At 44.2% G+C, this 68,739-nt stretch overlaps 1 protein-coding gene across 1 annotated transcript; it reads right to left on the bottom strand.

The window, feature by feature from the left end:
• Positions 1–4,141: 4,141 nt before the first annotated feature.
• On the bottom strand, positions 4,142–45,497 carry DUSP3 (dual specificity phosphatase 3). Its single transcript, XM_072111813.1, has 3 exons — positions 45,205–45,497; positions 25,121–25,347; positions 4,142–7,794 (listed from the first exon to the last, which is right to left on the bottom strand). The coding sequence occupies exons 1-3, from the start codon at positions 45,324–45,326 to the stop codon at positions 7,589–7,591; spliced, it is 555 nt and encodes a 184-aa protein (XP_071967914.1). The 5' UTR covers positions 45,327–45,497; the 3' UTR covers positions 4,142–7,588.
• Between the last annotated feature and the right edge of the window lie 23,242 nt (positions 45,498–68,739).

The raw sequence follows: 68,739 nt of genomic DNA on the forward strand, positions 1-68,739 counted from the left end.
GTCATGTGACTCCTTGGAACTACAATCGGTGTGCAGGGCTTAAAACTGGAAGTACTAGAGTCCAGCATCCAGGTCACGGAAAGTTTTCTTTTTTTTTTTTTTTACATGGGTTGACTAACGTGTGAGTCCCATGTAAACGTGGTGTATGGTGGCACAATCCCACAGACTGCACACAGAGCAGAGAGTAGGAGTTGTAGCATTATTAGGTTGTTCCCTCTGCCGGTCGAACAGCTGTGCCGGAACTATATTAACGAGTTCCAGAGCGGCCATTCGGTCGGCAGAAGTAACGTCTTGGCATTATATTTCTTTATAATGCAGGGACTCCCGTACTTTGTGTGCAACCCATGGGATCAGGCCACCACATCCCAGGATTACAGGGGCTGCACACATTCGTGTGAAAAAGCCCTAAGACTGATCATGTATATTAGGGTAGCCATTGGCAAAATGATTGGGCATGCTGACATCCCAGTGCCTGATCCTCATATCTATAACAACTGCAACAGTTTCTTGGAGGGCGGTGAATGAAGTAGTACCCACAGAACTCATAACAGAATCAGTTTTGTTCCCTTCACAAAATTGACCAATATTGATCAATTTTTACAACTTAAAGGGATTGTCCATGAAAGAAAAATATATGCCACAGTTAGCTGTATCAAGATAACCCCATGAATCCTCCCTACTCTGCACTTCCTGGTCCACCATTGACTTCTCACAACAGAAGCCAATGAAGCCTTTTGGTAACAAGCGGTGCCTATGACAAACCCGTCCTGGATCATAACGAAATCTGGGATACCTAAATATAACTTTATTTACTCACCAACCCTTTAAGTGATAATAAAGATGGATTCATATCAACCTTTTTCTTATGGGAACAATCTCCACAAAACCCGATACTTTTATGCCTCCTGCACACCCTGAGAAGGTCGAATGGTAAACCTCAGCCTCCGACAAAGGCAGCTTAGACACAACGGCAGAGGTTACCATTAACAACAGAATACAATTTTCACTATAATTATGCTGAAGATCACAACTATTGCTTCACAGTCTGGGGTGAGAACCTATTATTATAGCAATAACCGAGATGAAAGTGATAAATCCAACAGTAATAGAACTAGTCTACATCGCAAACCCAAAGTCCTGAGATGTCTGGTCATACACGAGATTGTGCCGATCCACTCCACAAGGATGTCTATCACAACGGAGAAGAGGCAGATGGATCTGTATAGTAGCAGCTTATTTCCTGTGGAAAAAAAAGATGAAGCCTACCTGAAAGCCACTATATTTGTCACTGCAAGATAACCATGTGCCCCATCCCCCCCAAACACTGGGGGATAAACATGTCTCCCTATCCTCCCTACACTGGAGGATAACCAGGTGGTGCCCACATAGACTTGAGCATGTGCCCACCCCCTCCCATACACTGGAGGATAATCAGTCAGGTGGTCCCACCCATACACTGAAGGATAACCAGGTGCCCCCCCCCCATACACTGGAGGATAACCAGGTGGTGCCCACATAGACTTGAGCATAACCATGTGCCCACCCCCTCCCATACACTGGAGGATAACCAGGTGGTACCCCCATACACTGGAGGATAACCAGGTGCCCCCCCATACACTGGAGGATAACCAGGTGGTACCCCCATACACTGGAGGATAACCAGGTGGTCCACCCACATACACTGGAGGATAACCAGGTGGTCCCCCCCATACACTGTAGGATAACCAGGTGCCCCCGCCTTCCCATACACTAGAGGATAACCAGGTGCCCCCCCCCCCCAAACACTGGAGGATAACCAGGTGCCCCCCCCCATACACTGGAGGATAACCAGGTGCCCCCCTATACACTGGAGGATAACCAGGTGGTCCCCCCATACACTGGAGCATAACCAGGTGTCCCCCCCCCCCATACACTGGAGGATAATCAGTCAGGTGGTCCCCCCCATACACTGAAGGATAACCAGGTGCCCCCCCCCCCATAGACTGGAGGATAACCAGGTGGTCCCCCCCATAGACTGGAGGATAACCAGGTGCCCCCCCCCCATACACTGGAGGATAACCAGGTGGTCCCCCCATAGACTGGAGGATAACCAGGTGCCCCCCCCCCAGGTGGCCACCATACACTGTAGGATAACCAGGTGCCCCGCCCCCCCATACACTGGAGGATAACCAGGTGCCCCCCCCCCATACACTGGAGGATAACCAGGTGCCCCCCCCCACACATACACTGGAGGATAACCAGGTGGTCCCCCCCATACACTGGAGGATAACCATGTGGTCCCCACCATACACTGTAGGATAACCAGGTGGTCCCCCCCATACACTGGAGGATAACCAGGTGGTCCCCACCATACACTGGAGGATAACCAGGTGCCCCCACCCCCCCATACACTGGAGGATAACCATGTGCTCCCCCTCCATGTGGAGGATAACAATGTGGACCCCCATGCAGTAGTAGAGCAGACACCTCATGTGTACATGGCCCCTTATGGCAAATGTCAGGGAAGAGGAGAATAGGGTATTTTGAATTTAAAGGTACACTAAAACTAAAGTGTCCTGTATTCTTTCACAATTACTACCAATAAATAACTCAGGTTCCTGTCATACAGAATGAAGGAGGAGTCAGCTCAGCCTCCCTGACCATATACTTATGATAGGATGATAATCACAGGGCACTCTTGGCCAACAAAGATGGTTTTGTCTCTAGCTAGCTATGCGATATCATGCTTGAGGCATCATGGGAATCCTAGTAAACCAGAGAGGAAACAACATGCTGAGAAAAAAATAAATACAAATAAGGAGTTGTTTCTTTTCAAGCAAAAGTAAGGCTACATTCACACGAACGTATGGGGGACGTATATACGGCCGACGTATATACGGCCGATATACGTCCCCCATACACTCCTATGAGCGCACGGCACCCTACGGGAGCGGTACGGTGCAGCACACGTGCGGCACCGTACCGTTCCGTACCCGGGAAAAAGATAGGACATGTCCTATCTTTTCCCGTAATACGGCGCCGTGCGCCATAGGTTGCTATGGAGAGGGGCGGGGGTGAGCTGCGCTCACCTCCTCCTCCTCTCCCCGTACACTGCCGTTGCCCGCTACGGTACGGTACGGGCGGGCAACGGCAGTGTGAATGTAGCCTAAGGATAAAAGAAGTGCATTCAGGCAGGTGTCTTTTACAGGTCTGTAGTGTCTTTAGGGGCTTGAGTTTATTATGTTTGTACATGGGTGTGTTAAAAGAGATATCTTCTGATATCATCTTATGTGCATGGCTGCTGTTAAAGGGAACCGGTCACCAGGGATGTCATTTTCACTAAAGACAGGTTGCAAAAGCTTATTACATCTGCATTGCACATCTGCCTTCTTTTAGCATTTGCATTACAATATAATTATGTGTTATAACTTACCTTGCACCCTGGCAAAATCCTCTGTGTAGTCCCAGGGGTTGGACTTTGGTTTAGATGCATTTCAAAAAACAACATGTGACTTGTCTGTGCTGCAGACTCCTAAGCTCTTGGCCCCCACCTTTGTGCTCCTGTATAGCTTCTGAAGGAGGAGGAGGGAGGAGCTGAACGGGAGCACAAAGGTGGGGGCCGAGAGCTGAGGAGTCTACAGCACAGACAAGTCACATGTTGCTTTTTGAAATGCATCCAAACCAAAGACCAAACCCTGGGGCTACACAGAGGACTCTGTCAGGGTGCAAGGTAAGTTATAACACATAATTATATTGTGAAGCAAATGCTTAGAGAAGGCAGAAAGCCATATTTGCAATGCAGCTGTATTGGGCTTTGGAAACCAGTCTTTAGTGAAAATGACGTCCCTGGTGACAGGTTCCCTTTAAATTGTTTTCGGAAACATGACCATGCCTTGCCATTGTATCCCTCCTTCTAAAATCAACTCTTAAAATTGTGCTATTAAGTCACACAGTGGTAGGGGAGGGTAGGGGGGGAGGGCACTTTCAGAATGTAACAGGCTGTGAATCTGCAGCATGTTATGTATGTTATTTCATTAACATAAAATATAAGATTACCACAGTCATGGTGCCTGGATCTATGAGTAAGTGTCCCTGGTTTATCATGATGGATTTTGATGGTAGATTTCCTTTAAGTGAGTCATAAAGAAATGGCACATACTACTTGTCATTGGTTATTGGTTATTTATTGACACAAAACACGTAGGTGGACATACACAGGCAGGTGTGGGACATTTCATTGCATATAAACCATTGGATTCACCTTTACCTATATATGCTGAAAATCTGTAGGCACCCGTTTTATAAATGAAATACAATTAAAAAAAAAAAGACAGGTTACAGCCATCAAGATAAGACAATTACAAAATGAATACAATTACTGCAAAAAGGTTATAAGAAGTCTATGTATCAAAACAATGCGGAACGCGGTTTCCCAGGCCGTCCGGTTATTCCTCATTTTCCAGGGTGTGAGTGGTTGATTATAGACTTGCATTGTGCAAGCACTGAGGTAAGAAATATACTGTGCAAAGGTGCGGCCAGCCCTCATATACTGGGGACTTACATAGAGAAATAATCAATGGCCATCTATCAAAAGCATCCAGTCATCCGCTAGCCAATGGGCATCAAACTAAGGAAAGCCAGAAATAGAAGAATTCAGAAACTTTGCTTGCTAGTCACAAGTGTCCTCTGGGTGGTGCCATCATGTGTAGTGCCTTGTGCTGTTTGCACTAGATGCTCCACATCCCTCCCCCCTACTCTTGAGTGACAACTCTATTATCCAATCAAAACTGCTCCAGCTTTGTCTAGAAGGGAACCAGTTACTAGGAATGTGATATTAAGCTGGTGACAAGTTCCAATAGCCTGTGCTATGCTGATTTAAAAAACGCCTTTGTCAGCATTCTGAATCATTTCACTGCTTTATATAAGTTTAATTCACATTACCTGGCTGCCTGTCAGCAGCATGTGGTGAATCCTCAGGGAGAGGGCAGCTGCAGCCTGTGTCAGTCAGGCAGGTGACAGAGGGGGTTGGTATGGAGGAGAGGAAGAATGCACGAGGAGACACAGGATGCAGCTGCCCCTCCCCCAGGACTCACCACGCACTGCTGGCAGGGAGCCAAGTAATGTGAAATTATTCAAATTGCTGATAAAGGCATTTTGAAAATCAGCATAGCATAGGCTATTTAAAAACTGACACCAACTAAAAATGACATCCCTGCTGTGATGGGAGGTTCCCATCACACAGTTATTATTACTTATCGTTTTACAAGCTGACACCAAAATCTATTTTTGGATCCATTATCACTTATGTTTTAGGACTTGGTTGATACAACCATGGCAAGAGGAGACCGTTTTTGCTTATTGTATCGAGCAGGTGGTAGTAAACTCCTACTGAATGACTTTCCACGTTTCTCTATTTTTTTCTCTATTAAAACTACAAAGAAAACTTTGTATACCGTAACTTATAAATGAGGTTCTACATTGTGTAATCCGCTTCTATAGGCCAAGTATACTCTAGGCTTATAACTCAGAACAGTAGTTGTACTCTGGAGATAATCTTTTAAACAACAAAAATAAAAAAATCTTTAATTTTTTTTTAACATTACAACAAATATTGTATCTTAATTACCAAAGGTCAATAGAATAAATTGATTTTTAAAAAAAACTTAAAATACAAAGACAAGAAATGTACAAAAATCACAGTAAAACTAAGAAATATAAATTCTAAAATCTCTGAAACAAGAGGCATAAGATTAGGAGTACGTGACACAGGAGGGGATAAGGTGGAATTTTTGATGGTCACTAAGGTCTTAAAAAAAAACTTTCCATAAATGAAAATTACAGAAGAAAATATGTACATTTGAACTGTGGATTTTGGACGAGATTTTCCTCCTGGAAAATTCATACCAAAATGCTCCTCCCATCGTTGGGAGGTGTCAGTTTTGTTTGATCTGAGCGGATCTTTTTCATTGTTGTTGAAAAAACATAAGTGCTACAGGTTAAAATCCTGTATGAGGCAGATTTCAGGACTGTGAGGCATCACTTATCTTATTTGGATGTGTGAGTGTACCAAAAACTAGACAGAAGCTGACTGAGAATACATCAATGCTTAGGAGTCACAGCAGCTAGGTCTCCATTCACCACATCCTGCAGGTGAGAAAACTACTAGAAAATGAAAAATACAAGTTTTATATAATGGGCGGAAATACTGGTATTTCTCATGTAAACAGAATGTACTACTGACGTCTTCAAGGTTTCTGAAAGGTTGGGTAACCTTTAGATAAAAAACATATGTTTCATATAAAAGCCCTTTTATTATGTTTTTACAACTTTTATGTTTTTGCTGCACTACTTGCTCCGTATGATCCAGACATTTAGTATCAGAGGATCTAAATACTTCTGTAGCTTAATGTGTACATTGTAATTTAGTGTGTGGACAGAGATTTTGATCTGCTCCTTATTGTTTTAATATACAACTTGTGGGATTAATCCCTTGAAAGGAATCTGTCAGCAGTTTTGACCATGCAAAGCTACAGACAATGTTAGGTAGTGTCCCAGGAGATCTGTGTAACCTTACCTTTATATATGTTGTTATAAGTGTCAGGACTGTGAAAAGTGAGGTTATAATCCAGCTCTGCGGCTCCTGTAAGTGCTCTGGGTGGGTCTATCAGCCTGAAGAGCTTTCTGCTCCCTGTACTGTGCTGGACCACAGCCCCTCCCCTCTGCTAGGAGTAGGAGCTGTATCAGGATCTTGGTTGGATATTTACAGCAGTCACTCAGAGGAGAGGGGAGGGGCAGTGCAACCGATTATTACAAAGAGCAGAAAGCCCTTCAGGCTGAAAGATCCTCCTTAAAGACTTATTAAACCTGGATTAAAAATTCACTTTTCATAGTCCTTCTGTTGCTTACTACTCACACAAAGGGTAAGGTTAAAAGGTTCTCCAGGCTATACCTAGCACTGTCAGCAGTTTCTTATGGTCAAAACTGATGACCGATTCCCTTTAACATAAACACCATAAACTGCTTTGATACATAGACCCAAAAATATCATCGTAAAAAGGTACAAGTAGAACATAAAAGGCAAACGTCGATAGTTATATGACAGTGAGCAAAAAGTGTCAGAAGGCAATGGGTCATGCTGATCACAATGAAACAGACTGGGGATGGATTGCTCCTCAGGCATGGGGGCTGTTTATACAGATTTTTTTGGTTCTAACAAATATCACACTTTAAAAAATAAACCAAATCAAAAATGGTTTGTTTTAACTCTAAAAAAGTAAAGCCTAAAATATTTGGCAGCTCAACTATGTCGGGAACATTGAACCACTGGGAGATCCCTTCCTGGGTATGTTTGTTGCTTTTAGAACGAAACCCACCTCGTACCCACATCAGTGAAGGCATCCATTTTATAAGCCGGGCTATAAATACACTAGGAACTAGTCACACCAGCGAGCCATGAGGTGCCTAATGCCTCACAATGGCTTTGGAACTATAACAGAATAGCAACAAAAATGGCTGCCTACATGGTGTTTAGAGGACAGTTTCACATTGAAATCCCTGCTGTGGGAACACATTGTACTTGTAGGTTAAATGCTATAGCTCGGAGCTACGATCAACACTTGAGTTTGCCCTCTGACGCCAGTTTTTCATTAAGCTGGCATAGCTGCTTCAGGAAACCATCATTGGGGCCAATCTCCCTCTTCTGCCTCACTGTAGCAACCGCGGTCTTGACGTCCATCTTGTGACGCAGCATGAGGTAAGCAATGACCAACGTGGGGGAGCGGCTGTAACCCTCTCGGCAGTGGACAAAGACGCGACCTGAAAGAAGAGGACACAAAAGTCTATGAGAATTTCGGCTAAATTTCAGACCACACAGCTAAAATAACAAGGCAGTGACTTCAGAACATTTCCGTGACCATTCGTGACTGGCCCAGCACGAGCCTGAATCTAAACCCAATTTAGCATCTCTGGAGAGACTTGAAAATGGCTTCCACCAACGTTCACCATCCAAACTAAGGGAACTGGAGAGGATCTGCAAGGAAGAGGATCCCCATATCCAAGTGTGAGAAACTTGTAGCATCTTCCCAAGAAAACTCCTGGCTGTACCAGCTCCAAAGCTGCCTCTATTCAATACTGAGCAAAGGGGCTGAATACTTATGACCGTTTGATATTTCAATTTTTGTTGTATCTGTTCTCTAGTATCTGACACATAGGAAAAGAGAGATGATGAGATCCATGAGATGGGTATAAAACACAATGACACTCTCTCTACTAACTCACCGATAACACACACACAGTCAGCTCTGCTATATGCCCCCCTCCCCTGGATAAAGACCTTATCTGCCTGTAGCTTGTAGAGAAAGTCTCTGCCTGGTGCCGGTTGCAGGAAGTGCCTGTGCTGATCCTGTAATAATAATCTGACCATAGTCAGAAGATTTACGGTTGGATTCAGTGGCAGCCAAATTGTAAAGACCAAATCTGATAGAGACAGGTTGCAATTAGATCTGTGAACTGCTGTATTTTTGTTAATAACAGTGACTAAGAGAATGTGTTATTTTGTTATCCTAAGTATACTTAAAAAATTTGTCTTCGTGGGAATACCCCTTTAATGTATTTCAGAATTTGAGATGGTTTTCTCCTCATATTCTCTGTATAGCATATATGATCCATCAGAGCAGCTAACCTCTACAGAGGAAAAGCAAACAAAAACATAAAGCAGTGTACAGCGAGAACATACACTGGACAATCCTGCCTAATCCACCTTTTTTGATTACTCTAGCAGTTCTATGATAAGTGCGTTATTTCCCCTCTGATCTGTAAGGGAGGAGCTTCACTACTGAGCATGAGCAAAAAGTGCATCTGAACGAAGAGCCTACGACATTTATAGGACATTCCATAATTTCCACAAATTCTAATTAAAAACATATTAAGCAGTGAACTAATTATATATTTATGTTTTATTATAATAATTTATCATATATTTTTGGAGTGGGTCCATTTATTCCTACGCAGACTCCACAGCCCTGTGTGCCACTGGCACATTGTAGCAGATCTAGAAAAATTATAATGCTTGAAATCTTGTGCAGACAGACGTCATTACGTCATGGGGAAGAACGATCACAGCCAGAATGCGGTGCACAAATGCCGGCGCTTGTAAAGGCTTCATATTTGTGATCGGTGCCAACACCCATTGCAGATGTTAAAGGTTGGTGTTTGATGCAATATTCAGCAAACACCTGGTCTGTATGAAAAGGGCTCAAACCATAAGCCCTCTCCATACACACTGGATTGGAGTTCTTGGGCAGTCGTGCCGGTTCTGGGCAGTGAAGACACTGCTGAGCACCGGCTTCTGCTGGGCGCCACGTCCTTCAATCTTCTTCCAATCCACCGCCATAGAAAGTTGCCGCATCAGAAGAAATACCCTCAGAGCCCCAATTCGGCAGTCACTAAGGGCTAAGCAAATATTTTGGAATATATACGATGCCTCCAACACCTGCATTTCAATAAGCTGAACTGGCACAGCAAGTTCTAACTCGTCTCGATATCAGAAAATGAATCCACACTCCAGAGTCAGATTCCCAAACGGAAAACATCGCTGGGATGTGCCTGCCACTTGCAACCGCAGCAATAAACAGCAAGTAAATTGACCTGTCAAGCCTGGAATTTAATTATTGCTGATGTTCACACTTTGCAGAGGGGAAAATACAAGTACTGTAAAAAGAAAAAGAAAAAAAACATATCGGGGACATCATTTTTTTGGCAATGAAGATGACTGCTTACGGTCGTCTCCGTAGCTGAATTGTGCGTTTCATATAAATGTTGTCATTTTGTTAATGTTTATTTAATGTGACAATTACTTTTCCATTTTGGAGGCCGTAACGACTCTCGCAGTGACATTTGGCAAGTCCATAAACAATCATTGAACTATGGTTGTTATGGAGAACATACACATGAAAAAGATGGAATTAATTGTACTTCTGGGGAAATCTCTTGCTGAGATAATTTAGTTGATATTGTAAAGTCATTTTTCCAATCGATGATGATCGCCAAACTATGCATATCATATATATACATAACACTTCTTAGCCAAGAAAAATAACACAGTGCAAAATACCTCCCCAGGGGCACCAAATACCAGAACCCTGCACAAATACTTCTTTAGAAGTACAATTTCAATACAGGTGTGTGGCTCCCATAATACCCCTCAGCAGCAAATACAATAGTAAATAACGAAGGAGAGACGGGTCACTCACCACAACGTGAAGGTTTATTTCAGCCGGTTGGATCAGGTAGAGAGGTACCGGACACACCACAAACGACGGACCGTTTCGCGCTAGGAGCGCTTTTTCAGGTCACAGACCTGAAAAAGCGCTCCTAGCGCGAAACGGTCCTGGGAAAGTTTAGCTGGATGTATGTACTGATTTTGAGATACAAGGATTGGTTTTACATATTTTGTGAGTATAGTTAAAGACTGTAATACTTTATTACCTACTGGTCTTCACTATGTGGTCGGTTTAAGACTCCTGGATTGACTCCTAATTTTGGGTGAAGCATGGACGGATGCTTTGAATATCTGGGATTGTGAACAGAACCATCTGTATTGACTCTTATTTCCATTGGAAAAGAAGTGTTGGGGTTTTTTTTGTAATCTTTTTGAAATATTTTCCCTGCTTTATACATCTGCAAGTCATGACCTATGAGATTTCTATTGTCTGTTTATCAGCTATTCAGAATGGCTGATCTGTGGGGGTGGTGTATGTCCCCAACCAATCTGATATTGTGGAGCAAATCCTTAAGAAAAAAAGCTACAGTTTTTTGGTAGTAAGATAGGCGCTGTTTCTATGTATTTCAATGGACTCACATACACGGCTTTCGTTTCCATTATCCTATGACTGCTCAAGCTGCTAATTTTGGTCAAAAGTTATTCCAAAAGTGGAAACCCTGGTGGTAGAATTTCCTGGCTGGTCAGCAGGTCATTTCCACAGATTGACCCCAAATCAATTCAGGGTGCAACCAGTCGATGCGGTTTCAGTACCAAAGATAGCATAGGCTGTTTCTCTAATTTTTAAAACCAAAAAAGTATGCAAAAACCAATGTAAATATAACCACAGTAATATCATCTCTATTCTATTAACCCACATGAATTGCACCTTACTTTGTGGTTCACAACTTCTGCCTTATTTTATCTCCGCTCCACTCGAGGGAAAAGTTAGAAGCTTCTGTCTTCCAGTTGGCTCCCTTGAAGTGACGCCTATTGATCATTATATGCGTCGAGCTCTCATTTCACTGTAGATAATTCACAAGTCAAACTATTCCAACAAAACTTTACAGAGAGTACATCACAAACCGCGTCGCTATCATTTATATGCAGCCGATGTTCAGCCGTACTGATAAAACTCCAAAAATTGCCCCATTTAATAAAATGGATCCTACATAGGTTATAAGCTTCAAACTGAAGACTCAAGTCTATAATAGGATTCTAACAAGAGTCAAAGGCAGCGAGAGGAAGAGACGAGTGTGGAAAATGCAAATGCTCCGTCGCGTAAACGCTCCTAATGTATGCCTGCTCTGCAAATGATCCAGGACCCCGCTGCAATCTCCGCTATGCCAACACGACGTAATGAGGCAGGGTGACACATTCCTCTCTATGCAGATTTACCCTCTGAAGTTGTCTTTTAGAAAGGTTAGAATCTTCTCAGTTCAGTTTTATCTCATTAAATAGCGACAGAAAAAAAAAAACTTCCGAAATCGGATAATTCAAAGCAAAATGCTACCTACCGGTGCACATAGCTCTACCCAGATAGTGCCCACGCCTGCAGAGAGAGAAAGATATTGAAGTCTCCATCTACAGTATGTGCTGAAGTTATACTCTGGAAAGTAATGGACACGTGACACATGGTGACAACTATTCCTGATCTGTGGTCATCCCAATTCCCACAAGGCACAGCATGGTAGATGAAATCTCGAAACATTAGATGCAAATAAGTCTCATACTAATTGGCTTGGTTTACATCTGAAAATTGTTATACAATTCTGCTATCACAACTTAAGTCATGTCCACTTTTATGAACTGAAGCCCCAGTAAGACATACCCCTAACAAAAAATTGGCTAGATGTCAAAAGTCATCAAATTTTACAATAATACATAAAGAAGTATTAACGTAAATAATGTCATAAAAAATGATCAGTCCATCAATTGCAACCAATTAATTACTACATTATACAGTGTTGATCCAAAGGAATCCAAAAAAGACAAATCTCTCTTAATTGTAAAAACAATTAGGAGTACCCACACCTCTCTAGCAAGTCTCAAAAGCAAGGTACCGGCTTATAAAACTTAACTTTAACTATTTGCATTTAAAGGACACCTGTCATCAGGTCTGTGTCACTAGTCCTGTCACCTCTACCTGTTGGAGCAGCTCACAAGGATCCATCCCAGCCTTTATCTAGTTATTTCATACATTATTCATTGTAAAATCATCTATTCTTTATCATGTAAATGAGGCTGGTCACATGGTCAGAGGCAGTGATGTCACCCCTCCCCTCTCCTCCCCCTGCTCATGTCTGTGTGTAATGTATAGTAAAGCATGGCTAGTGTGTGTCCTGCATCTGCTGACATGCTGCATCCTCCTAATATACAGGTGAGAGACACAGACATCAGGTACACATGAATCTGACATGTTCTGCTGTAACATGGAGCTGCTGTATCTCTCCTAAACACACACACATGCACACACAGGCTGCAGGGGGCGTGGCCACCAGCACCAGGAAGCACATCATTATACAGCCTCACATCATTATACAGGCTGTCAGTCATGCACTGGGGGTGTGGCTGTGCCTCCCACTCATGAATAGAGTGGACAGCTTGAATATGCTAATGACTCATTGGACATCTCACAGGTCATTTGCATACAGCTTTAGGACCTCATTGCTTAGGTTTACAGGCATGTAGAGGGACAATGAAGGGATAGAGGCAATGCTCTCTAATGGCAGTTTATGAAAATATATTTAGTTTAGGGGGGTTATTTTGTATGACGGGTTCTCTTTAAATTCTATTCTGATGAATTAATGGAACGGGTGAAGAAACGCATAGGGAAGGGAAGCACATATGGTTTATGCAAATAGGGCAATCCAGTGCACATGGTCATGGACAACATGTGCACTGTCCTTGTCAGGGTGGGAGCTTGATGGGATCATAGGGACAATTTATGACCAGGGTAATTTTATGACCACAGGACCCCTCTTGGTTCTCGACCATGACTATAGATCCTGAGGCTCAACATCTGACTGACTATGTAAGACTGCTCCTTTTTAACTACCATTCTTTGAGTAAGGTTTTGGTTTGATATTGACAGTTTCAGTAGGTGGCAAGAACAGAATTTTAGTGCAAATAGTAAAAGTTAAGTTGATAGAAAGGAAGGAAAAAACCCTGCAAGTCTGATGCCAATTGGCCCAAAGTAGGGAAAAATTAATGATCAACCCCTAACATGGCAGTCAGAATAACTCCCTGGATCAACAGACACTAAATACATCAAATATGGCATGTTATTATTACGCTCCAAAATAATTCGAATGGCTGGGGGTCTCCTCGCAGCACTATATCTGGGGATAGAGGGGATGTTAATTTGAAAAGGTGTCCCTTTAGATCCTCCCTGGAACCTCCAGAGCTGGAGTAAATGATAGTAGCCATAAAGACTAGATAATTATCAGTCGGGATGCTGGTGAATGATGGTGGTGGAATCGGCCACATGAAGAATCCGACCCCAAACATATCCAACCTAACTGCACGATCATGGAGCCATTTGTAGGAGGGGGAAGAAAGAAACTAATACATTGAGTTTGTAGAAAATGACAAATAACTGGCCACATTCAGGAGATCATTCCGCGAAACTCATTTTTTTTACTGACTTAGGCTACATTCACACGATGTATGCCCGCTGTCGCCATACATCGGCGCTGTGGAGAGGAGCAGGGGATGAGTGCTGCTCACCCCCACCCCTCTCCATAGGGAGATACAGTGCATGTCCTATCTTTTCCCGTGCTACGGAGCGGTACGGTGCCGCACGTACAGGGCCGTGAGCCCATAGGAGTGTATGGGGGACGTATATCGGCCGTATAGACGTCCCCCATACATGTGTGTGAATGTAGCCTAAATCAGAGATTTGCCAAAAAGACAACTAAATTTTGAAAGCAGCTTCCAAGAATCACACATTTTTTAAAGGAATGCCGGCTGACATGGGCAACACTTTTCTCAAGTGGCCAGCTTTAGAGGGTGAGGCCTGGGGAGCAAAAGTCCTCTCACACTGGACTGGAAAAGCTTTAGAAACATTTGTCTGGGCATTCAGGCTTCTGGGCCATGAGCAACCATGAGTAGCCACCATTCCAATACAACCATTGTATAAAATGAGAGAGGTATCCAGGGGCAGCTCCCTTCTGGCATTTCTTCACTAGGTTCAGCATGATTGACGGCTATATACACTATTCGCTCAGCAGACCTGTCAATTAAATTGACCCAGGGATAAAGGTGTCAGAAGGCACCATCCACCAGGACAAATCTCGCCAACCCTGGCTGATTTTTAAATTATATTTTCTTAAAAATGCCAAAGCATTTCAGAGTAAAATATAGTTACATGGTTTGTCCAGTCAACATCCTCCTACTCCCACCTTTAAAGACAAAGCCATGGGGTTAGATCCCATGTCTGAAAGTATCCTGGCCTTTCGGGTGAGCACATGTCCATGCCCCGATTCCTGCCAACTAGTCTTGATCCAACAATCAGTATAATAAAAGAAGCTTTCTACAACTGAAAGGTTCTTGAAGTTTCCTTGCCTAATAGTTTTCAGCAAAGGTCCTGTCTTCTTGGCATGTGCTTGACTATGAATCTGTATTTTGCCCCATATCTAACCCTTATTCATTTGACTACAAATCTACGTGGTCTGTCCTAACCTTTGGCCTGTTTCTTGACTCTACTAAATCTCTGCCTGCCTAAACAATCTCTCTCCGATTCCTTTGCTCCTTGCACTACCATCTTTTGACCCACCTGCTGCCACCTGTACCTGAAGCTACCGCACTCGGAGAGGCCTTGTAACCTAGTTGTAGCAAAGTAGGATGAATACTAACATATTCATAACACATTTGAGAGCTTTCAGTCAAATCTATTAGGTGGAACAGGGGGACCACATCCCAATAGGTTTGGGTCACTGCGTAAAGAGGACCTGTTACCCAAATATTGGCTCAGGGAGCTGCTAACTTAACACTGGCTAGCTTGGTAGGGGTAGGGAGCTGCTTACTTTAGTAAGCAGCTCCCCGAGCCAATATTCGGATGACAAGTCCTCTTTAAAGGAGTTTTCCAGGAATTTTGCATTTTATAATTTTTATATTATTTCCCCACTCCTAGGATAAGTGAATGGTATCAGATCAGAATGTGTCCAACAGCTTGACAGTGTTGATCTGGGGCAGTACTTTCCTCAGCACCATTTAAGTGAAGTGAGGAGAGATTCATTAATAAGTGCTTCATCGTTTTTAGAAAAAAAAAAGTAACTCCAGTAAAGAATTCCCGTACTCATGAATCTGGTTCTAGGTTATCTATAATCCAGTCTCTTCAGTATTAAACATCTGGAGCTGATGGCACTCTCCGCAGACTATGCCGCTCCACACTCCCAGCGACCATCTGACCAAGACATGGCACTTAGCTGTCCATTCATCACGCCAGTGTTATATATTGTGCTGGCACAACCTCTTCATTTTCCTTACAATAGCACATTATAAGCACGTACAGATGGCCGGGCAGATGGGGAAGACATTAGCCTTCATCCAGTGAAGTAGTAGCCAAAGGAAGTGATAAATGAAATCACACAGTTGACAAAGACAGTGAGGAGGTTAGAAATTGTAAAAATCTGTTCGTTTGGCCATTTATGAAAATGTTAATTTATAATACTGGGAAGGTGTAGTAGTAGTAGTAAAGGCTGAAATCCATTCCTTCTCCATATTTAGGTCATTCTAAAACCACAACTCGCCTATCCATAGGAAAGGCCAATGAAAGGGTTGTGTCCTATATTATATTTATCCCCTCATCATAGTATAGCATGATTGTTAGGCCCCCCCCCGTAAATCAGCAGAATGAGGGATCGCAAGTTCCCCTGGGCGACTCCATAGCATAGGGACTTATGGGTTTGGTCAGTGCTGTATGCCGATTCGAGAGTCCCATAGAAGTCAATGTAGCACAGCTCCCAGAGGTTCAGAGCAGATCAGCAAGACCAACTTATACAACCCTGCACTCATATGTTAATCCCTTATTCAATATTTTAAAGGACCCCTTTAATAGTTGACTGTTAGGGGTACAACAATTGCCACTTACCGTATTTTTCGGACTATAAAAGGCACCATCTTTAAATGCATGCTAAAACATCTAGGTTCATATATAAGGCTTACTGGATTATAAGGCGCACCTGACTATAAGGATGAATGACCAACAGGTGGCAGACCTGTGCACACTTCAAGGCAGCTGTTGTCTGTAAGTACGGTTCATATATAAGGCGCACCGGACTATAAGGCGCACCTTTGATTTCTGAGAAAATCAAAGGATTTTACGTGTGCCTTATAGTCCGAAAAATACGGTATATAAATGCGCTTTTTTCCCCCCACCATGGCCTGAGAAAATGTCCAAGAAGATCGCTCCATCTATAGTGATTCTGTATCTGGCTGCAGCTCTTCTTCACTTCAATGATAGTGGCACCTGCTATAAAGCTAGAGCCAATACTCTATGAAACTGACTCCTCTGAAACCAGGGTAACGATGTGTAAAAATGATCGACTCGGGGTGCCAGGGGTCCCCCACTGCCTGATTAATATTATTACGAACAGTATTGGGTCAAAAATCCTGTTCAAAGTAGGGTCCAGAAAACTGCTTAAAAATGTTATTTAAATGGACTTGGCAACTTTATCTCACTGAAGTTTAACTAAACTTTTCTTTACCTTCTATCTCTATTAATCGCTTAGGGATGGCAATGTGAATCCGACACACTTTCTTTACTTGAATCTATGGAAATTTAAGGCTTTAACAGGTTCCTGGCACACAGTTATAAATAAGGAGTTGACATTTCAGCCTCCCTGACTGTATACTTATGTTACAGAGAACACAGAGAAAAAAAAATTGCATCCAAGCTAGCAGAGGTGACTTGGTTTCTAAAATGTGATGTCTTGCTGAGGCATCATGAAACTAACAGATCATGTACTGCAAAGAGTTAGGTATATTAGTATGCCTAAAAGAAAAGTAAATGTGATACAAAGGTGGCGGAAACAAGGCTGGAAAGTTGTGTTTCCAATGGAGGTCATGTACAAACTAACAACAAATTCACCTCATTCATTAAATTGCCGTTATTCCAATAGTGTTCCCACAGAAACAATACAGTATATTGCACACATTTTTAGAAAAGCTGTGTTATATACTTTCTGAAATAAACTATATCAAACTTTACCTGGCTCCCTTCCAGAATCTTCAGCCGAGTCCCAGGAAAAAGGGGAAAGGCATTTCAAATCCCAAATGTTCAACTGCTCCTTTGAATATTTGCAAATTCGCATTACTATCCCCTCCCACATCCTCCCCCTCCCCCTGATGACGTCGGCTCTCCAAAGGAAGCTATTCACACACTTGCGCGGTGAGTCCTCTTCCTCCGGTATCCACAGTGAGGAGGCTCACCGCACCTTCGACTGGCAAGGAGCCAGGAAATTTTTTTTATTTCAAAAAGCATATAATGCCCAGCTTTTTAAAAACATGTGTGCAATATTCTGTGTTGTGTGGGTAGGAACCTTTCCAATGCTAAAAATAGCCCTCTGGTGATAGGTTCCCTTTAAACTTTAGGTTAGTTATCACCTGCCTTGGAATCCAGTAAACAATGCATATATTAATCACTGTAAATCCACACTACACAATGTACCTGCTCTGGATTCTGCTGGATCTGCAGTTCTGTACTCAGATAACCCATTAATTAAATGCGAGCAGATGGAGGCAGAGTAAAAAGGGACTGCTGTTTATCCATCCAAATGCTTTCTATATGTATATTTGTGCAGAATGGTTTGAAGATGTTTTGACTGGGATCTGATTATGTTACTGGATTAAGTCTACTACAGGTCATCTGAGGTCATCCCACCAAAATGTTTAAATCACAGCATAGTATATCAGTAAGCGACAAGGTTCATGATCCTATGGGGGGGGGGGGGGGATGGAGGAGGACTATGACTGTGATGAGGATATAGGTGATAATCTGGCTCTGCCTACACGATGAAGGTGGGGTTTATACTTTATTGCTACTTCAATGGCAGAACACTGACCCATAGCTAATCTGAAGGATTGTGTTCACTGTAAAATTGTGTAATAAAACACAGAAGACGTCTCCGACCTGATCACATGAGACTAGAGTGCCTTCTAAAGCTTGTTTGACAACTTGCATTTCAGTTCCCGAATTACAGCATCCCAACTTGTTATCCACGTAGAGATGTGACTCTCTTCTACTAACACTCCATTTGTTAATCTTGAGCAATATTCCCTGCACACATTTTATCTCTGTACAGTTTTTTGTTCCGAAAGCTATTATACAAATTTTCATGAAGTTATTTGGGCGTTAGTTATCACGTGTCGGTGTTTGATAGCCCTACCGAGCATCTGTCGCAGTCAGATACTTCAAGAGGCTCCGGTTTCTTGATGTATGTGGTGGGGCCCTGCGCAGCGATTATCTAGAAATAAACACAACCGGCCAGTTTCCACTTTGCCTGCTGCAGAGAGTGCGCAGGCGCGGGTACAGGAACGCCCCACACCGACCCACTCCACCTCGTCTGTGCCCACCCCCTGTCCGGCCCTTCCACTTCACCCTCCTACACGCCCCCCTTCCGTAAAGCTAACATTTGTGATTATTTCAGGGTTTCTACGCCACTGACGTGGCACAGTAGTCCTGATAGATATCCCCCATTGTGTCGCTATGTTATATGTGTGCCCAATAATTGAAAAACTTTAATCACAATTAATAAAAATCCAAGTTATTAAAATGACAGAGTAAAAGAACCCTTTATCTGTAAATGCTGGTGTCCATAAAACTCCAAAACCATAAAACCCTTTGTTAATCCATAATACACCGTGAATTTAGTAAGCAGCAGGGATATCTTCTCCTGCCGCACTATAAATCCCATCATAACCAGTTAGAATGACTTCTACACAAAACTTATAAGGGCGCAGACTGAAATTCAATTCTCCGCCACAGCTACATTTCATGGTTGACTGAGAACAGAGATGAAGGAATGCTAATTCTATAAATGTCTCCCTTCTCTGCCATCCGGACTTGGTGTGAACGCTCGGGAAATGAAAAGTGGAAAAAAATGGAAATCAATTCCCACGTTTTATATAGGATGCAGAGATATAGTTTATGGGTAGAAGTGATCCTGGCAGAGACATATAGGCAGCAGCTTGATACTGGCGGGAAATGAAGCATGGCACAGCGTTATGTCTCACCGTACAATAGGAAGAATATCTATTCGCTCTGGGCAGGAAAGGAGTTCGATATTTGACACATTTTTTTTATAAAATATCATTACTGGGTAACATGACTTGACCCTTATTTAGCAGATTGTAGGATGTATACGTTATTTCATTTGGCTATAACACCCCTTTTAAATATGTAAAATTCTTAAAAATTAAAAAAAAAAAAAAAAAAAAGTGAAAATGTCTGCCAGGGGTCATTTATGACCTCATGGGGGAAATATAGCTTTAAAGAAAAAATTCACACACTATATATACACTCACCGGCCACTTTATTAGGTACACCTGTCCAACTGCTCATTAACACTTAATTTCTAATCAGCCAATCACATGGCGGCAACTCAGTGCATTTAGGCATGTAGACATGGTCAAGACAATCTCCTGCAGTTCAAACCGAGCATCAGTATGGGGAAGAAAGGTGATTTGAGGCCTTTGAACGTGGCATGGTTGTTGGTGCCAGAAGGGCTGGTCTGAGTATTTCAGAAACTGCTGATCTACTGGGATTTTCACGCACAACCATCTCTAGGGTTTACAGAGAATGGTCCGAAAAAGAAAAAACATCCAGTGAGCGGCAGTTCTGTGGGCGGAAATGCCTTGTTGATGCCAGAGGTCAGAGGAGAATGGGCAGACTGGTTCGAGCTGATAGAAAAACAACAGTGACTCAAATCGCCACCCGTTACAACCAAGGTAGGCAGAAGAGCATCTCTGAACGCACAGTACATCGAACTTTGAGGCAGATGGGCTACAGCAGCAGAAGACCACACCGGGTGCCACTCCTTTTAGCTAAGAACAGGAAACTGAGGCTACAATTTGCACAAGCTCATCGAAATTGGACAGTAGAAGATTGGAAAAAACGTTTCCTGGTCTGATGAGTCTCGATTTCTGCTGCGACATTCGGATGGTAGGGTCAGAATTTGGCGTCAACAACATGAAAGCATGGATCCATCCTGCCTTGTATCAACGGTTCAGGCTGGTGGTGGTGGTGTCATGGTGTGGGGAATATTTTCTTGGCACTCTTTGGGCCCCTTGGTACCAATTGAGCATCGTTGCAATGCCACAGCCTACCTGAGTATTGTTGCTGACCATGTCCATCCCTTTCTGACCACAATGTACCCAACATCTGATGGCTACTTTCAGCAGGATAATGCGCCATGTCATAAAGCTGGAATCATCTCAGACTGGTTTCTTGAACATGACAATGAGTTCACTGTACTCAAATGGCCTCCACAGTCACCAGATCTCAGTCCAATAGAGCATCTTTGGGATGTGGTGGAACGGGAGATTCGCATCATGGATGTGCAGCCGACAAATCTGCGGCAACTGTGTGATGCCATCATGTCAATATGGACCAAAATCTCTGAGGAATGCTTCCAGCACCTTGTTGAATCTATGCCACGAAGAATTGAGGCAGTTCTGAAGGCAAAAGGGGGTCCAACCCGTTACTAGCATGGTGTACCTAATAAAGTGGCTGGTGAGTGTAATATATATATCTATAAATAAAATTAAGTTGTGACCCTTAAGCCACCGAATACAAAAATTACCCCTGCAGACAAGTTCCAATATCAAATTGGGAGGGGCCATGCTGAAGCCAGTGTGCCTGTAAGGGTGCAGTCACACGTGCACACCATCCCCCATCTTTCCCTGCCTGTTCAATGCACATGACAGGAAGAGGGGAGGGAGCTGGTTGAGTGAGGAGAAGAGGAGACTGAGACACAGGCTGCAGCTCTCCTCCCCGGGACTCACCACATGCTGCTGGTAGGGAGCAAGGTAATGTAAAATAAAGTTTTATTCTGTCCCTGCTGTTCTATTTTAGAGTTTTCCCAAAACAGTCACTGAATTTTTAAGGGAAGCAGCACTGCAAGTCAGAGACATGCAGTTCCCGTTCAAAGCAGTGTAGATAGAAGTGTAGCTCATGTCATAACATGTCTCTGTAGAAGACAGAGACAAATGGATCCCAATAGGGGAGGGGAACACAGCAATGGAGGCACCAGGAGCTGAAGGGCTATTGACTATCCATACTTATCATGATAACGTATTATCAATTTTTGTCTTGTTGAAGAAAAATCTTCTTAGTGTAACCCTGCTCTATCACCGATGAATGGGAGATAATCCCAAAGTCCTAATGGAATCCGAATAATTATTCTACAAGTAAAATATATTCTTCCTTAGTTCAAGGAAAAGGAGATTATGAAAAACTAGCAGGGACTTCAAGGGAGTGCAACACCTCCACCAAGTGTTATAATCTGCAGTCAGCATGTTATAGAGAAGCGTTCTGTGATTTCCATTTCTGTCCATTATGCCAAGATATTTCCAATTTAATCAGTATGCTAATGAGGCAGTTGGTGCACCTGGAGCACTGTTATTCCCATGTAATTCCCTCTTCTTCCAGTGTCACCCTATGGTTCTCAGCAGACTAATGTCCTGCTTATCTAATGGAAAGGGTACTGGTCCAGGCAGCAATAGCAGCACCAACTGCCTCATTTGCATACAGATTAAAATGGGAATCTCCCAGAAATAATGATCTGAAATAATAAAGATATGATTGAAATCACAGAACCTGCTGCCTAAAGGTTATAATGCTTGGTCTCTTTCTTTACCCTAGACCACCATTTTTTTTCTGTGGTCTAAACCTTGGCTTTTTTGAAATTTTTTACCCCAATCCCCTGTACAGTGAGCAGATACTAACTAAAAGCAATTGTAACAGTGCCACATACACAAAATCAACTTCTATTCTCAAGTAACTTGAGTATCTCCAAATTGTTATCTATACTGACAAGCAGCCATAGTACAATATTCCTAATTGACCAACTATCTTCATTTCTGTGACTAATTAACCAAGGAGAAAACGCCATCTCCTCATGTGTCATCTCATCGATAGAAATCTACTTAGAAAAAAATAACCCAGAATAAAGACTCTCACACACACTGACACAGTTTCTTCTTATTGTTCAAAATTCTACAAGAGGAATGACTTCCTATTGTGCTCGTTCCCGAAAACTAGGTCATACGGTGGGGGCACCAGAACTACCTGTAATGTGGGAATGTTCCTAGCATGGGGCAATAATCCTATAAAACATCTTGTGTATTATGTAACCTACCTGAGAGCACATAGAGGTCACACTGGAGAAACTAAAGAGGTTTTCTGCCTCAGAACAGAATCTCCTGCAGAAGTAGGAAGATGTAGGAAGTCTTCTGCTCCAATGTCACATAGTAATCTGATCCATGTGCCCCACAAACAAGATTTATATTGGTGAGGGGCCCGGACAGTGGGATGTTTCTCTGTAAGGGTACATGCACACAACCATTGAGGTCTATTGTGCATGGTTACGGTGAGGACCGGTTACGTTGAGGCGCGGCGGATGTACTGTGTGTCACCTGACACATTTCCAATGGGGCACTGTCAAATGGACCGCAAACAGGGCCTTTATGTGGCCCACTACTCACTTATGCCCATGTGCGTGAGGCCCTAGAATGGAAAGACGCAATCTATACAACGTTTGTTTGTAGGACGACAGCCTTTCTCCAGGTTTGCAAACATTGATCTCAGTAAAGTCCAACAGCTCAGAATGGTCATGTGCAAAAGATTGCTACGGGCATGAATGGCCGAAGTGTAACCCCTTAATTGCCAGATCTGTTTGCATCTTAATGTGGCAAGTAAGTTGTACCCCTGCTTTTTTACATATAACATTTATATTGCTATTGTTTTCTGTATTATGAATTGTGTGCTGCTCGCTGTGTGTAGGGGTATTTTGAAGGGTTTCCCCTATTCACAGGATAAGGGATAATAAGGTGACTGGTGTTGGTCCGACTGCTGGGATCGCAACGATCGAGAGAACAGGACCCCGTGATCCGAAGAATGGGGGTCCAGTTCTCTTTAAAGGGCAGAGCGGTACGAGGAGCAAGAGTCCTGCCACTCAACCCATTACGGAGAACAGGATTTCTGTTTGCCAGATCACAGCAGTCACCTTTGTATCCCTTTTATCCCCAAGTGCTGAAGCAAAGGGGATGATTAAACAGTTTCACAGCCTGTGAAGCTGAAGGGCTCTGGTAAGACACCCCAAAGCCATTCTGGTGCATTAGCATAATTCGAAAAGTAGATTTTTGGAAGCAAGGAGGCCATGGATTACAAATATAAGAAGATTACCACAGTAACTGTGCCTGGGTCTATGAGTAAGTGTTCCTGGTTTATCCATAGCTTCATTTTGATGGTAGATTTCTTTTAAGGACTTCAATATTTATGACCTTTCCATAGAAAGACACCAAATTCCCTTGCGATTGGCTGTTCTCAGCTTCCTCTGACATCTGTACTACATGTGGATGGAGACAGAAGCCAAAGGCTTCATCCATTTTATAGCGGCCAAGTTGGGCAACGATGGGTCAGCTCCTAAACCAGGACCGTTTCTATCCGGCCCCCGTCTCTTGGCACACCAGCGCCAGGCCCCTGCGGCCTTTGACAGTTGAGCAGGAGCCTCCGACCGGACAGAAAGCTCATGCCCGTCACTGTATAGTGCTTGATGCGGCCGGAAATGGCGGCTCGAGCACTATTACTGGAGCGATGTGGCCGGAAGACAACCCCGGCGCACATCACTTCATGAACTAGGATGTGCGGCCGCACTATGACGTCATTACGTGGCGGGAGACTTAGGTGAGTACAGGGTTTTTATTTTTTTTTTTTAAATGACATAATTATGAGGGGCAGCATAGAAAATAATTAATGGTGCGGGGCAGCATTGGAAATAATTATGAGGGGCAGCATAGGAAATTAATTCATTATGAGGGGCAGCATAGAAATTAATTAATTATGAGGGGCAGCATAGAAATTAATTAATTATGAGGGGCAGCATAGAAATTAATTAATTATGAGGGGCAGCATAAGAAATAATTAATTATGAGGGGCAGCATAAGAAATAATTAATTATGAGGGGCAGCATAGGAAATAATTAATTATGAGGGGCAGCATAGGAAATAATTAATTATGAGGGGCAGTATAGGAAATAATTAATTATGAGGGGCAGCATAGGAAATAATTAATTATGAGGGGCAGTATAGTAATTAATGGGGGCGGGCAGCATATTCAGTAAATAATGAAGAAGGGTCCCAGTATATTTAATAATTAATTGACCCAATTAATTAATTGGGTCTATATATAAAATAGTTCACAAGGGGGTGCAGTATATTAAATGCGGTCACAGGTACCGCTATTTATTTTTAAACTTTAGTCCGGCCCTCCAATGGTCTGAGAGGGACAGTGCGTCCCCCTATGTAAAAAGTTTGGGGACCCCAGTCCTATACATTTCATTCCTATTAAGGTACTTTTCCACTAGTATACTGAATCACAAGTATAATAATGGAGTATATTAGGCTTGCAACCAAAAGATTGCTGGGAAAACCGTGCCTAATAGATGCTGTACGAGGATACAAGTGCCAATGTCTGGAAAGCTCCTGCTTTACACTTAGACGTTGTATAGGTGACATGGGCACCTTACGCACCAAAGAGGGTGTAATTTAGTAAAGTGGACAGAGTTATGAGTTATGTCGTCGCTATGATTTTATGAAGTTAATACAACTCTGTGAAGACTCTTCTTCATGCGGATTAAAACAAACTTTTCATCTACTCACCATCTTTTTGTGACAATGCCTTATCAATAAAGTCAGAGGCTTCCTCAAAGTAAGAGCTCAGGTCAAAATTTGGTCGGTCGTTGGCTTTAATACCATGGTAGGTAATGCCTGTGCCGTTGTAGAAGGCAGTATTCGTGTTCACGTGCATAAAGGAGTTCCCCTCGGCTGCATTCAGGATGTGAGTTATCCCCAGGCGCTGAAGTCTCATGATATTCTGCGCAATGAAGCTGCAAAACAAAGCATGAAAGACGCATCACAAAGGTATCAGAAGCGATCAGAGGGGTCAAAGTAGAAAAGTTATAGTATAGCTGTAATATAATAGAATATAGTAAATAGGTTACCCCCCACTCCCACCTACACATGGCCGGATATTCAAGCCCCTTTACACACCCGCTTGACTTTTCTCACAACAAATTTTTTGTTTGCTTCACAGTCTAAAAGTTTTGTGAATTTTTTTAACCACTACCAACTTGATCGTTTCATATTACTAGTACTAAAACGCACCCCCCTCCAACAGGGGGACCAGATTGAAACAACATCCACCAAGAGTAGACACCCCCCTGTTTGATATATAGAAGTATAATTTATATCCTGTATTTCTACCCCAAGACCTTGGAGCCACTCCAGCTTCCATTCAGGGCTGGGAATGTGACCTTTATGTGGCTTTCTCAGTTACACAACTTCGATCACACCGCTTCTCCAGATGTGTTAAAACACAACTCTTAAATTGCCAAAGCCTAGATGGTATAACACACCCACGGTATTGGTACAAAACAAATGACTTATTACAGATAATTGTTGGAGATGTGGTAATGCAGGAGGATCTCCAGGTAATATTTTTGGAGGTGCCCAAAACTATTCTGTTTCTAGGTAGAGATTCAACACACACATAATGGATAAACAAGTTACACAGTCAACAGAATTCATCTATCCCTGGACACCAAATAGATTCTGGTCCCCATTTAAATATGACCTGACTATGCTGTTTTTGAGATCTAAATGGCTCCAAAAAGAACTCCCTGTGGTCCCAGACAGGATAGAAAGGGCGATAACCTGAGTCGCTTTGAGGAATAAGCAAGTTGAGAGGCCAGAATACATAATAGATATAATATCATCTGGGAACCCTGGCGAGCATATAGAAAGTCTTCTTAAAGGGAACATGTCTCAGAAATTGAGCTTATCAACCACTATCAGTAGGTCATCAAGCAGCCGAGCACCTTCTAAATCATGTCTATTTCATGGCTCAGGGCTATGGCATCATCCAGAAAAATCAACTCTAAATTGACATGTAATGTGGATGTATAAAGTCAAGGAGGCGGAGAGTGTAACACTGAAGTCAAGCTCTCCTCACTTCAGAATGCCCTCTTTTATGTAATTGATGGTCCTACATCCAGACACATCAGTAACCAGATGTCCTTCATTCTGAGTTGAGGAGAACATGACTTTAATGCTGAGCTCTCCGCCTCCATGACTTTATACAAGCAATTTACACCTCACTTCAAAGAGGATTTTCTGAATGCTACCACCATGGGCCATGAAAGAAACATAATCAGGAAGGCGTTCAGCTGCTTCACAACATACTGGTTATGGTTAATTGGGTCAATTTCTGATGACAGGTTCCCTTTAAACCAAGGGATTAGTTATTCCTAGGTCCGCCTCTTATTAACAAGACTTCTTGAATATACCCCCCCCCCCCCAAGATCTGTACCTTATTATGGACTAGATCTCAATAAAATAGAGTAATAGTTTCATGCAACAGGAGCAGCCTGCTCCAACGATATATCTTTGGCGAGGCACATACTACCATCCTTTTTTGTTTGCATCGATTGTTCTTATTTGTCAGATCTTGAGGATTGAACAGTAAACTGTACCTGGTTACTGCTGGTTATTATTCTGTACACTTGCATTTAATGCACACATAATATGCTCCGATGTGTACAGCTGTGTATCTCACAACCTGATAAAATGTGAAAACTAATAAAAAGATTTATACAAAAAAAAAATTATTCATATTCCAGCATTGTAGCTGCACTTGGAGATCTCCTGTGTGAGATCTTACAGCAACTTGTGTGTAGAAAAACCAGCTCACCGTCAAACAAAGGTGATTTATATGGAAAACTGTGGGCTGGATCAAACTTATTTTGAGATTTGTGAAATCTTACAGCACAGCCCCTATGATTAAGAGCAGTAGCAGACTTTAAGTTAGATACTACAGCAGAGGCAGGGGCTGTATTTCTGTTTGAATTCAGAAATCAGTGTGAGGATACTCTGCCAGCGCACCAATCCAATGTCCAGCTACAATCCTGGAATACAAATACATATTATATAGTCCTTCTGCTATCAACAACATACACAAATGCATTATTACACAGATCTACAGGGCTAGATCCAACACATCTGCAGCTTTGGATAGCCAAAGCTTTTGGGAGACTCTTGGAGCATTAGATTGGATAAAGAAAGAAGTGCAACAGATAAAAATAAGTCCAGCAGTGAACTCAGGAGATAAAGAGCACAAGCCTTACATAGTGAAGCTGTCAATTTGTACAGCAGATTATAAAAGTCACAGTGCGTGGACCACAAAATTTTGGACACTGGCTGCGTATACACTACCATAAGAGTCTTAAACAAGATCTGTACATGCAAAACAGCAGACCGAGTTACGTTTTCAGCCCTGGAGATCTGTCTAGCTATAGGTCTGACCTGGCGGAGATTTAATTCCGGCATACAAGCTCTGTGCCAGAGGTCACATCTCTTTATATATCATTTCTGCACCAACCGGGGGAAAATGGGTCCAATACTGGTGCATGATGCACCCGCTCTTAAGAAATTCCCCCCATTGTTAGGATCTGGAATAAATTCTTTATCTAGAAAAAAGTGTCTTGAAAAGCAGGGGTTAAACTAACGTGAGTGTGCATGCTATGGCAGCTGGGGGAAAGCATTAGGAATATATGCATGGAGCAGGGAGACATAATAACCCACAGAGCATAAAGTTATACCCAAGGAGAGTCCACATAAATGATGCGTCATTAGTCAGCGGCGTTACTATACATCAGATACAAATGTCTAGTAGGGCGAGTTCTACCAGAAGAGCTTCATTTAGTACAATGAATGCGCCAAAATCAGACGTGGAAATTATTGCTCCTAGCAGAGTGATCAGCAGATACGTCCCGTACTCTACACAGGGTTTACCTTCTGTAAGGCTACATTCACACCACGATGTATGCCCGCCGTACCGTAGTACGGCGGGTATACATCGGCGCTGCGGAGAGGAGCAGGGGATGAGTGCCGCTCACCCCCGCCCCTCTCCATAGAAAGATACAGCGCACGGCGCCGTATCACGGGAAAAGATTGGACATGTCCTATCTTTTCCTGGGCTACGGAGCGGTACGGTGCCGCACATGTGCTGCACCGTACCGCTCCCGTACAGGGCCGTGAGCCCATAGGAGTGTATGGGGGACGTATATCGGCCATATATACGTCGGCCGTATATACGTCCCCCATACTGTAGTGTGAATGTAGCTTAAGATTCACATTAATGGCAACACTGTTGGGATAAAATCTAATATGAACTGTTGACATTCGACAAAGGCCCTTGTTTTGGTGAAAGATGTACTGCTCCAGTCCATTAAAGGGGTTTTCCCACTCCACAGGATAGGGTCTAACTTGCTGATCAATGGGGGTCTCAGGGGTCCATACCTCAGTCGGACCGCTCCGCGTTACTTCAGACTAATGGAGCAGAGGGCCGCGCATGACCGTTCTGTTCCATTCATCTCTATGGAGCTGACGGACATTGCCAAGCACTCCACTCACCGATCCTCGTCATCTCCATAGAGAATAATAGAGCAGAATGGTTATGCGCGTCCGTCTCCTCCATGAATCTGACGGAGCAACGAGCGGTCGGATGGAGGTACGTGGGACCCCATGTTTTTGTGATCTGTGGAGGTCCATCACGAAGACCACCACTGATCAGCAAGTTAGGCCCCATCCTCTGGGTAGGGTCCAACTTTTGTTCATGGGAAAACCCCTTTAAACATTCAAGAGATAGATTGCAGGCAAGGACAGTCAGTTTAAGTGTAGTGCATTTGATGATAATGAGGTTCTCTTCCTGATGGAGCCAATAATCACCTGTAAGGTAGTAGATGTCACTAATGTCTGTGTCACTGACAGACTAGGGTGACAGACAGTGTCAGCCTGTGTAGTGTCAGCCATAGGGTGTCCGTGATCTGTGTGAACGTTCCCTCAAGGTCAAGTCATTCTCTCCTGCATTGCCTCTTGACTATAATTTATCTAAATGGATTGCCAGTGGTTGATCCTCCTCTGTTTGTAGACCCTTCCCTGCAGTTCTACACCTATACAGGTGTGGATCTACAGAGAAGGGTCTACAAGCAGAGGAGGATCAACCACTGGCAATCCATTTAGATGCCTGGCTCATCTTCTGCCTTCACTAGGACTTGTAGTCTATAGGCTGTGACATCTGATCACCCGCTACTGCTGTCTCCCATTCTAACTGGTCTTATACCCATATTCCATAAAAAACCACAACAAAGTCTGAGTGTTAGATTATAGCAAGAGATAACATCCAGTTTCCAACCAGTGATAATAAACCCATAACATACGATTTGCTGAATAAACTGATCCACTGGTTCTGTTGCCTCTCAAGATCTATATCCAAGACAAGGACCAGAACCCAGATGTCAGTACATCCGTACCTGGTCCCTGAAATTAAATACAAATGCAGGATGCAAAAAAGAAAAACAATTACATATATAAAATCTGTGGTTTCCTAGGAGTTCCCTTTTAAAGCCGCTATTGTGTGATATAGCTTGTGCTTTAGGCTTAACTGCCCCTTTAAGACCAATAAAGACGACAATTAAATGGCTATTAAAGGGAATGTGTGCAAAGACATCTCAGCTCAGAAAACAACACCCTATAGCAATTTCCCATCCATTCTTGCTTCTACAAGATTATTCCAATTTTAGATTATGTATTTTTATTACTAACATTTTTTCTCTAGAAGAATTCCAGTTACCGCTTCTCTAGGGAGGTCAAATCATTAAAACGCACCATCTGTAAAGAGAAGCTTCATTACATTTATAATCCAAGTGAATTATCTGGGATGAGTTCCTCCCGTAATTCCCCAAGAGAGAATTTCCTTATGGGTCACCTTCCAGGCAAACAAGGTGAAAGAAGGATAGAAATATAAAGTCCCTTTATGCAAATTATACAGTCATATGCGCAACCTCTACCCCTTCCTCATGCCATTCAGAGGACCATACTGCACACCTGTCAACTTCTTCATACATTTTCAGGAAGATTAAGAGAGGAACAGAAGAATACAACAATACAGAGATCTTATTTTTATGGTCTAGAGCTACTATCCAAGGGAAGTACAAGTGCACTTAGATGGGGGCGCAGACACTAACAGCTATCACATACAAAAGTAGTAGACACCTTACCATTATCTTCCTACCCCCCGTTTCCCGTCTGTCTATAGTTCATGTCTCCTCTGACCTCACTGGAAATCCATGGCTGGAGTGGACACCTGCCTCACCCAGTGATTGTGGGGAGGGACCATGGGAAACGGCAAAGTGTCAGTGAGGAATCGGTGCGGTTAAAGGAACTATGGATTTGGATATAGATTTTTAATCTTATCCAAGGTGACAAGTTTTAACAAAAAACTGTCACCAGGTTTTACCCCATTAACAAACACCACAAAGGGGATGATATATGAAATGTCCTTTCTAGAGTTCCCTCTGTTTGGTCAATTCTTGCACATTTACCTATAAAAAAAACTTTCCTCCCAACTCACTTAAAAATAACCTGATTTTTTTTTTATTATATATGTTGTATCACTCCGAAACAAATCTCTTTAATGTACACTAAACAACAGGCACTGTTATCTTTTCTTTGTTCGTATATGTTTATACTACATATGTAATGTATCATATGTCAACAATGTATGTTTCTTAATGTCATAATATTCAATATGATACACATGTGTTGTTCTTTGTATTAAATTTTAAAAACCACAAAAGTCACAAAAAAATGAGCAGAGAAGAGTCACATTTAGTCCATTTTAGAGGCTGTGGAGGGTGTCACTTTAGACATCCCTGTTTGCTTCTATAGTACCTATTAAATCATATTAAAGTTGAGAATCTTATCTTCTAAACTTGACTCAGTTCAGGTAAAATATGATTGTTCTCTGCTCATTTTTCTCATTACTTTGATGTAGATTCTTTTTTTTGTTTTACCTAGAAAAATAATTCACATAAAAGATAAATATCTAGAAAAAACATTTCATTCCTGAGGGGGGGGGGGGGGGGGCTAATATATTAATTGGGGTAAAAGATGGCCACAGTGTTCCTTTAAGTTGATTCCTGAAAAGATTGTTGTCCCGTAGGGATCCCCAATGTCCACATTCGGAGTGACTAGTCAATCATGGTGAGTTTTGGAGGTGCTGTGGAGATGATGATAAATCTGTGGCCTAGTCAGGGTCACCATTAATAGGGGACACATCTGGTTTTTTTACATAAACAATGATGGTCAAAAAGTATCTGCCTAACTTCTCCTTAGAATCATGAAAAAGACTGACGATTGGCAGAGAACATGGTCTAACTCAATGTGGGGATTCATTAAGACTGGCTCTGGCCTCTTAGAGAATATGGGCAAAAACTCTGCCAGTTCTGACATTTAGACCGGGTCGGAACTGACGGAGTTTTTTACTCTGGACTCTGCTGAAGACACTAAAGTAAATGTGGAGGACCAGGCATTCACGACCCGGCCCAGCTTCTGTCCTCCGCGCTGCTCGCCCCTTCTACACCCAACACACCCATCGGAGCAGAGAAGCCATATTAAATCTGGGCCAATATGTCTCGTGTGTGGACCTTAAAAAGGTACACTGGTCAGGACTGCTTCCTTAAACACTTCCAAATCTGATTGAAATCTTCTCATACTCGCCCAATTCCCAGGCCAATTATGTAACCGTGTACAAAACCAGTCTGTGTATGATCAGCTGATATCAGCGTAAGCCGCGCAGATTACAACCATCCTGTATATTGATGAATAATCATTATTAAGGGACACGAGGCTTTTCATGGTAACTATAAGTCTCACCGTATGAGTATTTCCAGGAGACCACTTCAAACTAAACTCACATTAAAACTTCAGAATCAATCTTATTTCCTAATCACTTTCCTCGGCCTGATCTCGGTGTTGTGTTAGGAAAGAGAAGGGGAAATGAGTTTGACTTGACTTCATCGAAACCCTCGATAATGACATTGTATTTCTAGACTTTAGTCGGCTTGGAAATGTTCATACTCTGAGCTTCCAGATGGCGAGTGCTAATAGAGGTCTGTAAGGAGCAGATTTTTCCGTCTGTGAGAGGGGTGAACATTTTGTGCATCTGACAATCGATAAACTAATTTTCATAAAAGGCGTTTGTCCGCCAGGTGTCTCCTTACTCTCAGAATCCATTGGAGGAAAACTGACATCCGAAACGATCCCCGTTTCATGTTCCTTTACATGTGAGAACAACTGTGTAACTTATTAATGGCTGTCTTCAGTCACCGCCCCAGCCTGTGATTGGCTAATCAACCACTTCCTGTATGTCAGAAGGAATCGGAAACTGATAACACCGGGACAGTGTTCGTATAGGGCGGTGGGGAATAGGTAAGAGAGGAGGCATTAGGCTGGGTTCACACCATATTATTTGCCATACATTGTAAGGACACGTCAGGAGGATTCCAACTTGTCCTCAGAACATACGGCACAGACGTCGTCGTATAGTCATCGCATTGTATGACTATACAGTGGGATATGTTGCCCGGGGACCCCCACTCCTTTGAATGTGGGGGGAGGAGTGTACATCGGCAGCAGCCGGCGTTTGGCGTCTGTTTATGAACGATGTGTTCCCCCAGTGATGTCACTGTCCCAATATGGACAGTGACATCACCAGGACCTCCCTCCTGCTGAGTGACATATGCACTTGGCGCAGCCTGGGGGAGAAATGCAATACTCTGCACATCCACTCCCCATAGGGATCTATTGCGTCTTTATACGTCGCACAGGCAGAAGGTGCAGGATAAAAGGAAGTAACCTGGTGCTTCTTTCCATCCTGCATTTTTTGGCGTACGGGAGGAATGGTGGTCAGACACAGGAAACAACTATGCCTCCGGTCTGCCACTATTCGTTAATGTATACGCTAAGAGTACGTCGGGTGCTTTCCTGATGTATTTGCTTAGGGTGTGCAAAAAAAAAACGCGACGTGAACCCAGCATTATTCTTATTAATTTTACTCATTTTAAGATCTTCCCCAAATTTTATTTACCAAATGGAAACCAATTTGTAGGGAATCAGTCACCTTGATTTACCTAACTCCTATTTTATGCATCGCCCTAAAGCATGTACTACAACTTTATAACTTACCACGGAACATCACAAATAATTTTTTTAGCTTACAGGAATCACTGCCAGTTTGCAAAACCAACCAGTGAGAGAGATCGCTCCTGGGTGGACAGAGCAAAAAATGACAAAGAAAAAAAAATGACAAACAACCTCCCAATATTATACAGCAAAACTGCAGAATACACAAGTGATTTGTCAGACGTTTTCCCAAGTAAGCACTTTCTAACACCGCAAGGTTATACATCACAGCCACCCGCCCCATATTACATCACCCGTCTGCAACATGGAAATCCTTCTGTGATCTCCCCTCAACTTCAACACTGGTAAATTACAGGGAAAAGTAATCTATGGCAGATCTATAAAACCTTCAGAGGCGTTGTGTATGAGGAATAATTCCAACTCTTTAGAGATTCATTAAAAATATGTTATCCAAGTCTCGAATTAAAAAAAAAAAAAAAAAAAAATCACTTAACCTCTCTGATTGCCGGAGCATAAAATCAATGTTATAATGTTGGGGGTATTCCATCATTATCATCAGGAATGTGAGAGTCAATAGAGGGTCAATTATTCAGTTTTCAGCCATAATAACAATAGCTTTGGCAATGTAATGCCTCATTGTGATCAGCACTGCTGTGCGACCAAGGAAACAGATGGAACCTGTCGGCCATTTTGTCTGCTAGATCCATTACCTGCTATGTGATAAATATCGAACCCTGGGGGGGGGTCATAAGTCAGCTCGATAGCTTGTGTGTTTTAGTCATCATGCGAGCAACCCAGTAACTAGGGTGGATAGAAGTTTGCAGCGATGAGAAATTAAAATACCTTGGACAACCACATAAAGATCAACTCTTGTGGTGCGGTCACACGTTTCCAAACGGAATCGAAACACAAGGGGGCCATTCCATGGCCCAATCGTATATGAGTCTCTATGCTCTCCTCCCCTCTCCATGGGGACGCTTGGTGCCCCATATAACTTCACACACCATATGGCCACAAAAACAGGTCGTATGTAACCCGTGTATATTCACTGTTGCAGATCCACAAAAAACGCAAGGCTGCCAAATGAAGTCAGTAGCTTGGCCCAAGACGCTTGCAGTGTCAAATGATTGAGTTACCTAGCAACTGATGCGCAAATATAGATGGCACACAACTGGCATAGTGCACCTTAATTTTCCCAGCACCTTAGACTCGGCCAAGAATAGGTCCTTTTTTCTCAGGGGCACTAGGCTCAACCATGAGGCCGAGGCAGTATCACCTGAGGAAAAAACATTATGCATGAGGGCAATTATCCCAATGAGCTGGTAACTGCCCATCCAGAACCATTTCATCAGACATGGTTATGTCATCTTTGGAACAACATTAGGCACTGAAGAGCTTTATCGACCCAGTATCTAAATAAAAGATAAACCTGATTCCTGATAATCTAAGCACATTGTCAGCACACAGAATCTCATAGACACTTCATGCTCCCTCTGGTGCTGCTTAGAGAGTTCTCACCCCACACTGCTAAATCTTTACACTGACCATTATAGGAGCTAAAAAAAAAACAATAAAACTGAGTAAAATTGTAAATCATGGGGGTTAAAAATGATCTTTATTGTGTAAACATCACTAGGGGAATACATTTGATAACTTTCTTTCATGGGAAAACCCATTCAAGGACACCTGACTTACAAGTGACCCCTAGTTACAGACGGACCTCTCTGACCTCTGGTGAAGCTCTCTGGATATTTTACTTTACTCCCAGGCTGCAGTGATCAGCTGTAAGGTGTCTGTAATGAAGTTGTATTGATAATCCTTGTTCCCATGGCAGCACAAAATTTAGAAAATCCAATTGTCCAAATAAATTTTGTCTGGAATTACAATTATGGAATATTACTCTTCCAACTTACATACAAATTCAACTTAAAAGGGTATGCCGTAAATATGCATGTCTGATACAAAAATCCATAATGCTATAAGAATCCATGAATATATGAATACAAAAAAGCTAATTAATAACAAAATGGAGCTTAAATTACTTTGCTTTTTATTATTCACAACATTTTACGGGCTTTATAAAGTAGGCAGTGTTATCTCCAAGATGGCCGTCATCTGCAAGTCCCATGGTTACTCAGTTCTCGGTAACTCCTCCTTCCTCTAGTGCTCTGCTCCCAGTGATGATGTAACAGACTTTCATGCATTGTTACCGTAGTAATGATGTAAGTAACTGCCATCACTGCACATTAACGCAATGAGATGACGTCTCACCACAACACTGGCCATACTGGATGCACTGCAAGCAACCGACTACAGCCAAACCTAGTGGTGATCATATGGACAGGTGCAGGACATGTGATGTGGACATGTGACCAGCGGCCATCTTCTGTCCTGTGTCTTCTCCACAGGGACAAATCAACGGACTGATTATAGGGCCAGTAGGATTATAATTCTTCATTACAGTCTATGTCACCAGCATTTTTTGGGCTTAGAGGAACAAAATTTGAAATGACAACTAATTACACATTAGCTTATATTTTAAGGTCCCACTTGAATACAATTTATCCTTATTCCTGGAATACCCCTTTAAGAACAAACCTAAAGAAAGTATCTTGTACGTAACCCAGGGACAACCTGTACATGACCTCTGATTTCAGATAAATGTGGACAAAGGTGAAATTTGTTTAAAGAGGAATATTCATGAATTTTGTTCACATACGTAGTGTAGAATAAACACCCTATACCGCTCTTCCTCTACTATACTGCGGCTGTATAAGAGTGGCGCGATGACAGGTAATTAGGTCCCTGCCGTCTACAAATCTGCATATTGTTCGACAGTGTTTTTGCGGATAATGGAGAAAAAAAATTATATCATTATTCTGAATTAGACACTTAAGAAACAGTGGGCATCCGGATTTTGCATATTTCCATATGTGCGCCTCATATTACATCTTCATGCCTCATTAGACTATTTTTAGTGTCTTTATGAGTAAGTCAAAAAGTATCCTGCAAGTTATGCAACTACTGGAAAATCTATTTTTATTAAGATAACATCGTCTATAGACCTACAGAAGTCACACAATTTAGAAAATAACATTTGCTGCTCATCTTGCAGATTGAGCCATTTTCTTTCTCTGTATGAAATAGTTTGAGGATAATTCGCTCCTCGGTCTCATTGTTGGGCTTCTGGCTATCTTCCACCCTTGTTAGTGCAATTACGTCTTACAATGCTTGATATTTTCCCATTAAGAAGACACAACCCCTTCCATGGTTAGTTAGTTGTTACAGCATACAATATAATAACAGTATGCTGCTTTTATAGCATCGCGTTAAAGAGATACCGTATATACTCGAGTATTAGCCGACCCGAGTATAAGGTGTGGTTCCCAATTTCAACACAAAAAACTGGGAAAACATATTGACTCGAGTATAAGCCGAAGGGTGGGAAATGCATTGGTCACAGCCCGCTGTGGTATATAGCCTGCCAGCCCCCCGCAGCATATAGCCTGCCAGCCCCCCGCAGCATATAGCCTGCCAGCCCCCCTTCGGCTCCTCTTCGGGTCTCCGTGCTCGGCCGGCACACAGAATGACGTCAGCTGCTTGCCGACGTAATTGTTTGTGAGCCGCCGGCATCGCGAGGGGACCTGAAGAGGAACGGAACGACCCGAAGAGGAGCCGAAGGACCCGAGGAGTCACCGGAGCATCGAAAGCAGAAGAGGACCCTTGGGGGACGTCCGAAAGGTGAAAACAGTGTTAATTTTTTGTATAGACTCGAGTATTAATTTTGTGCTAAAAAACTCGTGTATATCATACTTATTTCTGTGCTTAAAGGGGTTTTCCCCCCAAACAAGTTAGGCCCTATCCTGTGGATAACTTGCTAATCAGTGGGGATCTCCGTGAGGAGACCCCCAAAGATGACGAGAACGAGAGCCTGAGGTACCTCCATTGGACCCCTCGTCGCTTCCCGAGATGAATGGAGCAGAAGACATGTCCGTTCTGCTCCATTCATCTCTATGGAGTTGATGGAGATGCACAGCCGTCTACTCTATTTTTCTAGGGGAGCGATGTACCCCATATTCACTGAGACCTGACCACTGATCAGCAAGTTAGGCGGGAAAACCCCTTTTAAAGGACATCTATCACCAGTTCAAGGATTGTAAACCAAACATACAAAGATACTCGTGTGCGCCCCCACTGGCAGGATCTGCTCTTCTTTTAGCTTCTTATGCCCTTGCTTTTAAGAAAAAAGGGCTTTAAAAATTTAGCAAATGAGTTCCAGGCTCCATTAACTCCTATGGAGCCTGGAGCCCCTCAGGCACATTTGCACAATTTTAAAAGGCCTGTTTTTTGGAAAAAAACAAAGGTATAAGAAGCTAAAAGAAGAGCAGATCCTGCCAGAGGGGGCGCACACGAGTATCTTTGTATGTTTGGTTTACAATCCTTGATCTGGCGATGTCCTTTAAAGGGGTTTTCCCGTCTAACTTGCTGATCAGTGGTTAGGTCTCGGTGAAGATGGGGTCCATCGCTCCCCGAGAAAAATAGAGTAGACACCAGTGCTTGGTTTTCAATCCCTGATCTGGTGATAGATGCCCTGTTTTATCCAACTGCAAGACCACAGTAAAGATAAATCTAATGAGACTTAAAGACGACCCGTCAGGGTGATCAGGACCCAATAACAGGTATATTAGCAGCACATAGAAAAATAATGCCAGCTGCTGTCCTATCTATATGCTGTGCAAATTAGTACCAAAAGTTCAGAATGGGTTAAATAGGAGAGACAGAACCAGGTTCTTAAAACCAGGCATCTCCCTGTAACCTATTGTATATCACTGACAGTTCAGAAACTGCTCCTGGTGGAGAGCCAAGGGAGAGGGAATTAATTAGCTGAGATTAATGTCTGGCCGAATCAATATGTTGGGAGCACTTCATAGGCAAATCCATAACTGGAGAGCAACACACTAGCCGCTGGAGAACATTTATCACAGGGTGATTGCACTAAAGAGGTGTCCTACAGACAAACTGCACCCTAAGCGAGCGAGCAGCACCTTCCACTTCAGTGTCAGATGGTCCGGACATTACAATTACCACCCGACGTTCAATGTCTACCGTGACCTCGCGCCTCGCTGTACATACCTGAAGAGCCTAGTATATGGGTGTACAAACCAATCAGAAAACAGTCACGACACAGTAAGCACCCGCTGGGTATCACTGCTATACATAGAGGTTTTCAATAACCAATCAATAATAATAGTCTTAGTATAGCATCAACTAAGAAGAGAGATCAAGAACAAATTTCAGAAGATGCTGGAAGGTTGGTTCCCATTCACAATTATAGACCACCGGGGCAAGGCCTAAGAACAGATCTTCTTTGGAAAGTTCATTCATACGGGAGAACTGGGGTCGAGATAAAAGAAATGGGTTTGGAGAACCAGAGTAAAATGTAGTGCCAATTCCATCATTTTTCAATTGGAAACTTATTAATAAGTTATGAGCAAAACCAATGTTCAAGTTCAGCTCCCCCCTCCCCCCAACCTGACTTATTGACGGATTGGAGGCCGAACAGCCAATCCGGCAAACTGATGCCCATAGCAACTAGTCATGCCTATGACTGGCCAGGGGAGTCATAGCCAGGGCTAGTAGGTAGGGCCGTCTGACCAGAACATACTGTCAGATTGGTGGCTGAACAACCAGTTGAGCAAATTGATGCCCCTAACAACTAGCTATGGATAAGATTGGGCAGGAAGAGTTCCCCTGGTCAATCATAAGCATGACTAGTAGCTAGGGGCGTCAATTTGCCGGACTGACTGTTTGGCTGCCAATCGGGCAATATTTTCAGGTCAGGCAGATAAACCCGAACGTCAGGTCCGATCATCTTAATTATTATCCAAATTGTAGGTCGATAATTGGTGATGATGGTCATTTCTGCCTTCTAGGACAGCCGCTACATTACAGAGGTGTCTCCTTCCATCCATGGTGTTAAATAGCGGATGCTTGCACTGCTATTCACCCCATGCAGTCTGTATTTCCTGGCAGTACATAACCTAAAAGACCCAGTTTTATCCTCTGATCGCTAGAATCAAAATAGTGGCCAATTGTCGGAAAGGTTGTTCCCGATAAATTCCCTGCTAATCGGTGCCTGCAGGTGGCAGTAGCTGATGTCTAGGCACAGGTCTGGCTCGTGGTATTTGTTCAGCCCGGCTTTATCTCAAAGATTAACAAACTAATACAAGATAAGAGACCATTAGATTACTAGGAGGCTTATAATCTTTTATTAGGAGTATCCAGATGTCTACATTACAATGTAATCTTTATGGTAGAGTTACAAGGGGATAACACTCTGATCGGTGAGGGTCCTAGAACTGGCACCACCACAATCACGAGAACCAAAACCCCTGATCACACTAAAACGTTGGTTCCTTTCTACCTAACCGGTGGGGCGGCAGGTGGAGAATGCATCCATGCAATGTCCACGGGAGTGCCAGAAGTTGCCACGCACATTGTTCAGCCATCTCCATCACTCTTGTAGAGAGGGGAATGGGAGTGGCGGAGATAGCCAAGTGCTTTGCTAGCCACTCCCATAGCATTAGCAAGAATGGGACCCCAATTCTCGTGATTGCTGGTGGCCCCAGCAGTTGGATCCAGCGGATAAAGGATAGCAGTAAAACCCAATACAACCTATTTAGCCTATGGGAGTAGTCTGAGACTTCCTGCTGCGAGAAAGAGAAGAAGAGCCGTTTTATCACAATCTTGACAAATCTAAGAGCAAATAGTATTAGAGGGTAGTTTCAATATCCAATTTGCTAATTGGGATCTATACCATAAAATGGGTGGAGTAGACAAACAAGCTCCGCCCATTTGACAATAGAAACTACATTGCTCCTGGTGACCTAATGTCAAAGAGGCCGATTATTCTCTTTCTGTGGGGATCAGTGAGAGGGCTATGGCACATCCCAGCAATGAGCTACAATATAAAAAAGATTCTATTAAATAAATTCCATAGAAAAAACTGTATAAAAAATGAAAAAATAAATAACCTGATCCTCATGATTTAACCAGGACAGTGCAGGTTACAAAACAGAATAAGTGGAGTGTCTGGTTGCTATGACCACCGCTAGTACTTTCAGTTATCACTGAATTTTATGCATAAGGATCACACTGCGAAGCACACTCCCGATATCACCTGAAAATCTAATGTGAATAGGGGCCTGGTCAGAGGCAAGGGGTCAGAGGCAAGGGGTCAGAGGCAGGCACATGTTTTTTTTCTCCTGATCTTTGTGCCTACAAAAAGCCTTCACTGCCACCAGCAGCAGCCTATCCCCCTCTTACCACAGAAAAGGAGATGAAGAGGGTTATAATTAGGCTTGTTACACAAGTTACTTAGACTGTCTTAGGACCCTTTTTGTATGTCACAATTGCTTGATAAATGTGGCACATTAGGTCTGCATTAGATTTGAGACTTGTTGGTGAAAAAAATATGACAGAAAGGACACCATGTACAATCTGCTTAGCTCCTCCTGCTCTATAACATGCTGCCTGCAGGTAAGACACTATGTACAATCTGCTCAGCTCCCTCCTGCTCTGTAATATGCTGCCAGCAAATAGGACACCATCTGCAATCAGCTCTGGGGGGCATTACACCTGTGAAGGACACAATGTGCAGGAGAATGTCTCGACCTCCCTCTGCTCTGTCAGCACTTCCCCCTCCCTCAGCCTGATTTAATCTCACGCAGTCGGGGGTGGGGGAGGGGCTCTGGTAATGCCTCCCAGAGCCCTTCTGGCTCATAAGCATAATTTTAAAAGTTGATTTTAGAAGGAAGGAGGCCATGGATAACATATATAAGAAGATTACCACAGTCACAGCGCCTGGATTTATAAGCAAGTTCCCCTGGTTTATCACAATGGATTTTTGTGGTAAATTTCCTTTATAGGGGTATTCCCACGAAGACCAGTTTCTTATATGTACTCAGGATAACAAAATAACGCCAACTTGGATTTCTGTGTGAGATTGTGGAGCTGAGTTTCTGTCTGTCTCTGCTGTGAGGCTGTAGCGACGCCCCCTGCATGGAGCTCAGAGACACTGACTGATCACTTCCTGCCAGGACATAGTGAGCAGAGAGAGGGGCTGCAAACTACAAGTAGATAAGTGACCCGGGGGAATGGGGAGGCAGGCACATAGCTGTGAGATGTAGCAGAACTCACAGTGTGACAGTGTAATGGTCTATCAGCCTCTGTGTAATCTCATGCATCTCTGATCTCTTTCTATGTGTCAGATACTAGTACAATGTCAGACAGCAGATGAAACCTGTACTCTGATAATCTAAGCACATTGTCACCCCACAGAACTAGATGGATTAGAATGTGTCTGCTTAGAGAGGCCCCGTCCACACCCTGGGATTTTGCACTGAGCAGTCAAGTGAGTGATAGGAGCTAGAACAGCAATAATTTTAAAGTAAGGGGTTAAAATGGTCTTTATTGTGTTAACATCACTAGGGGATGGAAATGTGAGAATTTTCTTTCGTGGGAAAACCCCTTTAAGGTCCCCTTAGTGAGTTTGAGACGCAAAGTCCCAAAAAAGCAGAGAAAACCGGTTATAGAGCAGGTATTGTTTTATAACAAAATTTATGATGTGCCAGTTTCCAGTTTCTGGAATCAGATGATATCTCGGAGAACACTGCAGAAAACCAGCCAGTAGCGAATGCTGAAGTGAGAATCTAGGTCGAAAAAAAGTTGCAAAAAGTCGCCCAAAAAAAAAAAAGGCAAAATAAAAGATACCAATAATTAGAGGATGCTACGATGGTGTTAACATATACAGTGAAACCTCTCTAGAAGAACACCCCTTTGAGAAGACCCCCGTCTGAAAAAAAAAATCTTTTTTTTCCTATTACACTCTATGGAAGTTGCCCCACACTATGAGCATGCATCCAATTAAAAGACTGATATTCTGTGTAAAACTGGGAAATAACTCGTGTGTGTGTTACAGAGAGAGAGCATCCCGAGAGCTTCACCAGAGAGGTCCATCAGTAACTAGGGGGTCGACAATAGGTCCGTTTCAAGGGGTTTGGCCCAGAAGATAAGAGTTCTCCTTATGGAGAGTTTGCCATTAAAGGCCGCCTTATAGTCGTGTGGAGACTCAAAGCCTTAGATGCTCCACTGAGGAATTCTGGGAAGTATGCAAATTTGTTTTCCAAGGTGTTAAATGGAAAACAATCCCTCCTTTTGCTACCTTGAAAGGCAGCCCCCTTACCACCAAGTATGACCTACAAGAAGTCTAAAGATATGATGTGGGATTAAGCCAAACCAGTATATCTATTCCATAAGGAACAGACTCCCAACTGTAGACAGCGCTTTTTCGACCTGATTGGGTCTCCTCAGTACAGCGTAGGGAGACTGTCCCTTCTGGAGATATTTGCATACTTCCCAGAATTCCCTATTGGAGCATCTCTTGCTTTAAAAGGGATAAGGCCTAACTTGCTGATCGGTGGGAGTCTCGATGATGAGACCCCTACAGATCACGAAAACAAGGGATCCAATGGGGTCCCAGTTACCTCCGTCTGACCCCTTGCTGTTCCATTAGAGTAATGGAGCAGATGGCCGCACATGACAGTTCTGCTCCATACATCTCAATGGAGCTGGCGGAGATCACTGAGCTTGTCAATGTCCGTCAGCTCCATAGAGATGAATGGAGCAGAACGGTCATGCGAGGCCAACTGCTCCATTCCTCTCCTAGAGCAACAAGAACATCGGACCCATCGTTTTCGTGATCTGTGGGGGGGGGGGGGGGCTGGTCACATCACCAAGACCCCCACCAATCAGCATGTTAGGCCCTATCCTGTGGATAGGGCCTAACTTGTATTCTTGGGAATACCCCTTTAAGTCTCCACATGCCTCTAAGGCGGCCTTAATTGGCACTCTCCAATAGGAGAACTCTGACCTTCTGATCCTAGTAACAAGCCTCTCACACAGCCAAATAAGTTCCCTACACTGTACTGAGGAGACCCAATCAGGTGGAAACATCGCTGTCTACAGTTGGGAGTCTGTTCCTTATGGAATATATATCTTGGTTTGGCTTAATCCCGCATCATGTTTTTAGACTTCTTGTAGGTCATACTTGATGTTAAGGGAGCTGCCTTACAAGGTAGCAAAAAGGTAGCATTGTTTTCCATCTAACACCATGGAAAACACATTTGCATACTTCCCTTAAAGGGGTTGTACAGGATCAAACATTTTCTTTTTCATACTTTTGTGCCCAGTTTGGCCAATATTCATTCAAGTGGGTTTCATTCACTGGTTCACCCTATTCATTCAATAGTGTGAGCCAGGGCTAATGCGTGGATCAGTCACAAAGAGTCAGCCCGATCCGCAGAATAAGGGATAGCTTGCTAATTGGAGGGATGCTCAGTGGTAGGACCTTCACAGATCACAGCAATGGGGTTAGTTGTACCCCAAATGTACCCCAAGGAGCACCAGTCATCCGTGCACCTGGTCTATTCTCACATCATCTCTATGGCACTGACAGACAGAAGAGCGCAGTACTTGGTTACATGCCATAGACTGCAGGCGTGTACCACGTATATGTATCTAGCATCACTATAGGGCCACCCTGTACACCCCCCAATACACATCAGCACAGGGCCACCCTGTACACCCCCCAATACACATCACCACAGGGCCACCCTGTACACCCCCCAATACACATCACCACAGGGACACACTATACACCCCCTGCAGCAGGTGCTTCCTGCCTGTACACAGCCCCCCATGCACATCACTATAGGGCCACCCTGTACACAGCCCCCCATGCACATCACTATAGGGCCACCCTGTACACAGCCCCCCATGCACATCACTATAGGGCCACCCTGTACACAGCCCCCCATGCACATCACTATAGGGCCACCCTGTACACAGCCCCCCATGCACATCACTATAGGGCCACCCTGTACACAGCCCCCCATGCACATCACTATAGGGCCACCCTGTACACAGCCCCCCATGCACATCACTATAGGGCCACCCTGTACACAGCCCCCCATGCACATCACTATAGGGCCACCCTGTACACAGCCCCCCATGCACATCACTATAGGGCCACCCTGTACACAGCCCCCCATGCACATCACTATAGGGCCACCCTGTACACAGCCCCCCATGCACATCACTATAGGGCCACCCTGTACACAGCCCCCCATGCACATCACTATAGGGCCACCCTGTACACAGCCCCCCATGCACATCACTATAGGGCCACCCTGTACACAGCCCCCCATGCACATCACTATAGGGCCACCCTGTACACAGCCCCCCATGCACATCACTATAGGGCCACCCTGTACACAGCCCCCCATGCACATCACTATAGGGCCACCCTGTACACAGCCCCCCATGCACATCACTATAGGGCCACCCTGTACACAGCCCCCCATGCACATCACTATAGGGCCACCCTGTACACAGCCCCCCATGCACATCACTATAGGGACACCCTGTACACAGTCCCCCATACACATCACTATAGGGACACCCTGTACACAGTCCCCCATACACATCACTGTAGGGACACCCTGTACACAGTCCCCCTTACACATCACTATAGGGACACCCTGTACACAGTCCCCCATACACATCACTATAGGGACACCCTGTACACCCCCTGCAGCAGGTGCTCCCCCCGTATACACCCGCTCCGGGCGGCAGTAACTCACGCGTTGCCCACGTAGATCCGGGGGAAGACCTCGTTGCAATGCTGGGAGGGCAGGCAGTAGAAGCCGCCATCATTCGCCAGGAGCTCATTGAGAGCCTGCACCGAGATCTCATAGTCCGACATCCCCGCGGCCTGTGACCCGCCCTAAGCACGACACCCGCGCCGGGCGGCCTGCTGCCTGTGACCCGCCCTCCTCGTCCTCGCCGGGGGTAGGCGGACTCCCCGCTCCCGCGCCGTGCCCCGTGCAGTGCTCATCCCTCCTCCCGCTGTCCTCTGCCAGCTGTGTGCCCGCACAAGCCCGGCTACACTGCGCTTAAAGGGGCATGTAACCGGCACACCCGGTCTAATAGTTTTGGAAAAGCTGGACCAATTTCAGTAATCCCCCCCCCCAAAAAAAAAATCACTATTTCTACTGTTACATGGGAGGTGCCAGGCTGTCTGCTCCCGCACAGGGCCACCCACCTGACACTAGGGAGGTTAATTAGCATACATAATTGGGGAGATTTATCAGGGCCTGTACCCCAATTTTCTGGTATACAAGCCCTAAAATAATCACAATTATTGGCAAACCACTAGTAATTGCAATTACTAGTATAATAATATCCCTCCCAATGTGCCAATTGGGGCAGTACGGTGTCTCATTGGTTAGCTCTACAGCCTTGTAGCGCTGGAGTCCTGGGTTCAAGTCCCATCCAGGTCAACATCTGCAAAGAGTTTGTATGTTCTCTAATAATAATAATTCTTTGTTTATATAGCGCACACAGATTACGCAGCGCTGCACAAAGCATGTCAAATCGGTCCGTTTGTGTAGGTTTCCCCCGGGTCCTCTGGTTTCCTCCCACACTCCAAAACATACTGGTAGGTTGGTTTGATTGTGAGCCTCATTGGGGACAGGGACTGATTTGGCAGGATCTATGCAGCGCTGCGTAATCTGTGTGCTATATAAATAAAGGAATTATAATTAGGCTGCTGTCCGGTAGGTGGTCCTGGGTTGTAGTCTGGCTCCGCCTTTCTGACTATAATGACATTGATTGCTCTAGAAAAAGGCGGATAGAGGGAAAATTCCAGCTCCGGGATCAGTGGAACAACATGGATTACAGGGTGCAAAAAGTTGGAGTTAGTGGATGTTGTGAATGATCCCCTTTAAGTTGTGTGTTAGCATTTACACTCTCCATGCAATTGTCATCCATCACCGCACAGTATACGCAATATCAGGGTCAGCTCCTCTGTACAGCGGCTAAGGCTTTCTAGCCACACGGAGGAACAATGGCTACATCACTGCGGCTACATATACACGAACATTGAAATGAATGTGGAAGTTAAAACAACAGATAAAACATAGAGTAAAACAATGAACTCATTCACACAGATCTGGGTGGAGACTGTAGGATCCTATACCTGGCCATACAAGTTTATGGGAATGTGAAAAATATGGATGCTACATGGATGTCACCCATATGGTAGGTTACACAAACACGAGACCCTTCAAAACAATGGGACAAGGTACTGACACAAAACGGATGACACATGGACCATTTTTGCAGTCATACGGCTGGGCATTGCATTGCACACAGATGACTCACAGGTTGCAAAACGAGTTCAGTTCTGGTTGTTCAGCGTTTGGGCCGGACATTCCAGACATTCCAGGTGGTGCACGGTCACGGTGCGGTGGGACGTCTGCTCAGCGCACAGTGACCGGGTGTCACAGAAGTCAATGGGTAACGATATGCGCCCCCATTATGTTCATGTGAATGAGCCCTCAGTCTTGTTCTCCAGATTTACAGGCCAGCAGCAGTGACCTGAAATCTCCATTAACACACACAGCATTCAGAATTTACAGAACTTGATTGTTTTGTTAGTAATATATATAGTTATATTAGTTTGGGAGCCATTTTTAATTGGAGACCTACCCCCAGCCACTTACCAAAATGATTTACACCAAAGCAGTTTATCTACAAAAGACTTATACCCTGGATATGCCATATGCGGTATGTCTGATATGTCAGACATATAGGGATCTCCCCCGGCCCCTTCCTCCCACCTTCAGACTGTCGGGGTGATTTGATATTACAGAATTTTTCCCGTTTTGTTGTTCTTTCTCCTGCGCAGACATTGGGAGATACAGTATGGATTTAGGGCTTGTGAATACATGGAATGATAAGTAAAACAAGTTATGTGGCATGTGACAAGCTATTGTACTTAACCTTAAAGCATACCTGTAACGTGTATAAAGTTTTTCCATTAGCTTCAATAGCTGAGAACATTTTTCCATTCATTCCCTTCATCTGCCATTATCCTGTCTCAGCTCCTCTCCCGTCAGCGTGGCATTATGATTGCTAAGGGTTAACCCATAGAGTGAAAGAAGTGATGCCATCTACAGATTGAGGGGTCACAGGAGGACGATGGAGTTGGGGGCTATGCACTGAGCTTGTTCCGGTCTCTGCTCAGTAATTGCAGGAAGCAGCTCCGTCATGTCTGCTCTGTGCACACTCTGCTCTCAAGTTCCCACATATAGTACACCTCCATCCCCTGTAGCTGCTCAGTTTAATAAAGAATCTATTATCATCCATAACCCTTCCCTGCACACCACCAACTTCTCTCTAGGCTTTGACAAGGCTATAGTTGGGTTAGTGAAAAGGGGAGGGTCAGCATAGCAATATAATAAAGAGTATGAAGGCTATTTACTTCTACATGCTGTGTCTACTCCGTTCTCTGTACTCCCCATCCACGGTTATCCTTTGAAGAGGGGAGAGTGATGGCATCTACTGAACAGCCTGGCACAACATCATAGCAAGTAGTGTGTATAGTAGTCATGAGGCTGTAATAGATTACAGGTCTATCTGTGTAACAGTGTATAGGTGGATATGTGTGTAATAATCTGCTAGAACTGCTAGTTAGAGGAGAGCTCAGCATTATGGGAAATGAGGGAAGCTGCTCTGGTCTCAGTGCCATCTAGATACTCCAGGCTACATATCAGGCTAGGAAGAAGCCAGCAACATGATATCGAATTGTTATCAAAGGCTCTATCCAGCTACACTACAACTATTTTTGGGCAGATTACTTTAAGCTTTATAGTGTACCTCACCTTTAATACATGTTCTTTGCAGAGAACAGTGGTGTTTACAGAGGCAGGTGCTTCGATCCAACTACTTCCGGTCCCTGAATATAGCATTGACTGTAATGCTGTGTCCAGAGCCTGGCTGTGGACGGGTAGGAGTGCCTGCCTCTGTATACAAACTGATGGCTGCACCAACATGCAGTACAGGATGACAAGAGCACCAAAGAAGGTACATATAAGACCATTTCTGTTTTCTTAGCTCCCCCCCGACTGTAAATATATATATATTTTTAAACTCGGACAACCTCACTGCTGTGACCCATTGCTCTCCCTCTTCTATCCATAGAGATTCCATGCAACCTGACATCTCAATGCGTTGAGCTATTTTATCTCTTTATTTTCAGCAGAGAATTTTTAGTGAAAAAAAAGCTAATTTGGAAGGAAAAGGGGAGGATGATAACAGCCATTATCTCTGATAAGAAATAATTTCTTTACAGTTTCTTGTATTCTCTTGTGCTATTGATTTATGCAGAGTTTGTTATGAAACTGAAGATGAAACAGGCGGTGAGGGCACACATTGTTCCTGTGACTGTGCCATACGTACCCCCCCCTGTTTTCTATCACGCTTCCAACAATTTATTCTTTACTGCCTGTTACTTATTAACAGCCGTGTGTCTGTAAGTTACTAACAGTGCCGTAGGCCTGGATGTGTGCCCAGCAGGTCCCAGGTCCCAGCCACTACATGTATCCTCATACTGGGGTCTGACGATCCAAAAAACCACCATTCTTATGTAAGTTCATTTCCCATCATTGTCCTGTATAAAACTATGAGCCAGCAGAAGAACCAATAAGAGATGAGGGAATGATTCGTGCTTCGTCAACTTTTTCGTTATGTTCTAGAGATGAGCGAACATGCTCGTCCGAGCTTGATGCTCGGTCGAGCATTAGCGTACTCGAAACTGCTCGTTGCTCGGACGAATACTTCGCCCACTCGAGAAAATGGCAGCTCCCGCCGTTTTGCTTTTTGGCGGCCAGAAACAGAGCCAATCACAAGCCAGGAGACTCTGCACTCCACCCAGCATGACGTGGTACCCTTACACGTCGATAGCAGTGGTTGGCTGGCCAGATCAGGTGACCCTGGGATAGACTAGCCGCTGCCCGCGCTGCTCGGATCATTCTGTGTCTGGATGCCGCTAGGGAGAGAGCTGCTGCTGGTCAGGGAAAGCGTTAGGGTGTTCTATTAGCTTACTGTTAGGCAGGAGTGATTCTCCAAGAACCCAACAGCCCTTTTTAGGGCTACAATAACGTTATCCTTTTTTTTTTTTATTTGCAGCTAGTACCATATTGTGAGGAATTTGCAGGGGGACTTGCTACCGTTGTGTTTAGCTCTTAGTGACACACATATCCACCTCAAACACCAAAGTGGGAAAATTTATTAGGGGTTTGATTTCAATTAGGCACAGTCTGCCATTTACTTTTTATTTTACGTTTATTTTTTTAATAACTCAGTGTCATCTCATCTTGCATAGTAGTGTGCTTTCATACTTGGCTAGAAAATAGCCATAGGAGAATCCAAACGGCTTACTTACGCCTACAGTAGCGTTATATATATTTGATTTCTGGTTGATCTGCTGGTGGCTGTACTTGCTGCAGTGCATCTACTAGCAAATTGTGAGCAATTTGTAGTGAGACTTGCGACCGCTGTGTTTTGCGCTTAGTGACGCACATATCCATTGCAAAGACCGAAGTGGGAAAATTTATTAGGGGTTGGATTTCAATTAGGCACAGTCTGCCATTTCCTTTTTTATTTTACGTTTATTTTGTTTAATAACTCAGCGTCATCTCATCTGGCATAGTAGTGTGCTTTCATACTTGGCTAGAAAATAGCCATAGGAGAATCCAAACGGCTTACTTATGCCTACAGTAGCGTTATATATATTTGATTTCTGGTTGATCTGCTGGTGGCTGTACTTGCTGCAGTGCATCTACTAGCAAATTGTGAGCAATTTGTAGTGAGACTTGCGACCGCTGTGTTTTGCGCTTAGTGACGCACATATCCATTGCAAAGACCGAAGTGGGAAAATTTATTAGGGGTTTGATTTCAATTAGGCACAGTCTGCCATTTCCTTTTTTATTTTACGTTTATTTTGTTTAATAACTCAGCGTCATCTCATCTGGCATAGTAGTGTGCTTTCATACTTGGCTAGAAAATAGCCATAGGAGAATCCAAACGGCTTACTTACGCCTACAGTAGCGTTATATATATTTGATTTCTGGTTGATCTGCTGGTGGCTGTACTTGCTGCAGTGCATCTACTAGCAAATTGTAAGCAATTTGTAGTGAGACTTGCGACCGCTGTGTTTTGCGCTTAGTGACGCACATATCCATTGCAAAGACCGAAGTGGGAAAATTTATTAGGGGTTGGATTTCAATTAGGCACAGTCTGCCATTTCCTTTTTTATTTTACGTTTATTTTTTTAATAACTCAGTGTCATCTCATCTTGCATAGTAGTGTGCTTTCATACTTGACTAGAAAATAGCCATAGGAGAATCCAAACGGCTTACTTACGCCTACAGTAGCGTTATATATATTTGATTTCTGGTTGATCTGCTGGTGGCTGTACTTGCTGCAGTGCATCTACTGGCAAATTGTGAGCAATTTGTAGTGAGACTTGCGACCGCTGTGTTTTGCGCTTAGTGACGCACATATCCATTGCAAAGACCGAAGTGGGAAAATTTATTAGGGGTTGGATTTCAATTAGGCACAGTCTGCCATTTCCTTTTTTATTTTACGTTTATTTTTTTAATAACTCAGTGTCATCTCATCTTGCATAGTAGTGTGCTTTCATACTTGGCTAGAAAATAGCCATAGGAGAATCCAAACGGCTTACTTACGCCTACAGTAGCGTTATATATATTTGATTTCTGGTTGATCTGCTGGTGGCTGTACTTGCTGCAGTGCATCTACTAGCAAATTGTGAGCAATTTGTAGTGAGACTTGCGACCGCTGTGTTTTGCGCTTAGTGACGCACATATCCATTGCAAAGACCGAAGTGGGAAAATTTATTAGGGGTTGGATTTCAATTAGGCACAGTCTGCCATTTCCTTTTTTATTTTACGTTTATTTTGTTTAATAACTCAGCGTCATCTTATCTGGCATAGTAGTGTGCTTTCATACTTGGCTAGAAAATAGCCATAGGAGAATCCAAACGGCTTACTTACGCCTACAGTAGCGTTATATATATTTGATTTCTGGTTGATCTGCTGGTGGCTGTACTTGCTGCAGTGCATCTACTAGCAAATTGTGAGCAATTTGTAGTGAGACTTGCGACCGCTGTGTTTTGCGCTTAGTGACGCACATATCCATTGCAAAGACCGAAGTGGGAAAATTTATTAGGGGTTGCATTTCAATTAGGCACAGTCTGCCATTTCCTTTTTTATTTTACGTTTATTTTTTTAATAACTCAGCGTCATCTCATCTGGCATAGTAGTGTGCTTTCATACTTGGCTAGAAAATAGCCATAGCAATAGGATAGCATCGTTTGGTTTTAAAAACTAAAAAACACAAAAAAAAACAAAAAAACACAAAAAAAAGTTTAAAAAAAATTAAAGTTATAACTCTCATTTTAAAAATGTTTAACCCGAGGGCTAGGGGTAGAGGACGAGGGCGGGGACGTGGGCGTCCAACTACTGCAGGGGTCAGAGGCCGTGGTCCTGGGCGGGATGAGACACCACCTGCTTATGAGGGAGCAGGGGAACGCCGCAGAGCTACACTCCCTAGGTTCATGTCTGAAGTTACTGGGACTCGTGGTAGAGCACTGTTGAGGCCAGAACAGTGCGAACAGGTGATGTCGTGCATTGCCGACAATGCTTCGAGCAATTTGTCCACCAGTCAGTCTTCCACGCAGTCCACCCATGTCACCGAAATCGGCACTCCTCCAGCTCCTGCACCTCAGCCTCCCTCCCCCCAGTCTGCCCCCTCCAAGGAAAATTTGGCATTTGAACCGGCATACTCTGAGGAACTGTTTTCTGGACCCTTCCCACAGTCACAAACCACTTGTCCAGTTGCTGCTGAGCAATTTTCCGATGCCCAGGTTTTCCACCAGTCGCAGTCTGTGGGTGATGATGACCTTCTTGACGTAGTGGAAGAAGTGTCTAAAGAGGTGTCCGACGATGAGGAGACACGGTTGTCAGACAGTGGGGAAGTTGTTGTCAGGGCAGGAAGTCCGAGGGGGGAGTAGACTGAGGGATCGGAGGATGATGAGGTGACAGACCCAAGCTGGGTTGATAGGCCGGGTGAACACAGTGCTTCTGAGACAGAGGAGAGTCCTCGACCAGAACAGGTTGGAAGAGGCAGTGGTGGGGCCAGACGGAGAGGCAGGGCCAGAGCTGGTGCATCAGCGCCAAATGTGTCAACTAGTGAAGCTCCCGTGGCGAGGGCTCCTGCGGCGAGGGCTAGATTTTCAGAAGTCTGGAGGTTCTTTAAGGAAACACCGGATGACCGACGGACTGTGGTGTGCAACATTTGCCAAACCAGGATCAGCAGGGGTTCCACCACTACTAGCTTAACTACCACCAGTATGCGCAGGCATATGAATGCTAAACACCCCACTCAGTGGCAACAAGCCCGTTCACCTCCGGCCGTGCACACCACTGCTCCTTCCCCTGTGTCAGCTGATAGTCAGCCCCCTGCCCAGGACCCTGCCACAAGAACCCCATCGTCACCTCCACGATCCTCCACAGCATCCACCAGCGTTCAGCTCTCCATACCCCAGACGCTGGAGCGGAAACGCAAATATAGTGCAACCCACCCGCATGCCCAAGCCCTTAATGTCCACATCTCCAGATTGCTTAGCCTGGAGATGCTGCCCTATAGGCTAGTAGAGGCCGAGGCCTTTCGCAACCTCATGGCGGCGGCCGCCCCTCGGTATTCGGTCCCCAGCCGCCACTACTTTTCCCGATGTGCCGTCCCAGCCCTGCACCAGCACGTGTCAGACAACATCATCCGTGCCCTGACCAACGCCGTTTCTGACAAGGTCCACCTGACCACGGACACGTGGACGAGTGCTGCCGGGCAGGGCCACTATATATCGCTGACGGCACATTGGGTTAACTTGGTGGAGGCTGGGACCGAGTCGGACCGTGCGGCTGGTCATATACTGCCGACGCCGAGGATTGCGGGGCCTACCTCGGTCCAGGTGTTTCAGGCCTACTATGCCTCCTCCTCCTCCCACCCCTCCTCCACCTCCTCCTCCTCCGAATTACCATCCGTGGGCATGGCGCCATCAGTCGGTAGCTCTAGGCACAGCAGCAGTGCCGTCGCTAAGCGACAGCAGGCGGTGCTCAAACTGCTGAGCCTAGGCGATAAAAGGCACACCGCCCAAGAGCTATTACAGGGCATCACGGCGCAGACTGATCTGTGGCTGGCACCGCTGAACCTGAAGCCAGGCATGGTTGTGTGTGACAACGGCCGTAACCTGGTGGCGGCTCTGCAACTCGGCAGACTGACACATGTGCCATGCCTGGCCCATGTGTTAAATCTGATAGTTCAGCGTTTCCTCAAGACATACCCCAATCTGTCTGATTTGCTCACGAAGGTGCGCCGCATCTGTGTGCATTTCAGGAAGTCCAGCACAGATGCTGCCACTCTCAGGGCAGCGCAGCGCCGCCTCCAACTGCCCGCTCACCGACTGTTGTGCGACGTGCCCACGAGGTGGAATTCAACACTGACCATGTTATCCAGAGTTTACCAGCAGCGCCGAGCGATTGTAGACTGCCAGATGTCAACTTCCACCAGAACTGGTAGTCAGGTCAGTCAGCTTCCTCAAGTCTACAATGAGGAGTGGACGTGGATGTCTGATATCTGTCAGGTGCTGAGTAACTTTGAGGAGTCAACACAGATGGTCAGTGGCGATGCCGCCATCATCAGCCTCACCATCCCGCTGCTTGGCCTGTTGAAAAACTCTCTGATCAGCATGAAGTCGGAAGCTTTGCGCTCGTCACAAGAGACGGGGGAAGAAGATTCCCTTGTTGATAGCCAAAGCACCCTTAGGTCTGTTTCTCAGCGCATATCGGAGGAGGTGGAGGTGGAGGAGGATGAGGAGGAAGAGGAGGAGAATGTTGGCGAGACACAAGAGGGGACCATTGTTGAGTCCTTCACTGTTCAGCATGTATGGGCAGAAGAAGAGGAGTTGGAGGAGTTGGAGGAGGAGGAAATGGACAGTCAGGCCAGTGAGGGGAGTGAATTCTTACGCGTTGGTACTCTGGCGCATATGGCAGATTTCATGCTAGGCTGCCTATCCCGTGACCCTCGCGTTCAAAGAATTTATTCCAGCACCGATTACTGGGTGTTCACTCTCCTGGACCCACGGTACAAGCAAAATCTTTCCACTCTCATCCCTGGAGAGGAAAGGAGTGTGAGAATGCATGAATACCAGCAGGCCCTGGTTCACAAGCTGAAACAGTATTTCCCTTCTGACAGCGCTAGCGGCAGAGTGCGTAGTTCTGCGGGACAAGTAGCGAGGGAGAGTAGGCGAGCAGGCAGCTTGTCCAGCACTGGCAAGGGTACGCTTTACAAGGCTTTTGCCAGCTTTATGTCACCCCAGCAAGACACTGTCACCTGTCCCCAGTCTCGGCAGAGTAGGGCTGATCTTTACAGAAAGATGGTGAGGGAGTACGTAGCTGACCATACCATCGTCCTAAATGATCACACAGCTCCCTACAACTACTGGGTTTCAAAGCTGGACATGTGGCACGAACTGGCGCTGTACGCCTTGGAGGTTCTTGCCTGCCCTGCCGCTAGCGTCTTGTCCGAGCGGGTTTTCAGTGCAGCTGGTGGCATCATCACCGATAAGCGTACACGCCTGTCGACTGACAGCGCTGACAGGCTGACGCTTATTAAGATGAATAAAGCCTGGATTTCTCATAATTTCCAATCTCCACCAGGTGAAGGAAGCTCAACTTGAATAATTTATCCACTCCTCCTCCTCCTCATTTTCCTCCTTCTCCTCCTCTTTGTACAGTAAAGCAGAGGAAACTGGCTATTTTTTGACAGGGCCCACTGGCTCTAGCTATAGTACTTTATGCATTTAATTTTTCTGGAGGGCCACCTACCCGGTCCTCTGTTTTAAACAATTTTTGGGAGTGCCACATACAGGCACTCAATCTATTCAATTTTTCTGGAGGGCCACCTACCCGGTCCTCTGTTTTAAACAATTTTTGGGAGTGCCACATACAGGCACTCAATCTATTCAATTTTTCTGGAGGGCCACCTACCTGCTCCTCTGGTTTGAAAACTTTTTTGGACTGCCACATACAGGCACTCAATCTATTCCATTTTACTGGAGGGCCACCTACCTGCTCCTCTGGTTTGAAAAGTTTTTTGGACTGCCACATACAGGCACTCAATCTATTCAATTTTTCTGGAGGGCCACCTACCCGCTCCTCTGGTTTGAAAACTTTTATGGACTGCCACATACAGGCACTCAATCTATTCCATTTTACTGGAGGGCCACCTACCTGCTCCTCTGGTTTGAAAAGTTTTTTGGACTGCCACATACAGGCACTCAATCTATTCAATTTTTCTGGAGGGCCACCTACCCGCTCCTCTGGTTTGAAAACTTTTTTGGACTGCCACATACAGGCACTCAATCTATTTAATTTTTCTGGAGGGCCACCTACCTGCTCCTCTGGTTTGAAAACTTTTTTGGACTGCCACATACAGGCACTATCCAAATTAAATTGTCTCCATAGCAGCCTCCACACGTTGTCTCCATTGCTACCTCCAAAAGTCGTCCATATAGCTGCCTCCATACATCGTCCCCTTATCAAACGAGGTGTGTCAGGCAGAAATTTGGGTTGTTTTCATGGATTCCACATCAAAGTTGTTAACTTTGTCGCCACCCTGCTGTGTTATCCACAAAATATACTGGCAAACTTTTATCATTTACCAATATTATTTCAGCGCTTCTTGCGCATCTGTTTACATTCCCCTCACCCGGCATATCCTAAACTTATAAGAACGCTACTACACTTGATCTTATACAAAAGGTTCTTAGAAGTGCTGTTTGGGGAGTAGCCTAGAGACAGGGGCTTGGATTGGCGAAAGCTCGCCTGGCAGCGGAGCGCCAGCTCCATGCGCATCATGCGCTTCTTGTGCATCTGTTTACATTCCCCTCACCCGCCATATCCCAAACTTATAAGAACGCTACTACACTTAACTTGGTGCAGGCTGGGACCGAGTCTGACCCTGGGGCTGGTCATATACTGCCGACACAGAGAATTGCGGGGCCTACCTCGGTCCAGGTCTCAAAGGTCTAGTATACCTCCTCCTCCTCCCACTCCTCCTCCTCCGAATTACCATCCGTGGCATGGCGCCATCAGTCGGTAGCTCTAGGCACAGCAGCAGTGCCGTCGCTAAGCGACAGCAGGCGGTGCTCAAACTGCTGGGCCTAGGCGATAAAAGGCACACCGCCCAAGAGCAATTACAGGGCATTCAACATCAAACTTGTTAACTTTGTCGCCACCCTGCTGTGTAATCCACAAAATATACTTGCAAACTTTTATCATTTACCGATATTATTTCAGCGCTTCTTGCGCATCTGTTTACATTCCCCTCACCCGCCATATCCTAAACTTATAAGAACGCTACTACACTTGATCTTATACAAAAGGTTCTTAGAAGTGCTGTTTGGGGAGTAGCCTAGAGACAGGGGCTTGGATTGGCGAAGGCTCACCTGGCAGCGGAGTGCCAGCTCCATGCGCATCATGCGCTTCTTGCGCATCTGTTTACATTCCCCTCACCCGCCATATCCCAAACTTATAAGAACGCTACTACACTTGATCTTATACAAAAGGTTCTTAGAAGTGCTGTTTGGGGAGTAGCCTAGAGACAGGGGCTTGGATTGGCGAAAGCTCGCCTGGCAGCGGAGCGCCAGCTCCATGCCAAGATCCAACTAACATAGTTTTAACTGCAGCACCTTTAATCTACTACTAGTTCACTGCCTCCATACATGGTCCCCTTATCAAACGAGCTGTGTCAGGCAGAATTTTGGGTTGTTTTCATGGCTTCCATGTTAACTTTGTCGCCACCCTGCTGTGTAATCCACAAAATATACTGGCAAACTTTTATCATGTACCGATATTATTTGAGCGCTTCTTGCTCACCTCCTTTGGTTCCTGTCTGCCACCCATTGGTTTGAAGCCTGAGTCCATTTAGAGTATGTCGCCATGCCACTCTCTAGCCTGCTGCCGCTGCCTCTGCATGCCGTCCCCTATAGTGTCAGGGTCAATTATTGGATGTTTTACATGCTATCTAGCTTCATTCTGTCACTCTGTCATGGCCATGCTGTTGCCCATAATTTTGGCATAATGGTGCGATTAGGCAGCCTCAGAGGCATCCATGCATGCTGCCCCTGCTGTTTCCTGTCCATTTCCGTGGTGTTTCCATCCTTTTCTGAGGTTCCCAGGTGTTTGGCCAAGCTTCCCTGTGCAGAGCCTTGGTCCCCTTGAAAAATGCTCGAGTCTCCCATTGACTTCAATGGGGCTCGTTATTCGAGACGAGCACTCGAGCATCGGGAAAAGTTCGTCTCGAATAACGAGTACCCGAGCATTTTAGTGCTCGCTCATCTCTATTATGTTCCAATTTCCCACATTTTAGTGTAAAATCCAGATGAGACAGTTGTAAAACATTTGTACTCCTGAAAACTAAGGAAAATATAAGTACTCATTTCCATAACTCCCAACTTTTGTTTAGATGATAGAGAGACATTTTTTTCCCCTTTATGCATGTGTCCTATCCCTTACCCAACTATGAAGAAGAGAAAACAAGATAGAGAGCGGGGGGCGCTTGATGTGTAGATTATCTCAAGAGTATAGTACGATGTGTACACGGTGTGCGCACTCACCTTTTACCGTTGTGCTAGTGGCACAACACATGTAGTCGCAGGATGGAACAAGATGCTGCCTCCGGGGAGTGATTTCGGTATAGGTACCAATGGAGATACACGCGGTAGAAGGTCTCTATTCCTGGAGGCCCAATGGACATCCCCTCTGATCTTATGGAAGACCTGGTGAAATATGTTCCAAGAATAGTTTATTATAAAAATAGTTCCATAAAAGTTTATAAATAAACTTTGGTAACACAACTGATGAAGGATCCGTTCCAGGTCCGAAACGCGTCTTGTATTTTATTTTATTTATAAACTTTTATGGAACTATTTTTATAATAAACTATTCTTGGAACATATTGCGCCAGGTCTTCCATAAGATCAGAAGGGATGTCCATTGGGCCTCCAGGAAAAGAGACCTTCTACCGCGTGTGTTTCCATCGGTACCTATACCGAAATCACTCCCCGGAGTGACCCCAAATAATAGAATGCCTTTTTGCCTATGGTGCACCCACACTGTAAAATAGCCCCTACCATTTAAATGCCCCCTTTGATATTTGAATTTATTCCCTATCCACACACTTATGCCCCACCATACTTTACCCGCACGCACTGTGGTACCCTCTTCCTCCATACATTGTGGTACCCTCCTCCATACATTGCGGTACCCTCTTCCTCCATACATTGTGGTACCCTCCTCCATACATTGTGATGTCTTCCTCCTCCATATATTGTTGGCCTTCCTCCTCCATACATTTTAGCCCCCTCTTATATTATGACCCCTTTGGAGTCCCCCATGATTGTCGGTGTTGGCCAGTTTCACATGGCAGTAGTCTGTATCTGGAGTTGATCATACAGTATTGGTACTGGTACAAAATCATAGAGGGATTGTAAATATAGATTGATTAGAATAGAAGCTGGAGGTCAACAGAGAAAGATGTGCTGCCAACAGTATGCGAATGGTATGGGGATTCAAAAATTGTATTGTTAGTCACTTTGCATCAGACAATTCCTCTATATATGCCAATATTCCATTCATGCCAACATGTAAATTAACCGTACAACACATAGGGCACACTGTCTTTCAGGTGTATGGAAAGGGCTCAGGAGATGAGCTCTTACCATTAATGGCGAGTGTCTTCTATGTTATTCATCAACCATAACACATGGGCGCCATCATCTGAACCTCAGCCTCCTTTGGACGTCCTTGGAGGGTGGTGATCATAAAGCACTGGGAAGCTACCAGGTCTGTTATTTAATGGCTATTCATTACTGTTTGCTGGCAAGGTGTAATAGGGAACCAGCAAAATCACAAAATACTGTGGTATTGCAGTAGGTTATAATCGTCTGATCCAAATATGCTGTGTAAACTTAACCTTAAAGTGTGTCCAATACATGGTCATAATGAAGGTGCTTTTCATATTGCATCTACTGTATCTGTATATTAGGTATAGTAGGAACTTAAAGGAAACCAACCACCTCCAAAACATTAAAAAAAAAAACTATTAATACTCACCCCCCGCTCCTTTTCACCTTGATCCTGGCGCAAATCTTGACACACCACCTACAAAAGAAAGTTATAGTTAGCAGCACGCAGTGCAGGGACGATATTTCAGGTGCTCCGGGCTGCTAATTATGCACGTCCCTGCAGCGCCCCTCTCCCATGCTGGTGTGTCAAGATTAGCGTCGGGATCAAGGTGAAGAAGAGCGCGGTGAATATTAATAGTTTTTTTTATGTTTTGAAGGTGGTTGGTTTCCTTTAACAGATTGTCAAGTGCATTTGTCAAACTCTTCTTAGGTCTTACATCTCATTTTAATACATGTAGGATGCCTCCTAAATCCTGTTGCAGTTTTCGGAGCTCCCACGTCATCACACTCCTCGTGGCTCCGTTCTGCAGAGAGCGAGGTCATGCTAATTCAACTGTGCATTTTTGACAAGTGTGATATTTATCTATCCTCTAGTCATACATGTGCAACCAATAGGAAGGAAGAAAACTGGGCCAATTATATGAGGCTATTCCATCTATGTGCACAACCCACCCAATCTCCCTGGCGTTCACCCGTCTCAATGTAAGAATTTGTCATTTATGTTATATAACTGAGAATCATCTGGGTCTAATCGGAGCAGATCCTGCCCCAATACTTGTAGACATGTCTGCCGGCTTGTTCATAAGGGGCAAAACTGTGTCTAGCAGGACCTGTAGTAAGACATTTACAAGAAGATATTTACTGCAACAGAATAGATGCAAAGAAGCATCAGTACTGACTCAGGACAACATTGGAGCCGTAGATAGAGACAGCCGAAGACTAAAGGGATAAACTAGTGTCTCATACTGTTATATTGCACACAGGGGTGTTCTCCACTTTAAGGAATATTGGTATTAGGGCATATCGGGCCACAAGGTCTATGGTGTTTCAGAATTCATGAGACATTATTATAACTGCTACAGTCCAAGTAGGTCCTGAAACCTGAAATCTTGCAAAAAATCTGGCACTTAGATACCCGCCAAATGAGACCGGCCAGGGGTAAACAGACCATTCCAGTTTTAGTTTCTTACTGTTTGGGTTTCCATTAGAAAATAATGGACCGCTGCTGTTCTGATGCTGCTGTCTATTTTCTGGTCCAATGACTGGCATTGGAAGTGAAGCGTTTCTGCAAGTATTTGGTGTAAAAATATCTCCTTCTTGTTGAGTGGAACCATAAAGTAGAGAACAGTGGAACTTTCACATTCATATACCTATATATACATTTATATACCTAAATACATAAATATACAGTTCTTCACACACATTTACACTCTTACACACACATAAAGAACATGTACATATCCCATATACACACACATGTACTGCCATATACAGACGTATAGCATATATACACACAAACACTATGGTGCGCATCCTCCATTTTTCAGCTTGGATGATAGGGCCCCCTGACACTGTACGCCCCATAACGGCTGCTACCTCTGTAGATACGCTCCTTGTGCGATGTTAAAGTAGTTGGGGACAAACTTTACTCTTTGATCCAGGCACTGTGACTGTGGTCATCTTCTTATATTTGTTAGACGTGGCTTTCTTCCTTCCAAAACCAACTTTTATAATTATGCTAATGAGCCTTAAGGGCTCTGGTAGGTGTTTCCGGAGTCCCTGAGTGCTGTAGCTTCACAGGCTGTGAGCAATGAGCAAAGCCAATCTTCCGTCCCCCTGCTTTTCCTGCTGCTGCTAGATTACACAGGCAGAGGGTAGAGGGAGAGAACAGGGGGTTGGGCGAGATATATTCTGCTCATTGTAACAGCCTGTGAATCTCCAGCACTGAGGGGCTCTGATAACCCCCCCCAGAGCCTTTGAGACTCATTAGCATAATTCTAAAAGTCGATTTTTGAAGGAAGGAGGCCACTGATAACAAATATAAGAAGATTACCACCGTCACGCTGCCTGGATCTATGAGTAAGTGTCCCTGGTTTATCATAATGGATTTTAATGGTAGATTTCCTTAAAATTTAGGATCTACAAAAATAAAGCCAGATAAGATTCCCTACAAGGTAATATAGTTAGTTTACACTTAACCCTTTAAGGACCGGGCCCTTTTTTGTTTTTTCATTTCTATTTTTCACTCCCCACAATCAAAAATCTATAACTTTTTTTTTTACATATAAAGAGCTGTGTGATGGCTTGTTTTCTGCGTAACAAACTGCACTTCATAGTGATGGTATTTATTCTTCCATGCCGTGTACTGGGAAGCGGGAAAAAAGTTCCAAAAGCAGTGAAATTGGTGAAAAAAACGCATTTGTGCCGCTTTCTTGTGCGCTTGGATTTTACAGCTTTCACTGTGCGCTCCAAATTTCCTTTAAAACAGGGTAATACAATGGCCCAAATTATCATAAGTGGTGCAAACTGCCTTTGTGCAGTCGGCCTCACTCCTGTGCAGGTTGCGCAAGGTAATTCAAAAGTGGCGCACAGTGTCCAATTATCTGGTGCTATCAACACTGCTATGGAAAGTGTGCACACAGTTGCACTCTTTGGTGCACTTTTATAATACAGTGTGCGTTACAGTAAGTCACAGTCACAGTAATAAATGTGGCGCAAACTAGGAACACACACCAACACACACCGTTCAGGTGTATATTTTTCAGAAGAGTCGGACACAGTGCAGCCGCGACACAAAACTTAATAAATACATGTCCAAGCTCAAAAGATGTCCTTTTTAGTGCAAATTTAGACAAAAAAACTTGCAGTCACAATGATTTATCTGGGCCAATAAGTGTGAGTGATTCTAAACAATGGGCCAATTTACTTACCTGTCCTGACGCGATCCCGAAAGTGCATTGTCCGACCGGAATGCAATGTGCAAGATCGGGCGCCCAATTTCCTGCATATGCCCCTTCCCCGCTCAGGTCCGGCGAAGTTCACCATCTTCTTCCTGGTGTATGTAAGTGCATTTTCTTGCTACACAATTGGAATCCTAAATCCCGTGCTCTATCTGAATTTGTCGGATCGTCCGACAGCACGCCCCCCAATTTCTGTCGCATGAAAGCCAGCGCAGTTGCGCCAGAATTCGATCCCGTGTGACACAATCCCCAGTTAAATACCTGTCACAGTGGCGCAAATCCCGAAAACTTCGAAAATCCGATGAAAGTGCGCCCGCAGACCCTTAGTAAATAAGCCCCAATATGTCTGAACACTGCCATACCCCTGACTTTCTTAATTGATTTCCACCACACCAGTCTGTCTCCCGTGGATGTGCTCTGGGTTTCAAACAGTTAAAGGGGTATTCCCACAAAGACAAGTTTCTTATATGTACTCAGGATGACAAATGTTATTAACAAAAATACAGCATTTCACACATATAAGTCCAACCTGTCTCTATCAGTCCTGGTGTATACAATTTCAGATGCCCCTGGTTTCCGACCCTGTATCTTCTGACTTTAGGGTGAGCAGCCATCTTGCTTTTCTGTCTGATGCTGTGGAGCTCAGGTCTTCTCTGCTCTCAGCCTCTGGCCCCCTCCCCCCTGTATTTCAGGACCAGCTCTCATACGCACCGACTTCCTGTCGGCAAACAACAACACATCACATCCCGATCTACAAGCTACAAACAGATAAGTTCTTTATCTAAGGGAAGGGGAAGACAGGCACATCAAATCAGTTTGTGTGTAGCTGAGATGCAGCAGAGCTGGAGAGCGTCATTGTGTGTAATATGCATCTCATGGATCTCATCATCTCTGATCTGTCTCATCTCTCTTTCTATGTGTCAGGTACTAGTGAATGTTCAGAAGGTAAATGAAAGTGTAAATAAACCCTGTACCCTGATAACTAAGCACATTGTCAGAACTAAACAGATAAAAATGTGTCTGCTTAGAGAGCTTTCTATATTTTGGATCCCTTGCCCTGTTTCTGACTATCTGTTTGTCCTCTTGGCTCTGACCCGCATAGCTCAGGTCGCTCCAAGTCCTCTTTTCTAACATCTAAACCAGAAAAGTAGATAAATTATCAATAAAATAACTACACATCTCTTATCATTTCTAAAGTCTACAGCATTAAACAAAACTCCACACCCTCTGTCAGGTTGTTGTGGGCTCCTGGCTCTTGCTTTGATATTTTTGGAGTGACTCTTATTGTACGCAACAGCTCTAAGCTCAGGTACAGAAATAATTGCTCTAGTCTTACATTTCCAGGATCAGGGAGACATTACCATGCTGTTCATGTGCTGGGAAACTCTTACAAGACTTTAAAGGGAAACAACAATTTACAACAACCCACAGACCAATCAATATAAACCGAAGGATAACTTTGCAATTTCTCTTCCCTTACGTATCTTACATAATTGATTGTGTATTCTCGTTCTATGCCTAAAGCTGCACTAGGAAATACCAACCAGCACCATTAAAGGGTTTGTATAGTAAAACTTTTTTTCCGAATAAAGGATAAGTTAGATCAAAGTTTCTGTATGTAGAGCTGTTTCCCTAGTTCCATGGAAGTAGCCAATGAGGAGTGGGGCAGACATGTATGACGTCCATGTATGAGGGTGAATGCAAGGAGGGTAGGGGTCAGAGATATCGGGGATATGGGAGTTTTTTCGTATTTTAAATCAATGCATGACTGGAGATAAAAAATAATACAGACACCAGATTAGAGAATAATTATTATGGAGATTCCCAGAGAAAATGATAATAATGGAGACACCCCCCATCTCAGAGTAGATAATAATAATGGAGACCCCAGAGCAGACAATAATGATACTGTAGCCGCCAATGAAGACAATTGGAATAATGGATACCCCCAAGGCTGATTAATAATACTGGAGACCCCAGAGCAGACAATAATACAGGAGACCCCCAGAGCAAACATATAATACTGGAGACCCCAAGAGCAAACATATAATACTGGAGACCCCAGAGCAGACAATAATGCTGGAGAACCCCCAGAGCACACATATAATACTGGAGACCCCAGAGCAGACAATAATGCTGGAGACCCCCAGAGCAAACATATAATACTGGAGACCCCAGAACAGACAATAATGCTGGAGACCCCCAGAGCAAACATATAATACTGGAGACCCCAGAGCAGACAATAATGCAGGAGACCCCCAGAGCAAACTTTTAATACTGGAGACCCCAGAGCAGACAATAATGCAGGAGTCCCCCAGAGCAAACATATAATACCGGAGACCCCAGAGCAGACAATAATGCTGGAGACCCCCAGAGCAAACATATAATACTGGAGACCCCAGAGCAGACTGATACTGGAAACCTACTTTTATGCTCTGTGTGTCCATGTATCCTGAATGATGGTGCATGCAACCAGCATCTCAACAGAAAGCAGCAGGACAGGACCTGGGACCAGTGAGGACAGATGTCCCACTACCCAGCCTCCTGCACAAATGAGAAATGAGTCACTAATGACGACCTCTCAATGCAAAATTTTGAATTTGGAGGGATTATTGTTTCTAGACCATATTATTCTAGACAGTCATTCTCAGCCCCCATTGCAGGCAGGACCTGGCGTAGAGATAAACACTGTGCAGGACCCCCCCAGATTCAGCCAGAGGCTTCGGCCTCTTGATGTATCGGGCTGTGCAAGAGCAGCGGCGGGCTATTATACACCAGCGCACAAGCACCGGTGTATGATAAATAACCTCCATTGTCAGAAAACCACTAGTGAGAAAAGCGAATCAGAATGGATTCTGTGGATTTTTAGCTGCCGACACAATCCTATAGCCTTACATTTACACAGAGGCACCCCCAAATATAGCACAAATCACAAAGGTCTTGTGTCAGTAATTGTAGCTAATATGGCTTGCCACTAATGGGGAGGAAAGGGGACTTACACTAATGATTGTGGCTGTCAAAGTGTCACCATATTTCTTGTAAAACCAGATATCTACATTCCTTACAGGCATACTTAAAGGGGTTGTTCCATGTTTGAATCTTATTTCTTAACCACAGGATAGGGGACAACAAAAAATTTGAATTAATCCCTGCTGCGACAGAAGGTCCATTTGTTTTTTGTAAATTCAATAAGTCATGTAAAGACGTATTGTACTTGTTTCTTTTTCATGTATTTTGTCTAATATTTCATAGACATGACAGTTATACCCCAGTTATTTCTTATCCCAGTATTATGGAGGCACTTGGAAGTAGTACAATCTAGAAAACAATGTGCACGCCTAAATAAGTTTACACCCACGTAAAAAGTTGCATGTCTTCATGTCTGCTGTACCCATTGATGAGAACCCTGATTCTCCAGATTTATGGGGGTCCAGTTTTCATAATTGATGGGAGAACCTCACCGATCAGCTTGTTATCTCCTATCCTGTAGTTAAGAGATAACATTCAAACATGGAACAACCCCTTTAAAGGACATCTACCACCAGGATGAAGGATTGTAAACCAAGCACACTGACATACCGATGTGTGCCCCCTCTGTCATGATCTTCTCTTTTTTTACACTACTTAAGGATCTTTTTTCAAGGTTTCAACATTTATGAAAATAGATGTTAATGGAGCCTGGAGCCCCTAAGGCTCATCTGCATAATTTTTAAAACCTCTTTTTCTTTAAAACAAAGGTACAAGAAGCTACAAGAAGAGCAGCTTCTGCCAGAGGGGGCACTCACCATTATGTCTGTGTGCTTGGTTTACAATCCCTCATCCTGGTGTTAGATTTCCTTTAAGTATGCTTTAATGAATACATTTCAGTGTCCTGCAACCGCAAGGGGTTAATTATTTGTGGAACTTGTAGTCCACACTCTTTTCCAATCTACATCATACCTGTATAGCAATGACCATTGGGCCAGTGCTGTGAGCAAATAATTTCTGTCCTAATAGTAATAATAACAGTGGTTTCTTATGCCATGAAGGTAGTGGCCTCATCTCTCAGCTTTGTGTTTAGCTGCACATTGTGTGCCCAGTGAATGCTGCGCCGGAGTAAAGTTATTATAGATAATAAAATAAGATGGAAGAAATAAAGGTAACAGCATATGGTGAAGGATCTCGCTAGAACATTTCTCAGCGGTCGGCTTGCTGGAACACGTTAGCGTTACTACAGTTTGTTTTTACTAACCGGATTTTTTGGCTTTTACAGCGCTATAATATCTCAACAATAGCCGCTGCCTGAAGAAGAACTAAAAATATATTTGTTCCGAGTTACCTTTGGAATTCAATCCAAACATTTTGTGAATTCTCCATGGTTGCCACAAAAATCACATTAACTTATTGCAGGCATAGCTTTTCTATGGGATGAAATGTAATTACCGTATATACTCGAATCTAAACCAACCTGAGTATAAGCTGTGGCACCTAATTTTACCACGAACAACTAGGAAAACCTATTGACATGAGTATAAGCCTAGAGTGGAAACGGAATTAGCCAAAGCCCCCCCCCCCCCAGTATATAGCTAGCCAGCCCCTGCTTCTCCACTATATAGCCTGTAAGTTAGACACCCCCAGTAGTATATAGCAAGATAGCCCCCAGTAGTATATAACCAGCCTGCCTTCGGTAGTATATAGCCAGGCAGCCTCCAAAAGCATATAGCCAGCCAGCTCCCAGGAGTATATAGCCAGCCCCCAGTAGTACCGTATAAAGCCAGCCTGCCCCCAATAGTATAGCCAGCCCATCAATAGTATATACCCAGCCAGCTCCCAGTAGTATTTAGCCAGGCCCCAGTAGTATAAAGCCAGCCCGCCCCCAGTAGTATATAGCCATACAGCCCCCAATAGTATATATACAGCCAGCTCCTAGTAGTAAATAGCCAGCCAATCCCTAGTAGTATATAGCCAGCCCCCAGTAGTGTATAGGCAGCCGCCCCCAATAGTATATAACCAGACAGCCCCCAGTAGTATATAGCGTGCCTGCCCCGAACAGGATATAGCCAGCCCCCAATAGTATATAGCTAGCCAGATCTCAGTAGGATATAGCCAGCCCCCAGTAATATATAGCCTGCCTCCAGTAGTATATAGCCTGCCCTGTGTAGTATGTAGCCAGTCACCTGTAGTACACAGCCTGCCTGCCCCCAGTAGGATATAGCCAGCTGACTGTAGTATAGAGCCAGCCCCCAGTAGTACATAGGCAGCCAGCCCCCGTAGTAAATAGCTACTCTGCCCCGATGTGTAAATAGCCAGCCTGCCCCCAGAAGTATATAGTTAGCCAGCCCCCAGTAGTATATAGTCAGCCAACACAAAGTAGTATACAGCCAACCCCTAACAGTATATAGTCAGCCAGCTTGCAGTAGTATATAGACAGCCAGCTCTCAGTAGTATATAGCCAGTCAGCTCCTAGTAGTATATAGCCTGCCTGCCCCATTAGTATATAGCCAGCCAGTCCCCAGTAGTATATAGCCAGCCATCCGCTAGTAGTGTATATTCAGCTGTCCCCTATAGTAAATATCCAGCCAGCCCTCATAGTATATAGCCTGCCTTCCCCCAGCAGGATATAGCCAGGCCCCAGTAGGATATAGTCAGCCGCCAGTAGTATATAGCCTGCCTTCCCCTAATAGTATATAGCCTGCCTGCCCCCAGTAGGATATAGCCAATCGATTGTATTATAGAGCCAGCCAACCCCCAGTTGTATATAGTAAGCCAGCCCCCAGTAGTATATAGCCAACCAGCCTGCAGTAGTATATAGTCAGCCCCCTTGTAGTATATAGGCAGTCAACCCCCAGTAGTACATAGTCAGACAGCCCCCCCAGTATTATATAGTCAGCTAGCCTGTAGTAGTATATAGTCAGCCCACTCCCTAGTAGTATATAGTCAGCCAGTCTGTAGTAGTATATAGTCAGCTAGCCCCCAAGTAGTATATAGTGAGCCAGCCCCCAGTAGTATAGTCAGCAAGCCCCCGAGTAGTATTTAGTCAGCCAGCCCTCTAGTATATAGCCAGCCTGCCCCCAGTAGTATATAGCCAGCCTGCCCCCAGTAGTATATAGCCAGCCTACCCCCAGTAGTATATAGCCAGCCTACCCCCAGTAGTATATAGCCAGCCTACCCCCAGTAGTATATAGCCAGCCTGCCCCCAGTAATATATATAGCCTGCCTTCCCCCAGTAGGATATAGCTTGCCTGCCCCAGTAGGATATAGCCTGCCTGTCCCAGTAGGATATA

Source organism: Engystomops pustulosus, chromosome 6, assembly GCF_040894005.1.
Source record: "Engystomops pustulosus chromosome 6, aEngPut4.maternal, whole genome shotgun sequence".
Taxonomy (NCBI): domain Eukaryota; kingdom Metazoa; phylum Chordata; class Amphibia; order Anura; family Leptodactylidae; genus Engystomops; species Engystomops pustulosus.

Bases quoted from the DNA above. Each gene is read 5' to 3' on its own strand.
- DUSP3 (XM_072111813.1), bottom strand. From the start codon at position 45,326: ATGTCGGACTATGAGATCTCGGTGCAGGCTCTCAATGAGCTCCTGGCG. The intron at 25,348-45,204 runs GTGAGTTACTGC...TTTGTTTTGCAG, and splicing joins CGGATCTACGTGGGCAACGC to CTTCATTGCGCAGAATATCA. The intron at 7,795-25,120 runs GTGAGTAGATGA...CTCTTCTTTCAG, and splicing joins GGCATTGTCACAAAAAGATG to GTCGCGTCTTTGTCCACTGC.